The 72,089-nt window shown below is 35.4% G+C and overlaps 2 protein-coding genes across 2 annotated transcripts; one reads left to right on the top strand and one right to left on the bottom strand.

Moving 5' to 3' along the window:
- Window positions 1–28,144: 28,144 nt before the first annotated feature.
- LOC144453599 (putative 3-hydroxybutyryl-CoA dehydrogenase) lies at window positions 28,145–36,986 on the bottom strand. Its single transcript, XM_078144922.1, has 8 exons — window positions 36,832–36,986; window positions 35,880–36,016; window positions 34,380–34,485; window positions 33,204–33,298; window positions 32,726–32,822; window positions 31,655–31,753; window positions 30,695–30,805; window positions 28,145–28,356 (listed from the first exon to the last, which is right to left on the bottom strand). The coding sequence occupies exons 1-8, from the start codon at window positions 36,881–36,883 to the stop codon at window positions 28,178–28,180; spliced, it is 876 nt and encodes a 291-aa protein (XP_078001048.1). The 5' UTR covers window positions 36,884–36,986; the 3' UTR covers window positions 28,145–28,177.
- Window positions 36,987–37,525: 539 nt separating this feature from the next.
- Window positions 37,526–60,568, top strand: LOC144453607 (calmodulin-lysine N-methyltransferase-like). Its single transcript, XM_078144930.1, has 11 exons — window positions 37,526–37,653; window positions 37,883–38,076; window positions 49,551–49,612; window positions 50,207–50,267; window positions 52,500–52,554; window positions 53,592–53,655; window positions 54,218–54,278; window positions 55,085–55,159; window positions 55,911–55,974; window positions 59,044–59,172; window positions 60,313–60,568. Exons 1-11 carry the CDS (start codon window positions 37,564–37,566, stop codon window positions 60,439–60,441), a joined length of 984 nt encoding a protein of 327 aa, XP_078001056.1. The 5' UTR covers window positions 37,526–37,563; the 3' UTR covers window positions 60,442–60,568.
- Window positions 60,569–72,089: the final 11,521 nt, after the last annotated feature.

Genomic DNA, 72,089 nt, shown 5'->3' with positions numbered 1-72,089 from the left:
CCGTTTATCTTACAAATGGTGTTTCTGTAATAAAGTTACTCCTATTTACAGTTGGCATTTTGATATCTTTGTCGATTTGTCAATATTGTGTAAATCTTCGGAATGTCACCAAATTAAAAACGTGATAGGAAATGTAATTGTAAAGTGCTTTGAATACAGAGTGGGAAAGCGCTATCCAAAAAATATAACACATTACTATTATTATTACCAATACACCAAGAATATGCGCTATGAAAGACACATAACTAATGAAATTAGATAGTCAACCAATAATTAACATTCAGTTTGCCAAAAGTAAAGTTACATACTCGTTTGTCCCACGATTTTTCCACCTGTCTTCGATCTGATACATACTTTCGTTTATCAATGACTACACGATAAACTTTTGCCATAACTGAAACTACCGAGACTAAATTTAAAGTTGAACATGGTTCAAATGTGCTTACCATCATATAGGCAGGTCACACATGCGCTAAAATATAGTATAGCCTACGGTACATCCCTTACCTTTGGGAAGTGCGGTCTAAGTAGACAAGGCCCATACTTCAGACAAACCATTATCGTCACATTTGTACTAAGGGTACTCATGGAGATGTACAAGTTCTCAACTTGCTATTGGTTTCAATAGTTTTTGTCATGTACTTTCACGGGATTCAAAAACATACATCAATGGCAATGTCATTTAGTATGTCGTACGATGCCATCAGAATAATGCTTATAGTTTGTCTGAAGGATAGACTTTACGTACTGAAATATAAAACACATCAAAATTGCATTTTTGAGCATACTTCAAGGCTCGGTTACAATTAGGATTGAAATTCAAGTGCAAAAAGGTGTTTGTCAGGCAATTCGTACTGAACAGAGAATAATCCTATACGATAAGATAACACTAAATGTCATAATCTTGGATTGAATCCAGGGCCCATAAACTTGACTTCCTTGCTGGTGAGCAGATTTGAACCGCAGTACTTATTAACAGAGGTGTGATCCTACTGTCAAATTGTCTTTCAATTGTTTATATTGGCGATAAATCGTCTCTTTTAAGTATAAGTTGGTAGGCCATTCTCTACTTTTATGTTGAGTCTTTTATACGTTTACTGATTGTTTGTTTTCAACTTTCTTTGCAGGTGATAAGATCCTCAGTGTAAAAGTCTTCTTCCAAGATATTGCGTATGAAGATGCCTTGACAATCCTTAGTTATGCTGCAAGATACAAAGTACAGTTGGAACTAGAAAAAGAAGCGGGTTTATTCAAACCAGAGCTGAATGATTTACCAGATCGTAATGTGGACCTTCAATCACCGTATCCTCCACGGACACCGATGCTGCCAGGTGATATTCTAGATTCCCCTATTGATGATGAAGACTTAGCCAGTTCCAGAAGACGAAGTTCACTGCCGAATGTTTACGTGGAAGAGGACAGTACCCAAACATGTTTGGACAGGCCAAATTCCCTTCCTAGAGATTTCGAAGCTGTCGTAATTCCAAGAAAACATGGGCGGGAAGATTCTGTTGACAGTGGTGCTGTTTTAAGTGAAATTGGGTCACCCAGTCCTCCTCAGGAAAAACTATTCAAAGTTACACATGAAGGTGATGATGGCAACAAACAACTACCTCAAGATAATATCTCACATGATATGTCTATTAATGCCGATGACTCTATTTTTGACTACGATGGTCCTGAAAGTGACCACGAAGTTAGTCTTGAACTGCAAAAATTCATCTCCCAACCTGATGCTGATATACAGTTTTCAACAGAGGTTCAAAGTGTTCCTGATGTCAACCTCATACAGGGAGTTGATGAAGATAAAAATGTTGTGCATGTGAAAGTTAGGAGAAGATCTTCTTCATCATTATCGTCCTCTTCTTCGTCTTCCTCTAGTGATGATGAAACCGAGGGTGAACTTAGTAAAAGTGTGGAAGAACACTTCAAGCCTGGTTCTTTGGACAATAAAATTGACCTCATTGCAACACCAGTCAAACATGTTATGTTAGCAGCAAACGATAATGTTGATTTTGTGAGTGAAATCGAGGCTGCATTGCGGGAAAAACAGAATTCAGAATCAACAGAAGATGTTCCTATTACAAAACTGGAAGATCATGCTGTTGAGTCAACACCATGTGACTTACAAGGAAACGACAGTGAGAATGTTGGGGACAACTCGATAGAAATACAACATAATCTTGAATTTGACAAACCAGCAGTTAACTTTGGAATTGCCATAGGAACGCCTGAAATTGATAAATTTGACCTAGAAGCTGAAAAGCAAAGATTTGATAACAAGAGAAAAGACAGCTCCAGTAGTTCCAGTAGTTCTGAATCTGAAGGAAGAAATGATAAAGACAATACAAACAATTCAGTCAAACTCCAAGTAGATCTAACTGAAAATGACCATGTATCCATGGAAACCTCAGATAAGGAAGCTGGTGAATCTGATGAAGATCCACATAAAACTTCTATCAAGTTTGGTATTCATGGTGGAGACAAGCCAAATATTCCAACACTGAAAGGTGAAGCTGGTGATATATCTATAACACATGGAAGTCTAGAAACTGATGGTACCGCTTCTATTCCAGTTGAGGTTGATGCATTGGCAGAATCACGGTCAAGAAGCAGCAGTAGTTCTAGTAGTGCTTCAAGCAGTGATGCTTCAGCTCATGCCACAGGCACTTATGAAGTAAATGCAATTAGTGATTTGTCTGTTGATGTCGAAACTCTCAGCAGTGACGAAAAAGATCGATTACAAGATGGAGATGTTGAGCAGTCTGTCAGAATAGATGTTCCTAATGTTGTTGCTGTAACAAAATCTCGCAGTAGAAGTGACAGCAGCAGCAGCAGTAGCAGCAGCAGCAGTAGTTCTGATGAGGATGATGAAAAATCCAATAGAGAAATAAAAGATGTGCCAGAACAAGACATCACTCTAGAAGCACCACCTATAATAGGACAAATAAAACACGAGATATCTACTGAACCTGACGATGACAAATCAACAGCTCCTGCAATTAATTTAGCTGTAGCAACTCACCCTGGAACTGAAGGTTCAATGGCAGAAATAGGTCCAATAGCTATCAAAAATGATGTTGCTGATATATCAATCACTCCAAAACAAGAAAGTGCTAATACTTCTGATGATGATGCCGAAAACTTTTACATAGTAAAACCACGCAGCAGGACAAAGAGTAGTAGCAGTGGTTCTGAAAACGAAGACAATGTTAAAGATGATGATAAAGTTGAACCTCAAGTAGAACGAGAGGAAAATGAACAAATACCCACGGAAATTTCAGAAAAGAAAACTGATGAATCTGAAGACGATCCCGAGAAAGTTTCAATCAAGCTTGGTATTCGTGGAGGCATGCCAGATATACCAACACTGAAAGGGGAAGCTGGTGATATATCTATAACACATGGAAGTCTAGAAACTGATGATACAGCTTCTATTCCAGTTGAGGTTGATGTATTGGCAGAACCACGGTCAAGAAGCAGCAGTAGTTCAAGTAGTGCTTCAAGCAGTGATGCTTCAGCTCATGTCACAGGCACTTATGAAGTAAATGTAGTTGATGCTGTGTCTTTTGATGTGAAAACACCCAGCTATGATGAAAACGACCGATTGCAAGATAACGACATCGAGCAGTCTAGCAAACTAGATGTTCCTGTTGTTGTTGGTGTAACAATTAAGTCTCGCAGTAGAAGTGACAGCAGCAGCAGTAGCGGTAGTTCTGATGAGGATGGTCAAAAAACCAACAAAATTGGCATAGATTTGCCAGAACAAGTTATAAACATAGAAACTCCATCTACAGAAGAACAACTCAAAGACAATATTCCTGCTGAACCTAACAATGATGGTTCAAGTTCTCCGGCAATAAACATTGGTATAGTGGCTCAGCCTGAAGTACCCGAGGTGAAAGTAAAAATAGGTGTAGAAATTGATAAATCCTCTGATGTTGATGATAACTCAAAATCCGACAAAGAAGATGCTGCAGATAGCTTCTATGTCACAAAACCACGTAGCAGGACAGGTAGCCAAAGTAGCAGTAGCAGCAGCAGCAGTAGCAGCAGTTCTGATGAGGAAAAGTTGCAACAGGATGATCAAGACTCTACAATAAACATAAATGTTCCAGGAGATTTGAATGTTAATGTAGCCCTGAAACCAGCACTTGCAGCAACTATAGATGTATCACCTGTTGTAGATTTAGAACACAAGACAGATGATATTCCTAACTCTGCTTCAGTGAATGTTATCCCTGCTGTAGGGGGTGATGCAGCCGATGAACAAGACACTGAACGTGGAAAGGTTGATCTAGATATCGGTACAGTGCCAGTTGAGAGTGGTACTGATCTTGATGTGGATAAACGGGGTGCATTTGACATCAATGTCCCCGTCACTGTCAATGTAATGAAACCTCGAAGCAGAAGTAGTAGCGGTAGTAGTAGCTCTGATGAGGATAAATCCGACAAGGAAGGCACTGGAGCAGATTTAGAACTATCAACTAACAAGATTGACATAGCTAATAGTGGAGGTGTGGATGTTCCAGCTTTTGGAATAGAAATGTCAATGGTCGTTGATCCAGTAGAAATCAACACAGATGCATTGGATGTAGTTGTTCCTACTGTTGAAACAGTTGCACAAAGTGAGCCAGAGCCTGAACAGGACCAATTGAAGATAGAAGTAACTGGCCCAAATGTTGTAACTCCTAAAACTGACAATATTCCAATGGGCATTGACATTTCCATGACTGTCAATGAAGTAAAAACCCGTAGCAGAAGTAGCAGCAGCAGCAGCAGCAGCAGTAGCAGCTCTGATGATAATGATAATGATGATGACAAAACAAACAAGATTGACATAGCTAATAGTGGAGGTGTGGATGTTCCAGCTGTTGGAATAGAAATGCCATCAATAGTTGAGCAAAACAAAGATGATGAAAATGAGAGTGATGATGGGAAGTCAGAGCCTACTGTAAAAGATACAGTCCAAGTAACTCCTGTAATACAAAGTGATGAACCAGCTCTACCTAAAGCAGAGGTGACAACAGAAATAAGTTTAAAACCAGCAGAGATAGAACTAACTTCTAATACCAATGAGATATCGAAAGAGATAGTTGCACTAGAAGGAAATGCAGATGCTACAATTGACACAGATGTAAGTGTTCCAGCAATTGTGGGAAAGATATCCACTGAAGAGGATGATGCACACATGTCTATTGAAATACAAGGAAAGATTCCTGAAGTAAAACTACGCTCACGAAGTGGTAGCTGTAGTAGCACTAGTAGTAGTAGTAGCAGCAGCAGTAGTAGTAGTTCTGATGAAGATGAAGATTCACGGACAAAAGCATCTGATTCAGGTACAAAGAAAAGAAAACGCAGGGGCTTCAAGTTATTTGGAAAGAAAAATAAAGATGCAACAACACCAAAACCAAAGCCAGAGAAAGATTCTAAAGAGACGGAAAAGGACAACAATGCAAAAGATAAATCAGGACCAAGGCGGTTCTTTAAAAAGAAACACAAAGATCGAAAAAATAGTGGTGATGTTGAAAGTCTGGATTTGGAACAAAAATCTTTGAAAGCTCCAAAGAAAAAGAAAGATAAAGAGAAGAAAAAAGATGGAAAGAATATTGAAGCAACAGCACATCTTACTGTAACACCTGCACAAGTTCCTACAGAAAATACAGCAGCTATTATTGCTGGTGCCATTGTCACAGACAATGATATAGGAGTAGTTGAGAAACAATCACCAGAATTACAAAAAGCATCCACAGAAATGCCAGGACAATTAGACATTAATGTAGCTACACCTTCAGAGAAGGACTTAGCAATTGATGCATCTGTAACTGGTACTGCAGACATCAAGAATGATGTCGAAGAACTGACAATGGAAGCTACAGATCAAAAGAAAGAAGCAAATATAGTTCTTCCATCAATAGGTCTTGATATTACAACAAAAAGAAGATCTAGCACAAGTAGTAGTAGCAGCAGTAGTAGCAGCAGTTCAAGCAGTGATGATGAAGACGAAGAAGCTGCATCACATCATGCTGAACCAACTGTTAAAATAGTGGAAGAACCTGCAATTACTGTAACAATAAAACATGATGATTCAGATGACGATTATAAAGACAGATTACGAAATCTATGTGGCGATGTCCTTCCAGTGGAGAAAGAAATCCAAGTTGATATAGATGCTGACAAATTTGATACATCTTCTTCAGAAAGTGAGGAAGAGCTTTCATTGCCTGAAAGCAAAGAAATGGTGCCCAGAACACAAGTCACAGAGACCGTAGAAAAATCAGAATCCAAAAGTAGTGATGATTTAGATTATGTTTGGAATAAATTGAATACATTAGAAACCAGTAGTGAATTAAAATCAGAGGATGTTCCAGAGACTCAGGTAGTACATACAGGCTTTTCTTTGCAGGTGGCAGCTTCTATAAATCTCCCTGAAAGTGATGCAGATACTAATTTGAAGGAGAAAGAACAAATTGTTGATTCTACAGATATCAAAATGTCAGAATCAGATACTGATTTCGTACAAAAAGTATCTTTGGAAACAATGTCTCGAAAAACTGAGACAGAAAATGTATTTATATGTGAAACGACGAAAGAAGTTGAGCAAGCAATTTTAGTTACTATGCCAAAAGTTGAAGTAATTGACATAGAAGCTTCTGAACAGGGAAATATAGTTGTTGATGTTGTAAAATCCTCTTTCTCTTCAGAAACAGAAGTGAGTGTAATGGAAGGAATTTCAGAAATGGTAAGGGCCACTCATATAGAAAGGACTGATGACAAAGTTGAAACAAGTGTGGTAAAATCAGTATCCATCCCACATTCACACTCAGAAACAACATTACACACATTATCCACACCCGAAAAGACAACTGAAAGCATTGAAACACATTCCGCATTCACCATAACAACTACTAGTATAGAGACACAAACCACAGATGAAACAGAATTACCAACCACAGAAACAATTCATGTTGACACAGAAATGAATATGCAGAGTCTACCACAGATGAACATTTTAAGTGATAATGACTCACAACCAATGATAGGGAATATAGATATGAAGATTTCACCATTGATGTTAGATGGTGAAGTGAGAACGGTAGAAGTGAACCTTCCATCAAAGGATGACCCAGATGCAAACACTGTGCATACAACGCTACAAGTTACAGAAGACATTAAGCCACCAAGTATCGATGGAGTTGGCGTAAATGTTTTAGAAGATGTTACTGAGAAATCGTTGCAGATAGAAACAGAGCCAAGTGATGAAGTTGGAGAAATGAAAACTGATTTAGCATTACAGATGAGTAGTTCACATGATTCAGAAGAACTGTTGACCGAGAACGTTGTTATTGCTGAGGCCCAAACTGAAATGGCCTTTTCTGGAATTATAAAACCTGACCAAAACTTGGTAGAAGACAATGATAACCATGGACTAGGGATAAAACTTCGAGGAAGCACGGGTGAGATACATGCTGAAAACATTGCTGAAAATATCACTCCTTTGGAAAAAGAAACTAAACATGTTGATATGAACTTAGAACTTCAACAGCCAGACTTTGAAAATAAAACAGAGCAAGTGGCAAGTGTTGCTACAGAAGGTGGCATGCAAATTCCAATTCAGGGGCTGTCCATTGGAATGGCAGGCCGTAAAATAACAGATGAAGAACAACAATCCAACCAACAGGAGAAAAAGACCAAGAAGAAGAAAGGGAAAAAAGAGAAAAAGGGACATAAAAAGACACCTAGTCAGGATATCAGTAGAGAAGACCTTGACCTGAGTCTGGAAGATGAACGAGCAAAGTCTAAAGAAAAAAAGGAAAAGAAGGGAGGTGGACTGATGAAGTTATTCAAGGGCAAAGACAAAGGAAAGGCATATAAACCAGAAGTAACCACAAGTGGAACTGAAAAGGTATTTCCTGAAAGGGAAGGCAATCTGGAAGTCAGCGTATCCCTTAGTGCTTCAGCTGATGTCAACGCCAATATGGGTTCTGAGTCATTGGAAGGTCAACAGGTAATGCCTATAGCTCATTCAGTTGATCTCAAGGAAGGTATGGACCAAAACCTTGAACTCGGTGTGGCAACAGAAATTAAAAGCACAGAGGTCGCAGACGAACTTCCCATGTCAACAGCAATTACTTTGAGTGATGATGCATTGAAGGCTGAGAAAGACAATGATCTACACCTTGAAATAAATAAACCTGTAATGCCAGGAGTCCAGACAGAACTTGAGATCAATCCAAAGGGGAAACAGAAAAAACCTGGCAAACAGAAAAAGGATAAGGAGCATAAGGAGAAGAAACATGGCAGTCGCTTCAGATTTTTTCAAGGAAAACATGATAAAGATATCAAGGATATACCAGCGGGAGAAATATTGAAAGCAGAGTTACATGATGAGAAAGATGATAAAACATTGATAAAGCCTGAAGTGTCAGCAAATGTCGCCATCGAAACAGAAAGCATCGACACACAAGTTGTACAAATGGGAAATTTGCCTTCTCTAGAATTGCCAGCTGAGATTGGATCACCACAAGAAATCACAATGACACAAAAAGATGATGGTGGTGGTGAGATGGTAGATGGAGTAGGCTTTGTACAAGTAGATGACATTTCTGGAAAGATGGCAGCCGTAGAAATTGAGAATATGGACTTGGCATCCAAACAAATGACTGAAGAAATTGTGAAAGTAGAAACCACACCTGTGAACTTTGCAGCAAATGCTGAAATATCGATACCAGAGGCAGAGGGTAAATCAAGTGAAATTGAACTAGAAATGCCAAAGATCTCAATAATTCAAGAAAATAATGACCGAAGTGAGCAAAAAGTCGATGTTGAACAATCACCGGCATTATTGTCTACAGTTGTTGATGTTCCAAACATAGATGCTCCAAATGTAGACATACAAAATGCAGAAATAACTAATAACCTCGAACTAAAAGCAGAAATTTCACTACCAGAAGGTCATCAACCAGACAATGAAGAAATAGACTTAAAGCTCGGAGGTGCAGTAACTGAACGTGACATTCTAAACACAGATCAGAAACCAGCAAAGAAGAAAAAACAAAAAGGCTTCAAGAAATTTTTCAAGGTCAAAACTGATGATTCTACAGGTCCAAAGAAACCATCCCATCACAAAGACAAGGCCGAGAGTGAGATAATACAACCAGAGAATGCCACAAGCCTTGAACTTTCTATACAACCACCAGCTTTTAAACTTGAACAAGTTGCAGAGGGACAGACGAGTGTCAGTGACCTTGAACTCCCTTCAAAGACGATTGAAGTTAAAGTAGAACAAGAAACAGAAAGTCAACCCTTACCTGAAGTACCATTACCACACAGCATAACAATAGAAGAGAAAATTGATGATGGCGAGATGGTAGATGGTGAGGGCTTTGTACAAATAGATAATATTTCTGGAAAGATAGCTGGAGTAGAAATTGAGAATGTGGACTTGCCATCAAATCAAATGCCTGAAGAAATTGTAAAAGTTGAAATCACACCTGTGAACTTTGCAGCAAATGCTGAAATCTCAAAACTTCAAGCTGAGGGTAAATCAAGTGAAATGGAACTAGAAATGCCAAAGATCTCAATGGTTCAAGAAACTAATGATGACGGATGTGAGCAGAAAATCGATGCTGAACAATCACCAGCATTATTGGCTACAGTTGTTGATGCTCCCAATATAGCTGCTCCAGATGTCGATATACAAAACATAGAAAGAAGTCATGAACTTGAACTAAATGCAGAAATTTCACTCCCAGAAAGTCATCAACCAGACAATGAAGTAGGCATAGACTTAAATATCGGAGGCACAGTAACTGGACCTGACATTGTAAGCAAAGGTCAGAAACATGTGAAGAAGAAAAAACAAAAAGGCTTCAAGAAATTTTTCAAGGTCAAAACTGATGATTCCAAAGATCCAAAGAAACAGTCTCCACACAAAGACAAGGACGAAAGTGGGGTGAAACAACCAGAGAATGTCACAAACCTGGAGTTTTCTGTAGAACCACCAGATATAAAACTTGGGAAATATGTAGACCAACCTGTGAGTGCCAATGACCTTCAACTCCCTTCACAAACGATTGAAGTTAAAGTAGAAACAGAAAATCAAAACATGCCTGAAGACAGTGAAGTAGCTGCTAGTGAGAGTCAGCTTGAAGTAAAACCTGGGATTACATTACCAGACGGCATCGTAGTAAAACCGAAAGATGGTGATGATGACATGGTAGATGGGGTAGGCTTTGTACAAATAGATGATATTTCTGGAAAGATAGCTGGAGTAGAAATTGAAAATGTGGACTTGCCGTCAAATCAACTGGTTAAAGAAATTGTGAAAGTTGAAACCACACCTGTGAACTTTGCAGCAAATGCTGAAATCACGACACTACAATCTGAGGATGAATCACATGAAATTGAATTAGAAATGCCAAAGATCTCAATAGTTCAAGAAACTAATGATGACAAAAGTGAGCAGAAAGTCGATGTTGAACAATCATCGGCATTATTGGCTACAGTTGTTGATGCTGCCAGTGTAGATGTTCCAGATGTAGATATACAAAACATAGAAAGAAGTACTGAACTAGACCTAAATGCAGAAATTTCACTCCCAGAAAGTCATCAACCAGACAATGAAGTAGGCATAGACTTAAATATCGGAGGCACAGTAACCGAACCTGACATTGTAAGCAAAGATCAGAAACCTATGAAGAAGAAAAAACAAAAAGGCTTCAAGAAATTTTTCAAGGTGAAGGCTGATGATTCTAAAGATCCAAAGAAGCAAATTTCTCACAAAGACAAGGACGAAAGTGAGGTGAAAGAACCAGAGAATTTCACAAACCTGGAAGTTTCTCTGCACCCTCCAGATATAAAACTTGAGCATGATATAGAACAATCTGCAAGTGTCACTGACTTTGAACTCCCTTCACAGACGATTGAAGTTAAAGTAGAAACAGAAAGTCAAAGCATACCTGAAGTAGCTGCTAGTGAAGGCCATGCTGTTGACAAATCTCAAGAAAATATTGGAGCCGAAGGGGGACAACAAGGTGAAATAGCTGAGGCAGACAACAAGGCTGTAAAGAAGAGAGATATGTGGGGAGTGATATCAAAGATATTTAAGAAAAAGTCAAGGGAAGATAAATTACAGAAACGAAAAAGAAGTGACTCATCAAGTACAGAGCATACTGACCATGGTGACCAAGATGATGAAATGGAAACCTCATCTGTTTCTGATTCCCAGGGAGAACAACCTCATAAAGAGACTAAAGATGTTAAGATAAAGAAAAAAGAAGACAAGAAAGAAGGCAAAGGTTTAAAGGGATTCTTCAATAAAAGGAGATCAAAGGACGTCGATGGCTTGAAAATTGAGTCATCTCAAATAACAGAAGAAAGTAGTGTTTCCCTGGAGACAGTTCCCGTACAAGTTGATATAGTGCTAGAAGAAGGAACAGAAGTCCCCATGGTTCCTGCACAAAAGCTGACAATATCAACAAATACAGAAGCTGATGATACTGACCTGGAAAGTGAAATAGTACAGCAAAATGAGTCTTCACTTAGTTCACAAAAAGATGTAGACTGTGATATCCCCAATGAGTATGTACCTATAGTTACTGAAGAACCTCTGCCTTCTGTTACTGAAAAATCTCTCACACTTACTAAAGAGTCTGAACCATCAGCCACTGAAGGTGGTTTGCCTATGGTTACTGAAGAGGCTTTCCCTTCAGTTACTGCAGAATTTGTACCTTCAGTTTCTGAAGAATCTCAACCTGTGATTACTGAAGAACCACAGTCTTTGGTTACTGAAGAACCACAGTCTTTGGTTACTGAAGAACCTCAACCTGTGGTTACCGAAGAAATTCAAACTTTGGTTCCTGAAGAATCTCAACCTGTGATTACTGAAGAACCTCAACCTGTAGTTACTGAAGAACCTCAACCTGTGATTACTGAAGAACGTGTACCCTCTGATACTAACGAATCTCAGCCTTTCATTCCTGAAGACTTTGAAACTTCGGTTACTGAAGAACCTCAAACCTTGGTTCTTGACGAATCTCAGCCATCAGTTACTAATGAAGCAGTACTTATGGTTACTGAAGAACCTATGTCCTCAGTTACTGAAGAATCTCAACTTGAAAATGACCCGACTGATTTATTAGAAAATGATTTAGATGATGAAACAAATTCCACTGTAGAAGAAACAGTGGTAAATGTAGACCCTGACAAACCGCCTCCTCCTCCACCACCAGACATTGATGATGAGGAGGAAGAAGAAGAAAATGATGAATCTAAAATTATTGAAAATCATCATTTTTTAGCGGAAGCAGGTGGCACTGATGAGACAGTTCCAGGGGATGTGCCACCTGTATGTCTGACCATATCCCCTGGGCAGTCAACAGATGGTGTATCAGCATCTCTGGAGATGCCAACCAAAGTCACTGTGGAACTGATGAACCAATCAATGAATGAAGATCAGATTACAGTGCCATCATTAGAAGATGAAGAAAGTGATTCAAATGAATTAAAAGCCAAAGAAGATGACATGAGTCCAAAAAAAGATGTATCAGCTAGTGATATTCAAGCTGATATTGACATTCAGGCTGATCTTGACAACACAGTGAAAATGCCTGACAGTGTTCACATTAACACACCTACTCCTGGAGACATGGAGGCTGAAATGACAGAGGTGGTAATGTCTTTCAGTAATCCATGCATGGAAGAGAATAAGCTGCCAGAGGTCGTAGAAAATGTTCAAACTGAAGGCAACATTGACTTTGAGGAATCCCTTCAAATCACTCAAACAAGATTAGAAGAAAATATGACTGTAAAAACAAGTTTTGACAGTGATGCTCTTAGGGTAGAATTACAGCCTAACTATGTACAAACAGAAGAAGGGGACGAACACAGCATTATTGTATCACCAATATCCATTTGCAGCGAAACTGAAGTAAAGGTGGAATCAGCAGAACTTCCACTAATAGCTGTAAAGGAAGACTGTACAGAACAAATTGCAACTGATGAAACACATTCAGGCACTGCAGAGGATGAGTCAGCCATACAAGTAGAGATGATAGCTAAACAATTAGCTCTTGAAGCAATTGTTTCTGGAACTCAAGATTTTGTAGACCCTATTCCATCAGAGGAAATTGAAGATGATGTAATAATTGCAGCTACTTCAGTATCCCTGGAGAGCCCACTACAGGATTATGTCACTGGTGATATTTCAGAATTACCAGTTGACATAGATGACAATCTACCCCAACATACATTGCTCGATCGTGGTCTTAACAATGAGACTGATCACATACAAGAACTCTCTGATGACGAAGATCAATTTTATGTTAATACAGAAATATGTAACCAGGCATCTGTTGACTTTTGTATACCAGAAGATATTTCAAGTGAGGCTACTCCACCAGAATTACCAAGTTCACCAATACCGGACATTAGCATGGGTACTGTATGTAATGCTTTAAAACCTGTGGAAATTGCTGGGGAGATGTCACCAAATCAAGACATTGGGAATGGTGAACATGAAACTGCTCCTAGGTCATACATTCAAGAAGTTCAGGAGACCATGCCAACTGAAGATATATCAATATCTGCAAACTTTCCTGATGTATCTGATGAGCAATCTGGAATAGATGTTGATGCAGGGGCAGTTGCAGATGTAGAGGAGCAGCAGGTAATTCATTCACCTTTATACAAAAATTGACTGATTACATATCATGTCTGTCACTCAATCACATCTATATTGTGAGGTATGAGTAGTTGATCTGTTTCATAAAACAGGTAGTGTACCATACTTAAGTAGTGCACCATACTTCAACACATTGCACAGTTTGTATACTAAGAAAGTCTTTTAAACACTGTTAGTGTTGCTTGCATATTTATTTATAAACCATGGGCTATGCATTTGAAAGGAAGCATCGTAGCCAACATATTGACCAAACATAGTTATTCCTATATACAACAAATTCCCCCAGTGTATATATACTATTATACGTATACGTGTATTTATACTATTAACGTGTTTCTCTGATGCTGACATGCCTCTGTTGTCATTGTTGTCTTTCCAGGTTACATCTCATTCTGTTGACGAACTTCATAGTTCACCACAATTAAGTATTGATGTAGACAATTTGCAACTGGTACCACCACCAAGTGACTTCCAAGATGACAATGAAGAAGCCAAACCCATTGATGAGAAGAAAAACATACAACCCGATGGAGAGAAAAAGGAAGTCGATTACCAACAGAAAATAACAACTACTTATTCAACACATGTCGATAACAAGGACCTTCCTCCTAGTCTAGACATTTTCTCGTCTGCCAGGGAAATCAATGTACATTCAGGTCAGTCGGTCACCATGAAGCTGCCTGTTATGTCAGTGCATCGTATCAAAGATGGAGAAACATGTAATGGAGAAGTAACGTCATCATCGACACAAAATCCAAAGCTGGATCAAACAGAAACAAGGGAAATTGAAATGTCACCAGGGATGGCATTAGTGATCAACATAAGTAATCAAAATCGATCACTGGCACCTTCAAATCATGCCCAACAAACCTATCGACTGGAGCTACAGCCACAACCTCAGAAACATAAAGATGAATCAGACACTGTAGTACACAGAACTGAGTTGGAACATTCAGAACTTGCCAAAGAGAATTTAGTCGAGGAACCTGCAGTGGAATCAGTTGTTAACATTGAAAATGAGCACACTCCAGAGAACAACATCGACATTATTAACTCAAATAATGAAAATAATGAAACTGTCAGTGTGGATGAGACCAATGGAAATATCAATCAAATACCAGAACACATCCTGCCAAATGATAACCAACAGCAAGCACTTACACTTAATGTCAATGTTCCCGATGTAGAAAAGATTGAATCGACTTGGATAAAACCTAAACTACCAGTTGTTGACAATGAGGACAGTGTTGATGAGTTCTACAAAAACACAAATAACAATGCTAGAAGACCTGGTAAAAGTCATAAAGGCAGCTATGACTTGACTTCTGTTGATGACAACACAGATGATAGTGGGTCTGTTTCCTCTCTTGATAAAAGTGGGCATGCCAAGCAGAAAAAGAAGAAACAGTTTAAAGTCTTTGGTAAATCAAAGTCTTCTACACCAGATGACAAAGACATCAACCAAGGAGAACCAGGTGTTTATAATTATGGCATTGAAACAAGTTACCAGTTTAGTGACCCTGGATTGATTGACAAGAGTAAAAGTACTGAGAGTGGGGTGAAACAAGGAGCAGAAGCAGCATCAGATGATCATTCTATGGGTGTTCCTAGCGAGAAGTCAGTGGATCAAGTGTCTACAGCATCCAGTAGTCTCCAATTTGAAGCTGACGAGAATCAGAACAAGGAACAACCTGTACTTCAACAACCCTTCACAGAAGGAGATCTTAGTCAACAAACAGATGCAAATTTGAAAGTTGATGAACTTCCAACTGAAAAGAAGGAATCTAAATTTGGGACTCTCACTAAACTTTTTAAATGGAGGGCGGCCAAAGAAGATGATGGCCAAAAATATCAAGACCAAAAGAAGGCAAAGAAAAAGAAAGACAAGAAGGGAAAGAAGCAAAAACCTATAGAAGACAAAATGGCACCAGAGTATTCAACCCCAACTTTAAGTGCTGAAAATGTCATTGTAGGTGCAGCTGTTCAACAGGAAAGTACACCTAAATATCAATTGCAGTCTCAGTCCAGAGAATTTGCTACTAAATATCCATTAGCAAGAATAGGCCCAAGACCAAGCAGCAAGAAGAAGAAGGCGCCTCAACCGCCAGTTAAAGTACAAGCAGAAATATATGTACATGCACCACCAGCACTTGACATTGATTTGAATATAACTCATGAAGAAGTACCATCGGAGAGCCCTTCTGAAATTGTATCTGTAACACAAGCAGCTGAAACAGAGATGGAGCCTGTTGTTGGAAATTCTCAAGATAGTGTTGCAGCAGCAGTAAGTGTTGAAGAGCCTACATCCATAGCCGAAACTCCAGTAAAAACTGGAACAGTAAAGAAAAAGAGACGAGCTCCTCCGCCACCTCCTTCAGTAATATCAACAAAGCCCACAGAAGAAGAAAATGAAATGAAGGACATGACTCAAAATGATAGAACTGATGAAGATTCCAAGATCACAGAGCAAAATGAACAGCCTATTGATTCAAATGAAGTGTTTGCAGATGACGAACCAGATGCAGCTGCTCCTGCAGACTTTGAATTTGGTGGAACAGAAATGGATAGAATTGAAGTCAATGTCGACCTTTTAAACATGAGCAAAACAGTTCAATATATGCCTCTGCCAGACGGTACTCCACCACCGAAGCCAAAACGCTTATCACTTGAACTTGTTGAGATAAATATTGAAGATGGTACACAAAATAAGGCATCTCCCATTATGACTTCTGAGGAAAATACTGTAGAAGAAGAAACAGTTACACCAGGCAACACATCTACTGATGTCATTTCTGAAGACATTATCATGGAAAAAGAAACAGAAAGTGAGTCATTTGCATCGCCGTCTTTCACCACACCATTGGCCTCAACTGACCCTGATACAAATCCTTCGACTTCTGCAACTCCAGAATCAGGACTATCGACAGATGAGCTCACTATAACTCCTGACCAAACATCAGAAGATGGAGTAGTTGAAATGGAAGAAGTTGATGAAAAGGTAGCAGCAGTTACATTTGACTTCAATGACGATAAAGATGAAGCTGAACCAAATGCAGAGAGAAGTGAAACTGAAAGTATGCCAGTCAACCAAAATGATACCTCTGAACAAGATATTTCAACAACTCCAGATTCTATGGAAGACTCCCAGGAAAGGAAAACAGAAGATGAGGATTTGGAAAAGGTAGAGAGAAGACCAGATGCTGTCAGGCTTAGAGAAAAACAAAGACCAATGTCAACGACAGACACTACTGTACCTTCAGACAAATATCATAAAGTACGTCAAAGGACATTGGCTCTCCTTGCTGGAATCTCAACTAGGCAACAACATAGAAGACACACTTTGTACGATGACATGTTATACCGTGATGATGAGAAGAAGACATATGTAATGGCCGAAAATAACCCAGATGCAGATGGAGAAAGCAAAGAAAAATCTTCGGATTCTAAAGAGTCACATGACCCAGTGGTATACAAAGAATTTGAAGACTTAATTGCATCTGCCAGCAAAGCTCTATCACGTCTCGATACTAAAGATAGTTCAAGTCATTCTGATCTTGAACACATCACTGATCCTGACACTCGATTACCTCAACATGTTCATCCTTCCAAGTCATCTGCAACTAATGATGTTAACAGAAACCTGGGTGACCTTGACAATTCAACCATCAAAAAGGAAGAAGACCCAGTTGTGAAACCAAAATTGAAAGATGAAGCGAAACCAAATAAGAAATCTCGCAGGAGAAGATCATATAAGTCTCACACTGTTGTGTCGTTATCACCACCATCAAAATCAGACTCCAGACCTTTAAGACTGCAAAAATCTAATGATAATTCAACAGTGTCACTGTCATTTGCAACTGCACCAATTGATGTAGATAGCGGTAAAGGGACATCATTTGAAACACTTTCTGATGTTGAGAGACCATTCTATGAGGCTGCAGCACCTTCTGTCAAAGGGAAGTCAAAGGTCAAAATAAGATTACGCAGTCCAACAAGGGTGAGGAGAATAAGAAGGAAACCTGAACATGAAGAAGAAAGAACATATGAATCAAGTCCTGAGTGGACACCAGCATTTGATATGAAAACTGAACCTAGCCCATATGAAATGATTACTGTACATGCACAGCCAGTCTTTATTGATGACATGGCATCAGAAATTTCACTACCACCAACACCATCGCCATCCCCACAACCATATGCACAGCATGAAGTAAGTTATTCTGAATCTGACTCTGCTCCATCTAAAAGTGAGGATCTCTCAGACTTCATGAAAATGGATCCACAACATCTTCACAGAGTAATAGAAGAACAACAAAGGCAGATGTCAGACTTACAGGAACAGATGAAAAGATTGCAAGCCTCTTCAAAATCAAATAGACAACAATCTCCATCAGTTGATCAAATGATGCCAAGAACGATGTATGCAGCAAGTACAACTCCAACTGTTTACCATTCACAGCAACCTGTGTATGTTCAACCAGGAGGCATGCCAATGCAGAGTGTCTACCCAGTGCAAGTTATCCAAGCACCAATGGTTGCCCCAGCAGTTCAAGTACCTATGCAAGCAACAATGGCGCTCCAACCTACTTACACAACAATGCAAATACAGGGACAAATTCCTCAGTCCCAGACAATAGTAATGACCACGCCAAACAACATGTTACCACAACCACCTAATTACCAAGATTCCCACCACTAAAGAAATGTGATGTCTTTCATTTTTTTCCCCCAAACGTAACCAGCATTTTAATAGTGTTTCTCAGGACATATTTTAATGCCTAGCTTTCGGCAACCAGAATATTCTGAATTGCTTGGTCTACATATTATTTTTTAGAAGAAAGTTAATTTTTGTTTAGCAAAAATGTGACTTTCAATAGGGAAGGATACAACGATTTTGTTTATTTTGATTTGAAGGATAAGAAGTAATAAGTCATGATGACTAGATAGAACTGTGATGTAGGGACATCTGAAGTTTTTATTTTCAAAATTTGTTATGTCCTCCTCGGACATATAAAGTTAGGTCAACAATTTCAACTGTGTATATAAATTATATATATAATATTAATATGGTGCCTTCTAATAGTTGATTTTATTTTTTAAAATGGTAAAATGATCACTGGTGTAAAACAAACAAAAAACCTCGAATTCCTCAATAAGGAATATTTTGAACTACAATCATAACAAGTTTTAGGTAAAATTGTATTTAATAGCTCAAATACTGCCAGAATGATATTTGGAAAAAAAATGTTGATAGTTACCATAAAAAATGACATAATTTCCAGCATTTACAGTATCTCCATCGTGATTTGATAATGCAGTATTAGAACACTTCATTACACAGTGTTTTTCTATCACCCGGCTAATCATATGTTTTCTGCAAAATTGATTGTAGAGCTGTAAATTACACTGATTTTTTTTTTTAAAAGCTGAGACGTACGGCTTATTTTATTTCATTTCAAAACCTGTATATATATTGTCGGTGATTTTTTGGGGGAAATGGGTTTATTTAGTCCCTCGGTAGTGAGGTTCAGGGCAGTTAATACCACTATTTGGTAGCTAATGATATTTGGAAGTCTTTCTGTTCACCTATATTGTAGTTATCTCTCATCTTTGAGGTCTCTAATCATTGGAGTAAAATGAGTAACTACTATAACTACATTGACAAATGAGAAGGATACAGATAATTTGTTGTAACTTCTATTTTCGGTTACTTAAAATCTGTGAATAGATGTCTGTGAGAACAGATTTGAATCTAGTTAATTGCCACCCTGACCGGAATGTCACTCTGTGCAATATTCAACATTCCTGCAAAAAAAACTACAGAGGTAGTGATTCTACCATCTTTAAATCATGTGAAAAAAGTGCTTACCCTACCAGGATGATTTAACAGTGGCTAGAGGAAAGTTTCCAAATGGTATATTACTGGGATCATTTTATTTCAATTAATGTTTTTTGTAACCCTGATTTTTTTTCAAAATGATGGTATAAATTGGCAATTTGTTCATAAAATAAGACTTGCAGAATTGAACCAAAAAAAATGAGAGCAATTCAACAAAAAAAAGTTTAAAATAAGAAAAGTTTATGACAGAAAATATGAATATTACAAAACCATGTTTACTCAATTATGAATATTAATTGAGCAGGAATATACTTCGGTGATAAGATTGACAAAGAAATATTACATTTCATAGAAACATTTATTAAAACTAATTGAAATGGGTATAAATTTGTTGTAAAAAGTGAACAAAAATGTTAATTGTAAAAACTTAGATGAAGTTCAACTTTTGATATTACATAGCATTCCTAGAGTAGTGCAAATTATATGTTAACATTCGACCTCTTGTGTTTTAATTTCCCGATTTGTAGAAACATCTCAGTTAAATACCACATTCAATTTTTGTTGTTGTTGTATTTTGTTGTTTTACTTAAATACAATAGACCATATACATGTGGATATGGCCATCATGATTGATATTGGTGCACTTTTATCATAAAGGTAGTTTTGAGGACATCAAAATTTACATTAAAAAGCGGCTTATTTTCAGTGACATCTCGTACACTTCTTTAAAAAAGTAATTTATTTACCACAAAATGAAGGAACTTTCTGTTCAATTTGTAAAAGAATAATCCACCAGATAGTCAACAATGTCATTGACATATCCCACTATTTCCCCAAATATCTGGGGGGGGGGGGGGGGGGGGGGGGTTTGTTTCTGAAATGTTTTAATTTGTTTTTCATGGGGAACATTTGATAGTCATTCTATTTGACTCTTGACAGCTCAAACATTGGTTACTATTATAAAATTAGTGACTTGCACAGTTTTGCAACTAATGTCTGCAACTTTGATGCACCACTTTTTTTTTCTAACCTTCTTCATAATTTGTAGCAAAATTTCGTAATGATGGCCAAGATCCACTACTCAACTAATAAGGCACAACTCTTACCTCAGCAATGTTTTCTAAGGAAACAGCAAAATAGTTATTTTACTCAGTAAATTTTTAAGAAAGCCTTGCCCAACCTCTGATAGAGAAATATGTATACATTTCTGTCTTAGCATCGTTCTCCTTGTATACTCACAAGAGTATTTTATTTAACAGACTCTCTATAACCTATATTATTTTAGTAGTACTAGTAGTAAACAGTTTTCCTTTCTCATATTTTAAATTCCCTCTGTGGAATAGTTATACACATATGATGTTTACACAGTTACGTTAAAAGAGGAACAAGGAAAAAAATCACAAATTCTTTCACAACTAATTTCTTTCAAACCATTTATATTCAAAACAAATTATAGCAAATATTTCAAATCAAAACAAGTTTTTTTTTGCATTTATTCTTTTTAATTTTTTTTTGTTCGTTGTAAACCACTGAACAAGAATGTTAACTTTAACTTTATTTCATTTTCAGCTATTAAGAATATGTATATACTACCCCTTTTTTGTCAGAATATTTTGATGATTAAAACGTACTTTGTCATTTCCCCCCCTTTATGAAGTATTTCCCATTGTACACAGATCCACTTGCTTTATATGGGAGGACATTTCTTTCAAAAGTTTGAATGTGTCTTGTGCGGCTAAATTTTCTTATCTCAAAATGAAGATGAATTTTTTGCTCAAATCAAGTTGCAGACGACAAAAAACTGTCATGCTAAAAATGTACAAAATATTTCACCTAACTGTGATGGCAATATTTTCACACTAAGTGTTCAATCTATAACATTCTAGTCAAGTTTCGACAATAATGGCATTAACAAAATTGAAGTTCAAAACCATACAAAAGTTTTCATAAATTTTCAAATGTTATTTACCTTGACTCTGTGGCCAGCATTAGCCTTTTATAGAAGGCCGGGTGGGAAACTCTGGCAAACGTTCTCACTACATTTATGGAGAGAATACTTGGCAGGTTAACCATCCAGCCGTACACAGAGGCTAATGTCAGCAAGGCTTTCAATAGACATCCCTCATTTGGCTTATGGAGGTCAAATATGAATTTTATACAATGCTGATATGTAATGCCATATATGGCAATGGTGATGACAGTGTCACTTCCACGTATTAAAGGCAATGGCGATGACTGAATGCCACTTCCATATAAGGCAATGGTGATGACTGAATTTAAGATCTGATATTTACACTTTAGTAGCTAAGCTTATGCTTTGACAGCAAGGAAAACCCACAATTAGGATAATTCAAACTATTTGAGATTTGCATAGATTTCATTTCATGGTCCAGTATAAATAAGTATTCAATATTTCTGACATTTATGGAGACATTCTCATGGTCTTATTTCCCTGTTCAACTTCTGATAATAGAGTCAACAGCTAGGTCATCTCTGAATTTGACCGTTCCCAAAGTTATCGTTCATTTTCAGGCTGCAATATAGTTTCATTTGATGGAGATTGATACATTTACAACTTTCCAAAAATGTGTAAATTGACTAGCAGACTGGAAGATCCTCCATTCTGCTTACGCAACCACAAGCTTAACTTTAAGCTTGTTGTTATGTAAGCATAAACAATGACAGATCTTTCAGTCTGAGCGACTAAAGACAAAATTCTGAGACAATGAGAAGGTTTTAACAGATGTCAAAACTATTGGCTGCTGATTTAAGGAGGCAGAATAGATTGACAGTTTGTATTGTTGTTTTTTTCAAATGTAGATTTCAAGTAAATGGTGGAGAAATGTTGATATCATGAATATAATGGTGATATATTGGGTGATAAGCTTTTCCAGAATTCACAAGAATGCCTTTGTTGGAGATAAAAACAACTGAATTTCCTTTCTTTTTAAGGGAATTAAGCTGTTTGGTTCACAATCGAATTCTCGTGAGTTGTGGACTTACCTTAACCATGTCAGTCAATAATTTACCATACAATACAATACAATACAAACCAGAGATGTACCTACATAGTTTTTTTTTGAAAAATTAATGTTATCCTTCACCATTCAGAACAAGTGTCAGATTTTTAATTCCTGTGTTAAAAAAAATGTGCAAAATTTTCAGAATTTTTCAAAAAAAAATATGAATAACAATGCAATTCTCATCTATTTTGCCTCTTAACAGACTTTTTTTAATATATGTGCAATTGACAAACTTCTCTTGTTTTCTGATTTACAAAGTCTATGGTAAGTCACCTTTTTCAAGAAGTAGAAACAGCAATTCTAGGGAATTCTTAATTTAGCTTATATAGTACTATTGATTTAAGAAAGATTATAATCTACCAATTTTGTACTCAGAAACTGTTATTTTTTATCCTGAATTCTGTTTTTATCTTTCTGTAATATCTGGTCAAATTTAAAATGAAATCTGCTGATCTGATTAGTTTGTTTTCCTGCAATAACCATTGACCATCAACGTTGCTTACTTTAGTACAGTGACTACCCTTCTCAATATGGTGCTTGCTTAGATTTTGTATCATACAATGAAAGATTGGCTGTGATCAGCTGTGATTGGCTATATTGCTTATAGATTGCGCCCTCAGTGGTATGTTTTGGTATGGAATCAATTAGTGACAATTTGGCAATTACAGAATCGATTCATTAGAATTTGAATTTCTTGCATTTTGAGTTTTAAGTGGCCATGATGAGGATTGGGGTATTTATTTTGGATTTTTTTCATTTCTAAAACAATTTTATCTTGGCTTCCTACTTGAAAAATAAATGTGAAATAACATTGACAAAGTCTATGTTTGCAACTAAATATATTGCAAAAAGCTGAAAAAAATGTGCAAAAAGTTTGTTATTGTATTGTACAATAACAAAGATTTTACACATTTATTAATCTTTTGCAATTTTATTGAGTTACAAACAAGGACTTGGTATATGTTGTTTCACATTGATTTTTCAACTAGGAAGCCATGATAAAGTTTGTTTTAGAAATTCAAAAAGCCAAAATAAACACTCCAATCCTCATCCACGTGGACACTTTAAGCCGTGCTTAATTTTTTGGCAATGTCCTAGCAGCTATGTGTTTGGGCATCAAAACAGTTTAATTTTGCATTTATCTTGTCCGTAAAAATCCAAAAACTAACTCTAAATCAGGGTGCCACCTTGAGAAGTAACATAGCCAACCAACAGCTAATCAGCCATTCAGATAGATTTGACATCAAACGTCTAGTAGAATTCCCTTCAAATCACAACTCCATAATATCACAACTTCTTATCCCTTTTTTATATACCACACACATTTCAAATCATGAACTCCACGACTTAAATATGCAAATTAATACATGACATTTCGACTCCTCTCCAAATTATGACTGCAATTAGTAAAACAAAATTAATTGTAATAAATTAACAAATTCTTAGGGTAGAGCTAGTGGAGTAGTCCAAATTGATTTGCATAAATTGTAACTTTTATAACATTTTTGGAATCATTCAATATTATCACTATTTCAATTAACTGAAGCAATTTTTTTTTACCGCCATTATTTTGGGAGAAGAATCTACGGTGCAGTTTGGGGGATATATTGACATACCCATTTTTTAAAAATACATAATACAATGTATGTATGTATGTACTTACAATATCAATTAGTAATACTCATGTTATTGAGCAATTACTCATATTTATATAAACCTGTATTTTATTCAATAAAACAATTTTTGTAACCATAAATGTTGGTGTTGCGTATATATTTTCGGTTGTGCCCAAAGACATAACAGTGAATGTTGTTACTGTATACAGGTCAGATGTGATCAAGAAATGAAATCTTGGTTTTCTTAAGAGTAGTTTCTTGTTGAATGAACGAAGGGGGAATGTATTGAGGCTGTTTTTTAGTGAAAATCACTGTAAACAATAATTATTTTTATTATGAAGAAAAAACATGGATGAAATATGGAGAAAGTTGAAGAATTTAATGGTACAAATTATTCTGTAAAGTACGCCGTGGCGGGGACGGGCGTCCTCACACATCGGTCAACCCTGTAAGGTATGCTGTGATGGGGCGTCCTCGTATGTCGGGAGAGAGGAGGCTGGTGAGGACAGATTAACATGGTGTATCTTACAGTGTATGGTACAAATGAGCTATCATGAAATATAATCAAAACAAAAGTAGCCATCACTTTGTACCTACATCATGTCAACTGTGTTCACACACACAATTACAAAATATCCTGGGTGTTGAATTTAGAGGAAAATCTGGTCACTTTATAGTCTTACTGATTTGATGAAATGTATCAATGCAAGACTCTCGTCATCCATTTAATCAATCATCCTAGTATATTTCATTAAAATTTGGTAGAGTTCAAGTCTACATTTTGAAAAACTAGATGTTAAAACAACTTGTTTACTGATAAATTAGTAATCTCTTCAGGAAATCCCTCTACATGTAAATGCACATTTCGATGTACATGTTGTGAATGTTATGAAACACTATTGCTGTGTGAATACTGATCTTTTCCCACTGTATGGCGCCCTCTAGTGGTCAATGTAAACATAAACTAATAACACTCTTCTCAGACAAGAGGTCTCATACATGGGTCTCATAGGCAGAGCCCCCAACAGTGAGAGTCTGAGTAACCAAGACTAGGTTTGTTATATCAAACTTTTGCCAAAAGGTTGATGTAGCTGTTAATATCTCCATTTTTATTCAGTGTTATTAAAAATACAGGTAAATAATATATTGTTATTTTTTATCATAATGCAAAAAAAATTATGAAATATTGTTTCATCACTTCTTTCAAATCCAGCATAGAAGTGTATACTATATATAAGATGACTAAGTTGTAAATGTGATCACAACGTCACAAGTGATTGAATCATCTTTGTAGAAAGAAATGCCATACTAAATCCATTCTTTGGGTTGTTTTAGATAAAAAAAAACTCCAGCATTTAAAATCTGGTCTTTTCTAGTTTAGGGGAAATATCTGTCCAACACAAAATGTCAATGAATGATAAATAATCATCTCACCAATATGACTGTGACACAATTTAGCATTTACAAACAGTAAAGAACTATCAGTATTTCATTCAGAGCAAGGCGTTTATTCACAAAATATTACAATATATATCATACTGTACAAAATTCACAATATACAAGACTTTGTATTCACAGTATTCACAGTTTAAAGGGATGATTACACTATGTCACATAAAGCTCTATAAAGCGAACTTCATTCATTTAGGGGGGAGGAGGGGTCTGGTGTCAATGCGATAGCTGAACATTTTCACACTTCTAACCACATTTCGAAAATGTTCCTGTTTTCACTGATAACAGCTTCTGTATTTACTACTGAGATTTTGATAAGTTTTAAAAAAAGATGACAAATTTACTTCTAATGTGAGACACTCGGTTTCCGGTAGTATTTTGATGTGTTTACCATCGCAGTAAACAGGTTCGTTTAATATTGAGCTTGTGCGACATTGTGTGATCATCCCTATACTAGACTTTAATGGTGTATGTAGAAATTCACAAGATGGCTATCGGGCACCTTTGCGATAATTTTCACTTTCCAATGTTATCATTAGGCTTTCAAGAAAGGCTAAAATATTTAAAGTCACACAATTATTAAAAGTATGTATGCATTGGGCAGTGGTGATAATTTATTATTTATCTGATATAAAAATATCCTATCTCTCTCATTGTGTACTTTTATCACAACAGTTTGAGAAGCCTCGCTACATAAATGAGAAATATGATAAATCTACACATTAAAATCATAATTTGGTGCCAAGGTGGACCAAAATAAAATGCGTGGAGAACTCAGAGTGGATTTAAACTTCTCACCACCTTTATAAGGAAATCTAGCAGTCTTTCTTATTAGCTGAAAAAATCTACTAATCTACTAGTCATTGATGGTACTGTGTACAATGGATTGAGTCATGAATCAGAAAGATTTATCTCTTCCTAGTTAAGCTGATGTGGATTATTCAATGTAGTCGAAATTAATTCTGTCTTTCTCAACTTATAGTCTTTTTTTATGTGCAAACAAATACTCTCCTGGTAGAAAGAGGATTAACATGATAAAAAAAGCAGAGTAATGTGTCTACTAGGGATTTTGAAGACCATACCCTAACACTTTGATTCAATACTAAGGTGAAATGTACAAACTAATTATAAACATGAATATCACGTATAGTACAGTATTGTAGTATGATTAGTAATAGCAGAAATGAAATTACATACATAACTATGAAAATAAATCCTAAAAAAGAGTTGTACATGAATTAAGTATATTTTAAGTACATCACCATTATTGTACTTCTTGTAAATATAAATAACAACAAATTGAACAATTATATATATATTTTTTAAAAAGACATGAAAATCAATGTCAATGCTGTGAAAAAATATGCAATGTTATTAAAATTTGAAATGAACACATTGCAGTGTAAATTGATACACTTTAAATTGGCCAAGAAAAGAAATTATTTTGTTTCCCTTCCTAGGAAAAATACAAAAGTTATGTGGTATTCATTTTTTCTTTTTTTTAAGCAGCATTATATTCAATCTGATTAAAATCCGATGTAGTGAAATCGGCTGGATGTTTTCATTTACCTCTATTTCCATTGTGTTGAGCATAGTAGTATGTTGAGTGGTTTAGTTTTGTTCTGGGTGCTTGCCGTCTTCCCAGAATCATCCAGAACAAAATAAATGACACAAAACGATGGAAATAGAGGTAAATAAAGACATCTAGCTGCTTTCACCACATCAGATTTTAATCCGCCGGATTGCATCATACTGTTCAATACTTGGCACGAAAAGAAAGCATCACAGGCTATCATATATGTTGTGTTATTATTTTATAACTCTCTACAACAGATATGTCTCATCACTCCAAAACAAATGGTTGAAACTGTACCAATGACAGTCATGTGGTGTGGATGCATTACTAAATATCAAACTAAGATCTGGACTGTCATGGAAGGAAAAACACACTGACAACAAGGTTTAGAAAAAAAATGAAATAAAAATGCCAACATGCATGTTCTAAGGTGATGTGAACGGGGACGAGAAACAAAACAATTTGTTTTCTTGGCCTTATACTGTATATAAAATATTTTTTTATGAATGGTTGTCCAGTATCTTGGTTTCTTCTTTGTACAAAAGTTGATTTCATATTCATTTCTTTCATCAAAATTATTTCATATTCAATGGCTAATGTGACATTTATACCGAATATTGCAAAACATGTATATTTATCCGTTGGCTAAAATGTCAGACAGTGTGAACATACATTTCTGGAAAGGGACTTTGCTTTCTGAGATAAAGGTTATTAATTATGGTTAAGGTACCCTGGTAACCCGGTAAGTATGCACAATGTTGTACTGATATAGGTCTGAGTCAGGGGTAATAACTGTATTGTGCTATGTTGATAACATCCATTGTGGACTACGCTATGTAAATGTGTACTCTTAAGTAGTAGCTAAGTGACAAAAATGTGTTACATTTTTCTGATTTCTATAACACAGATACAAAATATATAAACAAGTATTTTTATACATACAAATATATATGGTAAGGCTTCAAGTCTTTCTATCTATGACTAGCTTTAAGAATGGAAAACGCGTACAATCTCAGTGATGTCTTTACGGCAGATTGGGCAGAAATCTTTGCGATTCAGAAGTGATTTAGCACATTCCATACATGTAATTAGATGGTGACACGGACACAGTAAACAGTCTCGTTGACGGTCCATGCAGATAGCACAGTCACGGTCATTAAGGGTGGCTGTAATTAAATACAAATTCAAATTATTATAATTTATTCATTACCCATTTGTTACAGCATTGAAAAAGAAGAAATATTTGAGTCTTAGGTAAAAGGGTATAAAGGGAGAACGGAAAATAGCAAAGCTATATAGTCCAGTCTGTCTCCTGGGACACCTCACAGTGCAGCATTTGTACAATTGAAATTTGTTAGTTTTCCTGAGGGCAGTATACATGTAGAATGTCATAGTTGGATTTGAAAGTACACATACAGTTGATCCCTACAACTTGAATGTTAGATACTAGAAGTATTATTCCCCAATATTTTTCTTCATTCGGAAAATATGAGTAACCTAAGGGGTCTTGACAAGTAGTGACAAACCCTTAAAAGTCACAAATATTTGTCACCTGAATGAAGAAAAATATTGGAGAATAAATATAATTATAACTCCCCAAGCATAAATTATGAAAATTTGGGAAAAAAATAATGGCGATTTGGAATGTTTTGACTCATATTTCAAGCACTACAGAACCAGTGATGTAGACATGGATTGTTGTGACATAGAATGACCAGGATATATAATCCATATTTTCTGTTCAAAAACAATAACTTGGCCTGTGTATGGTATAACATGAGTTATCAAATTATCATCATTATTGATATTTTTGTGACATATTTATCGATCATTATAAATCTACCAAGTGATGACAACTTTATATATTTACCATACTCATTTTTATAAAATTAATGTACTTTTTAGTGACCAATTTCCGGAAGAAGTGTCAAAATTTAAATTTTTGAGTCCCTCAATCATAAAAATTAGCACCAACTTTCACTTCCCTGTAATTGTACGAGTTATTATTTCTTCTGTGTACATCTACAAATTTCTGTTTTAGATTATATCATATTCACATTTCAATAACATAAAAGCAAATAGGTGTCATTTTAATACTAAACATACCTTTTTTGTGACTGGCCTCCTCGTGATCAACTCTACAAATGCTAATGTCTTAAATCTTATAATGAAGCATACTGGGCGATTAAAAAACTACACTAGTTGTAACTAGAAGTATTACATTATTGATCAGAAAACCATCCACTAAAAATTATTAAAATTCCAATAATTACTAAACATTGTACGTGTTAATTCCCGGTTGATTTTATCTGTAAATGGTACATTCAGAGGTTGAAATCATGATTTTGCAGTTGGGTCCGGATTTTAGGGTGTGAATGCAACATCAATTTGATTGGGATATTGTAACATACTATATGTACACATACCCAAATATGTTTACCAACAGGTGATTCAATACTGTTTAGGGTGTACAGTATTGTAAGAAAAATAGTCTTTCTTTGTCATTTATTCAAGGCTATGGGAATCATTAGATTGACAAATCATCATATTAATATAAACTGACAAATCTGACATAATGAGATATGTCATCTAATTATTCCCATTGGCTTTGAATAAATGACAAATTTCTTAATTATAAAACCTTCATGTATTTTGTATTATGAGATCAACATATCTGCTAGTTATGTTAAATAATTCTGAATACATCCGAACGACATACTTGTTTCTATGGATTCCTTTATCTGAATTAAAGGGAGCATGGTTATTCTGAAACCTATTTTCATTCACTCTCTTCCCTAGTCTTGTAGTAACAACTCAAATCTGCGTTCGGAAGGTGGCCAAACAAAAGTCAAGGATGACAGTACTTCTCAGTCAACCCGCCAACAGTATGTTTGATGCTATACGTCCTATGGTCACGTTTAGTTGCCCTCAGGAGAAACAGTCTGTGATGGGGTGACCCACATTCCCTCAAAGAAACAGACATATGATATTGCCTGCCCTCGTAATCAGTGAACATATGTATAATCATCTCATCTAAGCTGAGACCACTAACTATATCTTTTTAGTGGTCTGAGATCTAAGTTAACACAGTACTCAGCAGCCACTTTGGATTATAAAATGGCTTGATTCTATTAGCAGCTTGACCTCAATTTTAAAAACTTTGCATATTAAATGACCCTTCATTTTTTTTCGTAATTTTAACTGCCAATGAGTTGAAATTTTACTAATACACAAAGTAACAGTAAAAGTTTAAGGCTGTTTTATTTTTGAGGTACATAGGAAGTCAAACCATCATTTATCACTATGGTAACAGTGACCTGTCTGACTTGTTCGTTCATTGAAACTTTCACTGCAACTAATCATCTTGGTGTTTACTAGCTATGCTTTACTGGAGATCTGATTAAGTGTTGTGGAATACAGTGGGCCATATAAGTCAAAAGGTCTCCAGGTGATTCAGTGCTTGCAATGTGATGTAGTCCTACACAATCAATCATGCATACATACCTAGTTCATCATCCTGTGGGGGCGCTAAATTACCCATGTGACCCAACTGTGGCATATTGATATCGGGTCTACCCATCAAGCCTCTCTGTCTACGGATCTGTTCACGTCTGGCTGTTATAAAAAATGAAATATGTAAAATATGTCTATATTGTTTTCCTTGTACATGTAATGGTGAAAATAAAAAAAAATTCCTTGTATAAATGGTGAAAATATAAAAAAAAAATTTTCCTTGTAATGGTGAAAATATAAAATGTTTTTTCCCTTGTAATGGTGAAAATATAAAATGTTTTTTCCCTTGTAATGATGAAAATATAAAATGTTTTGCCCCCCCCCCCCCCCCCTGTAATGGTGAAAATATAAAATGACCTTTTTGTTTTCCTTGTAATGGAGAAAATATAAAAATGTTTTTTGTTAGTTTACCTTGTAAAGGTGAAAATATAAAATGTCTTTTGTTTTCTAGGTAATGGTGAAAGATTTTTTTAGGATCAATTTGTTCCTGAATTTTATTCTTTGGGAGCACACAATGCTCCTAAAACGTAAATTTTAGGAGCAAAGTAAAATAATATATATCAAACTTTTAATTCTTAGGAACATTCATTGTGACAAATGTCATATTTATCAGTTAAATAAAAATAATCATCAATTTTGTTGAATAATAATGTTCATATTAATGCAAATAAAAAGATTCCTCATTATCATGAAAATAGTCAATATGTAAGTTGGCTTCAAAATGTGTCCATCAAATGCAGTTTAATTTGAATTTTCACCTTTCAAGTGCCAGTAAATTTAAAATGTCACCTGCTCAGTGACTGCAGGTATTTACAGAACTTTCACCTGCATTGGACCATATTTCACCTCTAACTAAATGCCAGTAATTACCACCAACTTCCTAGGTTGGGGTATGACACCCTAGTACTTCGATTGCAGTTATCCATTAAACTTTCTACAAGTACTACTTACCCATTTTTCTTGACTCAATTTGGGAATCTGATAATATAAGAGGTTCTCTTCCGGAACGAAAAAATAATGTCTTGCCTAGACTTTCAAGAAACTGTCGAACTATAAAGTGAAAAAAATGAAAACAAGAATGATACAATAAGGTATGATGGATCACAAATATTCACAATCTTGTTACCCTGTGTGTTTTAACAAATTTTCTTATTACTTATCTGACAGGTCACATCGCATTATTACATGAAAATGACCAAATTGAAAATTAACAAACAATATCAAAATCTTGTGATAAAGGAAACTAATGAAGGCATGAAGAAATTGCAAAAGTCAACTCAGTATTAAATTACAATGTGATATCTGAGGCGACATGATATAGCTTGGCTTACAAGAAAATAACTCATGTCAGAATCAGTTGATTGAAGTATTGTGTAAATTCATCAGATGATAAATTCTATATTTCTATGGTGGACATAGAATTAATTACATGTCATGGAAAGAATTTATTTGATAATATTTACGCATAATTAAGAAATGTGTGTCAAATACTTCAACATTGCATCAGAAATTTAATATGTATGCAGTCTGTAATATCATTGCCGTAATTTACATCTAAATCTAACTTTAAATCTCCTGTCATTTTTATTTACTAGGAAGTCACTTCTACATATACTATTATACCGTGCACATGCCAAGTTGAACAAAACACAAAATATGGAATTTATACCCTAGTCATTCTACATCATGACAACATGTGTCTACACTACAGTTTCTGTTGTGTTCGAAATACGAGTCAAAACGTTCAAAATTGCCATTACTTTTCCCAATTATTCTTTGATATTACTGTCACTGGTATAAATATGTTATTCTCCCTTATTTTTCTTCATTCAGCCGGAAAATACTTGTGACCTAATGACTTAAAGCCCCCCTTAGGTCACTAATATTTTCCTTGGCTAATTGTCTAGTAATGTATTCACAAACTTATACTACTAGTACAAAGCATGGATGGAAGAGAATTATTGACGATGACACAACCTGTAATATGAGATAGTTATCATAAAACTTTTAACTGTATATTACCTTTCTCAACATTTTCTGTACTTGTATCTTTGGTGGTTGTTACTTCTACTTCTGGTATAGCATATACTGGATGTAGAAACCGTAAACCCATAATTCTCTGTAAATATAAAGGTTAGTCAGGTAGATTAATCATGATTGTACTTAGACAGACAGCTTTGTTGTTGGTGTACACTCACTTGGCACAAACAATGACAAATTTTTCCGTCTCAATAAAATTTGTGAACTTTTTCTATACATCACAAGTCTCAAGTTCTTCTCACAAAAATGCTTTGAAATCTTTTCACAAATGCCATTGGACTTTTAGAGTTTTTAAAAAAGCAAGTTATAAGATGGCAGTTGTAAGTTCAACTTTAAGGTATGTGAAATCAGATTCGAACAATCAATTACATGTTCACTGCACTCTATGGCCTTAGCACAGTGAATTCTCTTGGTATTGTTAGTACATGTACTTCATATACAAGTAACACCATCCTCTCACCTCTTTATATGCTGCCCTTTCAATCACTTTCTCCATATCAAGACGTAGACTATTTGATGATAGAATTGCTGTGGGACTACACAGGTGAGAGATTCCTAGACAATACAAAATGAATACATTATCAAATTATTTCTGGGTAAAAAACTGACTGTGGTGCATCACATTATAGTATAACAATGATAGCATTATATCTGGGGTATGGGTAGACCACTAAACCTACATGGTACATGGTTTGCTGATGTCAAGTAATCCACTTACTAATCACACAAATGACTCAATATACAGTACTTGCAAGTCAGATGTGTATCTGTATCCTTTCCTGGCTTCCAGAATACAACATTTAATTCAATATAGACAATCAAGGGAATTGGAAATATTGTCTATGACTTCATACTGTAATCAGTTTGTTATACAACATAACATTTTGAAATGCTTGCACTGAAAGCAGTCTACATTATAGAGTTATTACAGCGTCAATATCCAGTATCAGACATAGCTACTAAGGCACTCTACTATTACATGTCGGAAACGCTTCGGTAAAACCAAACTACGGATAACCTGACTTCATCAATAGGCAAGTCGGGTTGTTGACAATCTCTAAATCTGTTTGCAAAGTCAACTGTAATAGGATTATAAAAGTTGTAACAGCTGATAACGTCCCTTGACTCAAAGATTTACTCCTTGAAAGTAACCTTGCACTCGGAACTACAGTTTTTCTCGTTCCATAGTTAGTTAAATAATTTTTTGAAAAATTAAGCGCAGAGATACTTAAATAGCAAATTCCCATATCTGATGTCCATATACCACATGTAACATCGTCAATGTACGGTGCACGATGTATCCTAATGTTATGATCGCGATCGGATCGTGACCTTTCACCCAAGCCAAATCGTGACCTTTCAACCAAGCCAGTTGTGCCTCGCGGCGGAGTAACACACTCACTAGTACTTGCACACATTCGGTCGACAGCATTTCAGTCTTGACCTAGTACCTGTACCAGCAACGACTCAGGCTTATCAGATGTAATTACAAAAAGCAAACACTTAGTTATGGTAATGAGCTGATATGGATTGATAAGAAAGTGCAAGAATTGCACTTTGCTGGTAAAGGCGATGTTCCCCTCATGAGTCAATGCCTCAAAACCAACTATCAAAATATCTTGGATATATGACCTACTTTCAAATAAATCTTGTTTGATTTCCAGGTCATCAATAACTGCTTCAAATATATAGTCAGCATCTTGTACAGTTTCTTCAAGTCTACTGATACATAATACTTGACCCTGTGTTACAGAACAACAAAGTATATGATACATAAACGGTCATCATAGTATATGACAATTAGATGTTATTCCTTGTTATTTTTCTTCGTTCAGCCAAGGAAATTACGAGTGACCTAAGAAGAGGTCTTTGTCACTACGAGTCACTAGACAAGTGGTGACAAGACCCTGAAGTCACGAGTATTTTCCAGCTGAATGAAGGAAAATATTGAAGAATAACATAATTATACCAGCCCCAGTAATATCAAAGAAAAATAGCGCCAATGGCATTGCAGCACAACAGTAGTTTTTTAAAAATGTTTACCCACATGCTGATCCATACTAGGTATAGGTGTTCATTTGCTGAATCACTATCCAGTTGCCTATCCAACCCTGTTATCTTTGCAATATACACAATCATTTCGCTGTTGCTATGGGTGTGGTCATGTTGCTAGACATATTTGCATTTGTATTTTGGAAATGACTTGTTCTTAATCTTGGTGTTGAGGTACATCATGAAAGTATATAATATTAAAGCATCCAGTCGAAAAACCTTGCAGTTACACCAATTATCTGCCAACACACAGATGGTCAACAAACTTCAAGGTTCTTATCCTGAAAACAGAGCCAATTAATGAGCTCATAATCATACCACCTTCTTCACCTTAGGAAAAGACATGTTGATTTAGACAGGAACTTGAATTTCAAGAAAAGCAGAGCAGACTTGCGTATAGTTTACTGCAAGTTATTTTGAATACACACAGACTATAATATGTGTCTACTGCATAGTATCATCACGGTAAAAAGTGACCTTTGGTATTTTGCTTGCATTGGTGCATCTTATCATATCGGGATAACTATACACAATGTTACAAAATATCCCAACAAGACTAATGTACATCCAAAAACAGTGTTTCTTGGTTTGGAACTAATATAGTATTATAGAAGACTACTGTATCATACATACTGCTCATTTCATGTTACTATACATCCACTCTGGTTGATACAATCACACAGAAACCAATAAGAAACTGCGCATGCTATAGAAAGATTGAATGAATACAATTTCTTGCTACATTTTGTCTTAATGACATGCAATAACATGCCACCATGGGTGATACAGATACCAACAAATATAGCCATGAAAACATTGGCACCCATGTGTCTGTGTCTAGTTCCAGAATGTATTAAATGTTTTATTTCATTTCATTTCATTTTAGACAAAATGTAGAAAGAAATTGCAATCATGCTATCTTTAAATGTAGAATGTGCATATATTTTCTTTTTGGTTTCAGCGTCATTGTGTCAAACAGAGTCAGTGAACACTAACATGGAATGGGTTGTATATACTTTCATGATAGAATGTTGAATTATACAAAATTAAATCTTCTGTAACAATCACCATGACGACTACTTACAAGAAAATTAGGATGGGTCATTAGTCCTTCATTTTTCAGTTCAAGTTTGTCATCTTCTAAATTAGCATGGAAGGCATCTAATGCAGCAGCATTCTGGTCATAAATCTTGACTCTGTGACCGTGATATGCCATATCACCTGAAATACACAATTCATGATAACACCCTATGAGGACAATAGTCTATTTAATAAAATGAGATTACAGATTACAACAATACATTGAGGCCATTACCATAAATTCATTTTCCTTATAAACAGCATGTGATAGTTTTTATTTCTTTGGAAAGTCTGCCAACTGCCATTGTTAATAGCAATGAGTGGCCATAGTACTGAGTAAAGGATTGATAAATTGACTGAAGGACTGACTGGTAGACTGACTGACTGAAGGACTGACTGGCTGATTGATTGATTGATTGATTGATTGATTGATTGAGTGGGTCGGTGGGTGGGTGAGTGAGTGAGTGAGTGAGTGAGTGAGTGAGCGAGTGAGTGAGTGAGTGAGTGAGTGAGTGAGTGAGTGAGTGAGTGATTGAGTGAGTGAGTGAGTGAGTGAGTGAGTGAGTGAGTGGGTGAGTGGTGAGTGAGTGACACACTGAAGAATGATCAAAAATCTTTTATATCTATTTTTGTAACTTGCTGCTCCTGCTGATGATGATGATGATGATCATGATGATTGGGGGGGGGGGGGGAGTTGTCATGATCTTACAATTTATACAAACATATTTTCTAATCTGTCTACAATATTGTAGTATATATAAATTATAAGTACAATAGAAATGTAATTTGACATTTGTTATCGAGATTATTGTGTAGACAACGGATTAGTACAAAGCAATGTTTATAAATATTTTGGCACAACATAATAATGGAACCGCTACGCTGTGACGATCCGCGACAATTGTTGTTGTCTGCATAATTTCCATAAACATCGCGATAATTTCAATGAAATTTACCTGCAATTTTTGTCCCCATCAATCCACATCCTATAACAGCTATTCGAACCATCTTCAGACGAGTAAGACTGTCTTGAAAGATGTTAAATCGCAAATAATTCCATTGTGAAATCACCAATATGACAGATGAGGTCTGGATGAGATTGAACGACGGTGGAAGCCGGAAATAGAAAGGACACAACTACTATAATTATCGAGGTAGGTCATGCTAAATGTTCCCTCCGATGAAAAACAACCACTTCAGTGGACCCTTGTTATTTCTCCTAAAATTTAAATGGACATCAAAAATGACAAGACACTTAAAATATACCACTGAACGGTCTTTTTCAACGAAGACGTCTTTCAGTGTGACATTTTTTAAAAAAATCGTTGTGTACTTTGCGTGAACCTACCTTCTCCTCCTAAAACAATTTAGGATAGCCCAAATGGCTGAAGTGCTTAACTTTTTCCAAAATGGTATAATTTGTATATTTACATCGTCTAGAATGTAGTCACAATGCATAAATAAATCATTTAGGTTGATGTAAAATAAAATTTTAATTCTAAAATACCCTGAAAAAATGTTTCAGATACAATTCGGAGAAAACATGAAGTGATACAATTCATTTTAGACCGTGCTGTGTATCATTTTTACTAGTAATCTAAGGGGCCTTGAAGGATTCCCTCTATTTACCGAAAACGGGTTATCAACGAAGCCCGGTCTCTGTCATTCTCACATCACAGTTGACAAAAATGGCTTCCGGGAGTAAGACATGTCACAGTCTCTCTCCAAGGAGAATGGTTATGAGTGCAGCTCGACAACGCTGGCGGCTTCTTGGACAGGTAGGGTTAGGTTTTCAATGAATAAATTGTTGCAATGCTTGTGGATACCTTGTCCCCAGCAACTGAAACAGTGAATGTACACTATCCACACACAAATCCAAATTCTAGTCTTCATCGTCTACAACGGTCCACTGTGTACATTCCCACTTTCTCACTACTTTGATATTTCAAAATAATAGATGAAAAAGGATGAGATAAAATTTATTATTTATTATTGTTTTCTCGGCAGGTCATTGCTAGAAAACGAGGAAGATTGACTAGATCTCCGGAATGCCAAAGTACCGGTGTATCGAAACGAAGGTTTTCTGCATACGGTTTGTTGTCAACTCAGCCCTTAGAAAATGATGCTGAAAACGGGGACAAGGATGGTGCATGGTTCGAACATACTTGTTCAGAATTCCCACAGTTTAGTGTCGACATCAGGTATGCATTACCTGTACTATTTTTGCCCTTTTTCCTTGCAATTTATGTTACTTCATACTAATTCGGAAAGCAAATGATCGTTCTTTTAATATTAAATATTGTTCCACGTTAAAAATTTTCAAACTGCATATTACACATTACTTTATTATTACCTAAATATCAGGTAATTTTTCAAAACTGCAATTTTCATCGTGAAAATTTTCATTAATGTTTTAATGATATTATTTATTTATTTATTTATTTATTTATTTATTTATTTATTTTTTTATTTTTTTATTTATTTATTTATTTATTTATTTATTTATTTATTTATTTTATAAATGTGTTGGTGTTCCTCTTAAACTAGCAGATAGGAAAGGAACATTGGCCAGCAATATCATATTCTTAATATATGGACTCAGTGTTCTATGACTACATACAGTTTTGTCATTATTCGCAATGCATAGCTGATAACAAGTGTATCGCAAGCTGTTGATACATGTACTGACATTCACTGTCTCTGCTATTTCGGGTTGTAAAATTTAGACTAATTTAACATATTGTGAGTTGCGATTGACTACATGTGAGTGGGTGTAGGGATACAGTAAAAAGTGAAATCAGATACAGACACCAATTATAATGTGTAGTCAGGTATGGACTCGGAGTCTGAGGACAAAGATACAACTCGAGATTGCTGACAAATTATTTGCTGGATATTTCTCTCTACCTCTCTTCAAATAAAAGAAATATTGATGGATTTATAGCAATTAATGCCTCAAACAAAAATGTTAGCTATGATATCGAGAACAAGGATACAACTCCAGATTACTGTTCATCTGTTATGTAGTTGATATTTCATGACTTCAGCATCTATCATTCTCAGTGTAGGATTTATATCAATCCTAGATTAAATTGGTTGTTGTTGTGCGTCTGAAAACTTCATCCATCATCAAGGCATGCATTGCTGTCTGAATTTTGATAAATGGTTAGCCTTTAAAATACACTGACCTGCTGCAAATAAGATAAATAATTAAAAAATTGTGTTCAGTCAAGGATGGTGTGTCTAATGCATGTAATTGACCCCTTGAGAGTCACTGTCACTGTGTGGGGGGTAAGTGTTCGCACTGTGTCTAAGGCTGAGTATGAGAGTGTGTACGTCACCACAGCAGGTCTGTCAATGACACTACATACCTTTGACCAGCTAACATGAAATCCAACACCAATACAACATGGCCTACATACACATTTCGATGAGCAGTACAAACAAAGGGAGTTCAAGATATTTTACAAATGTTCATTTTTCTTACTGATTATATTAAACCAATCCTTCCCATAACTTTCAACCATGCCCAGTGCATAACTACCCCCATATAACTTTCAACTCTCTCACAGTACCCCCCCCCCCCAACTCCTGTAACTTTCAACTATGCCGCTATACTCCCCACCACCACTTCCTCCCATGATCTTAACAATGCCAGTGTCCCCCTCCCCCACCATAACATTCAACTATGCATGCTATGCCAGTATAAATGTTTGAGAAGAAAAAATGTTCAATCTGCAAATTGTACCCATATATTTATTTTGTTTGCCTTTTGATCTCTGTTGTCTTCTTGTACATCACGTTTGAATATTTAAAAAAATGCAAATAAATGTTAAATCTTAAAGTGGCCATATGGATGAGGATTTGTTTTGGATTTTTAATTTATAGAACAATTTTACCATGGCTTCCTACTTGAAAAATCGAGATGAAAAAAAAAATGACAAAGTCTGCAAAAAATTAATAAATGTTTTAAAAGTTTGTTATTCTACGTACAATAACAAACGTTTTACACTTTTTTTTTTTTTCTTTTTTTCAGCTTTTTGCAATGTATTGCATTACAAATACAGACTTGGTCAGTGTTGTTTTACATTGATTTTTCCGAGTAGGAAGCCATGATAAACTTGTTTTATAAATTAAAAATCCAAAATAAATACCCAATCCTCATCCATACAGCATTGTATGGATTATACCAGTGGCCATGAATTCATTATGATTACCATATTACACAGAAAAAAATTATGCGTTGTATTAAATTTCCTCTTTAAATTTTATTGCAAGGGAAATGAAAGTCTTTCCTTGCCTCGATGTTTTGGTGTGAATTGTCCCAACTATTTACTGAATTTAGTCACTGAATTTATCTTTCATTTTATTGTCATCATAGAAAATACATCATGTCGTAGTCCAAATAAATAAGTGACTACCATATGGATAGAATAACTAACACTAACCCTTAATATTTATGAAAGAACAGAAACTGTCAATACTGCTTCAATGGTCATCGCATTAAAGTGTTTAATGTAAATATTGATAGCCACATTTGTATTTGTTGAAGATGGCTACCATATTTTAGGGGTTTGTATACATCAAATTGATATTTCAGAAGTGCCTACTCACAAAGCCTGTTTACTGCGTTGACAAGATATATTGTTTAGCTAGTCGTACCACCTATAACCCTCGTACTTTTCCGCTTGTGTTGAGAAAAATTTCCGTGTAGCCACACCCCTAAAAGTCATTATCATGGTTATCCAGCACCCATAGTGTTAAATTTACATAAAACATATGTAAATAATATATAAATTTCCACATCATGTAGGGTAACTCGTGTATATTTACATACTGATTCATTTGAATAATGACAGTCTGACTAGTTGTCTTGGTTCACCATCATCGACATTGGGCAAAAATTTTAAATTTTAAATTTTAAATTTGGTATTATCAGTTTAGATAATGTAATCATTACAAGCGGAGAATAAGAGGGCCAGGAAGTACGACCAGCTAACGATGTATCTCAACAACACCATAAACACACTACTACTCACACCTAGATAATTAAATTAAACTGACTGAAAGTTTTTTTTTATCGATATCTTGTCTGGCATGTTTGAATTAAGTTGTTCGTTCAACCTGTCTTTTTTGTGCGAACAAGTAAAACTAAGTCATCGTAAAGAACAGTGCGGTGATATAATATATGTACTGTTCATATAAAATGACACAAACACTCATTTATCTCTGCCATCTAGTCTTCTAAAATAGAACTTCAGTTTGATTATCTAGAGAAGGATATAAAAGGCATACGTCCCTGGGAGAGAAATATTGCACTTAATGCAATGTCCATTAGACTGTGTAAAAGGACTATCATTGATTTATGAAAGACTATTACTGTTGTTAGTAAATGTTATCTCAAAAATGCTGATATTGTTGTTAAAAAGAAAAATCACAATGTCGTCTTCTCGGTGCTTACATTTAGTACTACGTGAATCTCACATTGTTTGTTATCCTCAAATCAAGATATCTTGTAATCGTATTCGATATCCAAACTTAGCACATCTTTCAAAACCTCGACTATTCCAGATACAAGGGGAATGGCTGACACTGTGATGGCAATATACTGGATTATATACCGCATGCAAGCCAAGTTGAACTTGTTTGAACAAAAAATATGAGATTTATACCCTTACTGTTTTAAAATTACACTAAGATGATGCGTGTCTACGTCTTTCATTCTGCGATGTTTGTATTACGAGTCTAAAAGTACGAAATTATCATCACTTTTTGAGCTTTTAAATAAATTATGCCTCTGCAGATATAATTGTAGTATTCCCCAATGTTTTCCTTCTTTTAATAGCCAGAAAACACTCATGACCTAAGGGCTTTGTCACTTTTCGCCTTTGACTCAAAGTCACTTTAATACAAGGCTTTTTTTGCATCACTTATATTTGCCTTCGCTGAACGAAGTAAAATATTTGGGGGGAAATGTCTAATCATTCACCAGAACTATAAATGTCAGAAATTATTAAAATTACTGACTTAATAATTCAATAATAATATCTCTTTCAATATTTAAGCTCATGAATAATTATTGTAATTCTACGGGGAAAAAAATGTTGTATATTGAATTATACATGTATGTGAATTGGGCCGCGGGTAGCTAGATCATGGCAGTTTAATAGTTTCCACTACTGAGGTGTCAGATGTTGTATTTCTATCATCCTTAAATGTTAACCTTAATAGTTCTGTTTTGATTAACATTCGTCAGGTTTTATTTCATTTGGGGGATGTTTTTCTCCTTTTATTGACAGAATATGGCCTTGGTGAACTTTACAGCGTTGTGTAGGCAGCGAGTGGGTGTATTTCTATGTTCAATATTTTTGTAGATTGTTTTCATGCATTCAAATTTTAGTAATTTGCATTTGCAAAGCATCAAACTTTGAGTGATGACTTATAATCATTATAGTTTACCTAATATACTAAATGTTGTCTTTGACTTGTATTTTTTTTAAAACTTTATTAAAGTAAAACATCAACTCAGTTTTCAATGTCCTTTTTGAAATATCTCTGATGATGATTTGATGTAAAAGATGGAGAACAACTGTGACATATGTTGTGTTTCATTTCAATGTTCATTTCATTCGTTATAAGTCCTTTGTGTACTGGAGATTGTCTATCTGAATATGTCACAAAAAGCACACAAAAAGCTCTAAAATAGCAAATAATAAATGATTGAATTTCTTTATTAAAAAAAAGTGCACACAGCAACTCAATGCTCTTTAGAAGGCTATAAAATGTTGATACAGCACATGTGTGAATTAAGGATGAAACCTTAGAAAATTACATGACTGAAAATGATGATGATAGAAAAAAATAAGGATAAAAATTCACACCTTGTAGTATACTGCCAAAAAAGATGAGTTTGAAGATTGCATTGAAAAGATTCAATTGTACAACCTGAATTACAAATTCCGAAAGGAAACTCACGCTACAGAATTGAAACTGTAAACTGAAAACTGCTCGGAATCTAAATCTCGTTAAAATTACTTTACGGGATGAACAAAGTATACTTTGATACATAAATCTTGACCACTGAATGCATGTAATTTGGACATTCACAATGTGGAGGCTCTTGAATGTAAGTACCATATGACAGGAGATGATGTGTAGTATATCAAACACCCTTCTCTTTTTTTCAGAATTTGATCAAACTTACACATCACTTAATCTTTAGAAACAAATTTTATTGAAAAAATTCTTGGCATCCCGATAAATAGACATACTGTGGTGTCGTATACCACGGGAACAAATGTGATATGATTTAAAAGCTGATGTACAGTGTAATCAATACCACTGGGAGTATTATTTCAAGTCAACTATAATCACAACTACTCCTATAGAGGGAATATCAGCTACCTAAATCTGCTAGTCTCACAGCTTGCTTCGACAAATGTGGGATCAATCAATGGGTGTCAAATTCATTTCTAATGTTTGGACTCTGGTGAATTCATCACTTGGGTAATGTCAATTGTTGTTATTAGGTGAATTCATTCAGACCGTTTTATTGGGAATTTGTACAATCTTTCTGTTTATTTGAATTCGTCATCTAAAGATTGACAGACAGACAGACAGACAGACAGACAGACAGACAAACTGACACAGACAGGAAGACAGACAGACAGACAGGCAGGCAGGCAGGCAGGCAGGCAGACAGACAGACAGACAGACAGATTTAGATTAATGTGTGTAAATATCATAGGTGAACAACATGAGAAAAAAAACGGAGTGCATGACGTGTACTTTTGTCTGGTAAAAACATCTCTAATTCAATTTTTAAAGAGCTGAAATGTCTTTCACTTCTAGCTATGATAAAAATCAGAAACTCTTTCTCCTCCATTATTTAATCCACTTATCTTTAATTATTCAAATTTAAAAACACTCCTACGCAGCAGTCGCGCAATTACTTTAAGTCAGTTTCTATAACGACTATTAACTCCATGTCTAAATCATTTAATAACTGATTTGTCGAAAGAGCAGAGGTTTCAAAGACTTTGATGTAATCAGCGATTCTCGCACACCAATAAAGTCTCACTCTCTTTAACTAACTGACAACTCTTGATTGCGATTGTTGCACACGTCTTACATCTACAACTAACTGACAACACTTTGACGTAATCAGCAATTCTCGCTCACCAATAAAGTCTTACATCTACAACTAAACTGACAACACTTTGACATAATCAGCAATTCTCGCACACTAGCCCAATAATAAAGTCTTACTCTCTACAACTAACTGACAACACTTTGGACGTAACACACCAAATAATAAAGTCTTACATCTACACAACTGTAAACTGACAGTCAATTTGTACCATCTGTGTTAAAACCCAATCTGTCTACTTTAGCATTGATGTATGACTGGATTCTCCATAGTGTAGCTATCTTGCCATGCAATGAATTATGCCCCAATTGAAATAACACTAAACGTCTTCTATGGATCATCAAAGTATTCTTAAAGGAAATCTCTACATACTTGTAGCAATCCCACTAAAGAGGCTTATACACATTCCCATCATGTTTGACGGTACTCGTCTCAAGATGACATCCCTTGACACCCTGACAACAGCTGCCACCAACCAAATACTAATTGGACAAATAGAAAGCTAAAACTCTGAGTTTGATGTTAAATACAGAGACAAATAGCCAAAGAGTTTATTTTTCAATAGAGTTCTGGAATGCCAGTTATTGAATTAAGATCACAGACAGTCAATTAGAGCATTGCTAGATTCTTCATAAATTAGTTATTTATTTTTCTAATTAGAGATCATTTGTCTGTTCATAGTTTTATCAGTATCGGCTGATGTGTTCATAATTTTTGGAATTCTTGATTCATTAACAATAATAGAAATACAGAAGGAGACAGTCTGTTCAAAATTTATTAATCCTATATGTACACACTGTCAAATTCAAAGCTTTAATATAAATTTAGAAATTTTACTTGTTTTAGACCTGATGTCAGTAGAATTAATGTTTTCAAACACTGTGCTATTCAGAGATGTATGACAACTTATAATGGTCTTTGTTGTAGTATTTTGAATATTGATTTTTATTTTAACTTGTCTCTGAAAAAAATTTTTAAATGCAATTTTGCAAGATTATCATCTCAAGTCCACCTGGCAAGATTGATTATATATATTATGCCTTGTAATGTGTTTTTTTTATGTGCATTTTGTTAGTTTTGTTTGAGTGTTTTGTATTCTTGTCTTTTTCTTGAGTTTTTCAATTTTTAGAGGCCTGGAAATGGGACTTGCTCCCGTTAGTACATTTACCAGGTACATTCATATTAACTGTAATTCTATCATAAAATTATGTGTAGAACATTGATGATACAGCTGTATATGAAGTTATGTAAACTCTGTATTGATATAGTTCTTAATATATGAAATATGATAAATTTAACAAGATAAAAAATATAGCTGTCATGGGTTATATGAGTTGGAACGTGAAGACCAACACAAATCGATCTTTTACTATTTTAGTACACCATAGAAAGTATGGTTTTGGTAAATACAGCTAACATAACAAAGTGATCTTAGGATAAACAATATTTTGGTCAAACTATAATCATTCAGGTGCATTTACTTTGCCATTTTGTATATTTCACTGTTAACCAAATAAACTATTCAACAGCCGTAATTGCATACAATGTACATGTGTATGTACAAAATTGCATACTGTAAACAGTGAAATTACAAAAATGTTAAATATTACTAACAGAAATTAAAAAAATAAAATAGTGACATATAAACCAAACCAATACAGCACTTGCAATTAATTACATTATTACTTTTTTTGTGAAATTGACATTTCAAGTGGTCAGCTAGAAAAATTGACGTCATAGACAACTATCATGCACTGTTTACAGGAGCGTCTAATATTAATACCAGGCACACATTAACCACTTTAAGTTACAGGAGATTTCATTTTTAAATGCTAATACAAGATGTATCAAGATCTGGGAGACTGCAAGGTCACAAGTATTGATGTTGAGATAGACACAATAAAGATAACACACAAACATCACTTACATATAGTGACAGTGTATGCTATGTATTTTGTTAATGATAACAATAACATATACAAAATACAGAACAGACCCTGTGTAAGGAATGTTTGTGCGTTTTTTTTTTTGTGTGTCTATGTAAATTTGAAACCTTGTGATCAGTGTCATGGATCTCGATACATTGTTTAAATAGCATTGGCAAGTACTAGTAATAAGATGATATCTCCTGTAAGTCATGGCCAAGTGCTTTCATTACAGAAGTACCAGAAGTAATGAATGTGTAAGTGTAAAGTACCAGAAGTAATTAATAGGTAATCACCATTTAAAGCCACACACTATCTGTAACTGGGGTATATTTTTTGTGATCACGCAACCAACAATATAGTCACTGAAATTTTTTTTAAATATCATAATTAGACATTGTACATGTTAATTTGAGGTCAATTTTATCTGTAAGTAGTAGAGTAAGTTAGTGTAATTCATGATTTATTGGTGTGCTGAATTTTAGGTGTGGACCCAAAAATCAATTTGACTGGCTATATTGCACCATAATATTGCTATGTATACCAGGACACAGATGTGTTTATCCACATGCACAGGTATTTCAATACTATTCAGGGTGTATGGGATATCACTAATATACCTATATTAAAAAAAATAAAAAAGTTTCAAAAAATGTACCAGGTGCAGTTAGTGCAGCTTTGACCACTGACTCCATGTATATTAGATTCTCCGGATTTCTATTACGTATGTACTAGTTACTGGTGTCAATACTTGATGCCTTTCGTGTTCTCTCATCATTTGATAATAATTTAGTTTTTGAAAGTGGCACAAGCTAAGTTTATAAGCTTTTATAATACTGAAGTGAAAATACTTCAATAAAACCACATTCTAGTATAATGTCAATGTCGATGCATGTCTTCTATAACATTACGATTGTCTTCTGGCATTTTTAGAACAGTTGATTGCATAGTAGGGGTTTCCTGAATATTTTTTGATATGTAAGATTATTTACCTCCTTGGATTGTTTTATGGGTTAAGTCTTGATCACCAGGTTTGAGTTCAGTTAATTGCAAGTGATGGTTAAGTATGTTTCAGTATTAAGTAAAATACTCTGAGTACCTTTTAATGTGTAGCATAAACTACTCCCAGATACAATATTAACTCAGCGGCTTGTGCTCCTGTAAAGTCTCATATATTTGTAATTGAAAAATACCGTATATTAGATGTAAGATTTTTCCTTTGTAGGCATTTTTGTTATCTGGCAGTAAGTACAGTACTCATCATAAATTTACAGACTAAATCTCAATTATTTTGAACTAATCCAGTAGAAGTGGGGGTGGGGGTGGGGGTGGGAGGTTTTAGCTTATCTCCATAACTGCAATTGTCAGAGATAGTAAACTTTTTAAATCAAAATTTAGCATCAGTTATCAATTTTATTCTCTCTTTTTTTTTCTTTTCTTTTTTAGCAAAATCAATTTTCATATTAATTAAATCTTGTCCCTGCACATACACTTGTAACCATGTATAAAGGTAAATTAGGATATTTTGGTAAGATCAACTGAAATGCTAAAATAATGGCCCATATATAATACCTTTTAAAGATCAAAAATTCCAATCAGGCTCATAAAATCTTTGCAGATTCACATATTTTTTTTATCAGCAGGAGATTTTCTCTTGAGACCAAACGTGAAACCTGAGTCACAATATTGAACATGGTGACTGTTACTGTGTTCGGACTCCTATATATATGTATAACTTTGATATGATATCAAGTGTAAGATCATTATAGACACTCCACTAAAACTGAGATATGTCTTCTGTCATCATTTTTCTGTGGTGTACATTTGTATGTCAATATCTCATTACCTGCTGGAGTCGTGACCTTTGACCCACTTGCAATATTTAATAGCTGATGGTTTGTGTTTATGACAGTTACTGTGGGAGATAGACTTTAATGTTTAAAGGTACTGATATATTGGTGTATGTTCTTTCATGTATTTTAAAGATTGGGAGACTTTACAGAGAATGTTTATCAAAAATCATATATGTTGTCTAGTTGAGGGATGTGTGGCTTTTACCAGAGTTTGTTATAAGTGGCCATATGGATGAGGATTGGGGGGTATTTATTTTAGATTTTTAATTTACAAAACAATTTTATGATGGCTTCCTACTTGAAAAGTCAATGTGAAACAACATTGACCGAGTCTGTGTTTGTAACTCAATACATTGGTGATCGCAACAGTGTGAAACCCACTGTGTAACGACTTCTGTATATCTTGCTTGATACTGTGTTATTTATACCACTCTAGATAAATGTATTGAGCACTGTATATATATATAAAGAAACATATTTGATCCTTGTTGTACATGAGTAGCATCTGGGATTTACAGACAAAAACAGAAACATACAGATTTATGTATCAGAGTGATACTGGAAACCATACAACTACCAATTACTTCAGATAGAATGTTTGATTGTTTTCACAAACCAACAATTGTATTACATGTAAACTGAACATAGTTGTTTGATTTATATAAAGTTACTATTTAATTATATATTAAACGACATACACTTGCTGCTATCAAGTCGATGCAATCTAGACTGCAAATAAGTATTATTTATTAACTATTATCTTCCATCAACTATGAAATTTGATATGTTATCAATATTGATTCTGTACTAAGAATCCTAGCAATAATTTATTACATAGTTCTGTCAGGATACAGGTTACTGACAAGAATACATCACAGTGCTAGTTTTGAATAGTGAAATCACAGCTTGCTAAACTTCATAGTAGCCTAGCGACTTGGCTATCTGACTTGACATATTGGCTCAACAAAATAGACATTTTCAATGCAAAGACCTGTATATAGCCAAGTATCTGGGCTGTTATAAGTTAAAGCAATTGACTCCTTCCTCTCCCCCCCCCCCCCACACACACATACTCACACATGCACATGTATTGCATTTTCAGGTGCACTGGTTTTCATTAATTATATATTGTTTCAAACCAAATAGGATTTTTTTAAGTAGAATCGTCTTACACCCCTCCCCAAAAAAAAAATTGTGGGGAGGGTATTCAGCTGTTCTTATGTGCCCTCCCAGTGGTTGCAAAGGATATCTGCCCTCCCTCCCTCCCTCCCTCACATGTGGGTTTCAACTTGCCCACCAGCCCACAACCCACTCAAGTGATTTACCCGGGCCACTCCCCGTTTGTGCTTTCCTCTATACCAACAATTCATTTTGACATGCACAATGTGCGCCCCTCCCCCACATTTCTATGCCCCCTCCCCCTCCTTCCACTGTATCAAAATCAGGACTTTCCCATTGTAATACTTCCTTGTTTGTTCCCCTCCCACTACCGATTGAAAAAACAGCTTTTTGCAAGAACAGTTTTGTTGACTGCACCATCCTGTATTTTGTAGTTTAAATTCAGGCAGAAGTATTCCTATCTCCTTATGTAGAATAGACAAATTTCGAGTCTTCAATATTGTACTATTTGTCATATTATCTACATGTTGTTAGCCCACCAGTGAAAACTGGGTTTTCATTTTCTACCAGATGTATTCACTAACAAGCTTTTCAACTCTGATTTGGCTAATTTTATTTGTTATTTGTAGACAATTAACTGGTCCCCTAGGAATTGAAGAACTCACTGGCTTCAACAACACTGGAAATGTTTGTAAGTTACCATGGTGATTTATTCAACCAAAGGAAACATTCAATCCGTTATTGGAAACGGAAATGAGAAAAGTGATTAGAACCAAAAATGTAAAAATGAGCACCAAAGCCTTTGTAATTTGTTTATTTATGAATGAATATTTTGGACATCAAACCCAAAACCAATATTTTCCATAATATATACACCTATGCTCACTTATAATTTCATTTCATTAATGTGTGATCTTTGCTGTTTGTGTATGGAAGACATAATAACCATTTGCATAGAGAGACAATAAATCTACTAGTCGTATTTGTCAATGGACAGCTAAAAACTGGAAAGTTTTTACCAGAAGACGTTACATGACGTATGTAAATGTAATGATGAAAGCTAAGAGAGGCAGAGAAACATGAAGAAGATGGTTTTTTTATATTTCTACCTTTTTTTTTAAATCAACCGACCGACCGACCGACCGACCGACCGACCGACCGACCAACCGACCGACCGACCAACCGACCGATCAACCCATAGTTGCCAAGAAAAAGTAAAGAGAAACATAAAAAAAAGATACAGTCACCCTAACTATAATTTACTGGGCTTCCTGCTATGTTTCAGGTATATGGCCTTCAGAGGAAGTCTTGACATATCATTGTCTTCACCATAGGGAGTCTTTCAGGTAGGATTTGTATCATTGTCTTCACCATAGGGAGTCATTCAGGTGGGCTAGAAGAAGTCATCTCATCAAATTATAGTACCACCTGGTATTATCAAAGCCTCAGTATCTATTTTTGGTCCTGAGAGACGACTGGATTATTATCCATGTCTGGATTCAATTACAATAAAACTTCCCTGCCTGAATAATTGATGTCAAATACAATGTACTCCTAGTTGTATTTTTTACTGTAAATCAGTGTAAACATGTTGTGAATCTTCAACTAGTTTTGCACCTCATGACTCTCAGTGGCAGTATGCCCTCTGTAAAGCCAATTTGACATGCCACTGACGCACGCAATTTCTAGTGATGCATCAAAATTTGGTGTTCCCCTATCTCTTACTATGTGGTGACCAGTGTGCCTTCTAAGCCAATTTGACATGCCACTGACGCATGCAATTTCTAGTGACGCATCAAAATTTGGTGTTCCCCTATCTCTTACTATGTGGTGACCAGTGTGCCCTCTAAGCCAATTTGACATGCCACTGACTCATGCAATTTCTAGTGACGCACCAACATTTGGTGTTCCCCTATCTCTTACTATGTGGTAACTCACAAGAAATCCCAGTTTTTTTCTCATTTTGACTCACAACAACAAAATTTGACTATCATTAGAGGGCACACTTGCTCAGTGGGATTTCTTGCTGTTCTGTTGTTCTATTCTAGTTCTTGTTTTTACATGGTGTAGATTTGTTTCTCTTCAACTGGTCACATGGATGAGAATTGGGTATTTAATTTGGATTTTTAATTTAAAAAAACAACAACTCTTCTATGTTTTGAAAAAGACAATGAAATAACGTACGTGCAAGACATTAGTCCTTGTTTGTAACTCAATAAATTGCAAAAAAAATTAAGGAATATGTGAAATGTTTGTTATTTTACTTACAATAACATGATCTATTTAGTGTTTTGGCAATTTACTGAGCTGCAAGGAAAGACTTGGTCGATGCTGTTTCACATTGTATTTTTCAAGTAGGAAAACATGGTAAAGTTATTTTATGATTTAAAAATCCAAAATAAAATACCCAATTCTCATCCATATACCCACTTTAACATTTATCTGGATTGTCTTGTGCCAGTATATTGAACATTTGATTTTCGCTTTCAACTTTTAACAGTTTGTTTGTTTGTTTGTTTTTCCCTCCAATGTTTTTTTTTTAACAAAAACAGAATTACTTGAAGAAAAATTTTTTTAAGCACTTGCCAGTAATTCTTTCAAGAATTTCCATCAGCAACTTGGAATATTTTGTGTCATCAATATTTAACACCTCCAACACTTTCTTGCCAAAATATTTTGGATAATGTCTTGCTTTTTGTATAATCATAGAGTTATCACCACCTCTAAAACTGTAGCTTGATTTGAATCACATGAAGGAATTTTTTTGTAGTCAAGGCAAGGTATGTTTAGGATGACATGTTGGTAGTAATTAGCAAGGAAGACAGCAGTGAGTTGATATAGTGTTACTGATATGTTGATCTAAAGTAAACAGCTGTTACTTGATGATGTGTAGGTCTTGATGAAAGATGACATCAACAATTTGATATAATGAATACATCTAAGTTGCATACCACGGTGATTTAGCAGCAGAACTTTTCAACAATAGTTTAAACATTGCAAGTTGTCACTAGAGAGATTGCATCAACAATATATGTCAATTTGATATAGTGAATACATCTAAGTTTCAGACCACTGTGATATCACAGCAGAACGTTTTACAATAGTTGAAACATCAAAGTTGTCACTAGAGAGATAGCATCAGTAATATGGCAATTTGAGACAAACCATGAATACATCTAACTTTCATACCACAATGCTTTCATGACAGACAAAATGTTTTGGATAAACTCTTACTTTTGTATAATCATAAAGTTATCGACACTCCTAAAATTGTAGCCGGATTGGAATCATATGGAGGAAATTTTTTTTTTGTAATAAGAATGTAACCAAATTGCAGTTTGAAATGTTTTTAAATGCTGTTACAAAAATGTGTGTACCCAGAGTTAAAATGCATTCAACACATTTGATCTATCTAGTTTTGAAGAGATTAAATGAACAAATACAGAGATGTATTGACGATGAAAAGTGTAAAATCAGGTAGACATCTTAATGTACCTTTATAAGGAATGTTATCACATACTTAGTTTAATAGCTAAAGTGACAGTACACTATAATATGATATTTTTGCTTATTTTCAGAGACAAGACAGTGTGTGAGTTAGGAGGTGGAATGACTTGTTTGGCAGGATTTACAGTAAGTTATTTCCAATTACCAGTTAACAAAATGAGTTCACAGCGTTTTTCCCACCTATTCTAGCAAAGTCCATTAATATAGCTGTGCCTTCATTTAATTGCCACATATATCCTGGTGAGTATTATTCTGTGCAGTTGTCAGCTACGACAGTAGGTATTAACTACTGATCATTACTCAAAACACAGACTGTGGTGTTTTCATCAGTTATTTGTGCAATCTTAATGAAACATAGGGCTGCGCTTATTTGTTAGATGTACAATCTTGGCATAGTGCAGTGTTGTGGTTATACTATGCTAGTTAATGTCAAACTGGCTCAACACAGGACTGTATTTATATGCTTGTCAAATTCTGATTTGAAGCGGCCGTATGGATGAGGATTGGGTATTTATTTTTGGATTTTTTAATTGATAAAACAATTTTATCATGGCTTCCCTACTTAAAAAATCAATTTGAAACAACATAAACCAGGTGTGTGTTTGTAACTCAGTACATTGTAAAAATCGAAAAAAATATGTGAAACCATTTGTTATTGTACGTACAATAACAACATTTTATATTTATAAGTCTTTTGCCATTATATTGAGTTACAAACAAGGACTTGGTGTATGTTCTTTCATGTTGATTTCTCAAGTAGGAAACCAAGATAAAATTGATATTAATTATGAATTAAAAAATCCAAAATAAATACCCAATCCTCAACCATATGGCCACTTTAACACAGGGCTGTATTTATATCTGAGTTGACATACTAGTGTGTGAGTGTGTGTTTGTGTCTATGTCTGTGTCTGTGTCTGTGTCTTTGTCTGTGGCTGTGGGTGTGTACATGCACATGTGTGTGTACATGTATATGTGTGTGTGTACCTGTGTTTGTGTATATGTATGTGTACATTGTGTGTGTGTGTGTGTGTGTGTGTGTGTGTGTGTGTGTGTGTGTACCTGTATTTGTGTATATGTATGCGTACATGCGTGTGTGTGTGTGTGTGTGTATGTTGGACATATACGTCATCTCATTAATTCACTCATATCTCTTCATACAGATAGCTGTGTTTAGTGAAGCTAAAGAAGTGTTGTTAACAGATGGCAATGAAGTCTCTGTAGAAAGTATCCTTTACTTGTATATGGCTGAGTTCAATCTTGAAACCATTGTGATGTACATACTTATAAGTAAATTTAGTTTATTCAATGATCTCATACAGCTATCAAAATATTCATGTTAAGTTATAAATGTTGGTTTATTTTACCCTAAAGATTTCATATTCAATCTTTCAAATTTAAGATCAGAGAATTGTTAATATGATTGAATTGACAAAAATATGACATTTTGTTAGTACGCAGTTATGAAAAAAAGCTGTTATTCACTTGAAATCATTCAATATTCCACTTTCAAGGAAAATAAACTTTAAATGTGACATTTAATATTCAAAATGAAATTTCATTAATTTTAATCTTTTTTCTAAAATTAAAGTATAAAGTTACTTTAAAATAGTATGATTCCAAATATATCAATATAATAAAGGTTTATATGTGTAGTCATAGATAAAATGATGTTCCATACCATTCCAAGTCTTGCTCTAACTATTTCACTCTAATAACATATTAAAACTTGGATGTCAGTGAACATATTCTAGTTGTATGACAACCTTAATTTGAACTTTTCAATCAGATGTCAAATTGATTGCAGAAAGGAACAAGGGATCCTGCGGAGAGACAAAAGTCAAGGCAAGGTATGTTTGTGATGAGATGTTGGTAGTAATTAGCAAGGAAGATGGCACTGAGTTGATATAGTGTTACTGATATGTTGATTTAAGTAAACAGCTGTTACTCGATGACGTGTAGGACTTGATGAAAGGTGACATCAACAATTTGATATAATGAATACTTCTAAGTTTCATCCCACTGTGATCTCACAGCAGAACTTTTTACAATAGTTTTCAACATTGTAAGTTGTCACCAGAGAGATTGCATCAACAATATATGTCGATTTGATATAGTGAATACATCTAAGTTTTATACCACAGTGATCTCACAGCAAAGCTTTTTAACTATAGTTGAAACATCAAAGTTGTGGTTCTCACTAGAGAGATAGCATCAGTAATATGCCAATTTGATACAAACAGTGAATACATATCTAACTTTCGTACCACAATGCTTTCATGGCAGAACTTTTTTCAAATCAACATTGTGGTTCTTTAATACTAGAGTTTTAATTTCTTTCCTTTAAAGTAACATCAAGTTTATGTAGTTATTATCTTGTGTGAGTGTGAATAGCTAATACTAATACTAGAGTATATATTTTGATTTGTGTTGAGAAGAGCTTTAAAGGCCAATGTTTCAATCCCATGACATCCCGTTAGTGTTGTCATATCAATGGCACCAGGAGGATTAATACATAGAATCATTCTTTTGTTCTGGACCAACTTTTTCTATAACTGTGCCACTGAGATGACTGTTTTTAAGACCTAAATTTCACTCCTTATCTGAATTAGCCCTCTAAGTATAAATCATGTATTTGTGGTTGTTGTTTTGCCAGTGTTCTTAAATGGGACCGTGATGAAAAATATAAGGAGCTTGCAGGATACTTTGATCACATTATATGTGGAGATTGGTAAGTACAAACTGTGTACATACAACCAAACTTTATGTAATCTTATTCATAAAATGAAATATTTGACTTTGTAAACCAGGTACACAAACAAAAAGATACACACAATTTTTTGAGTAAATTGGAATGTATAATGAATGTCATAGAGTTTACAGTTCTGACATTAAGAAATGAAAATTATGAAAAATAATTATTGTCCTAAAATTTGAATGTAGCTATGTCATAAATTATTAAGAGAGATTATGTAGTTGTATTTTATACGTGTCCTGTAAAATGGTGTACACAAGTTTTGAACCAGCAATTTATCCTGGGTTTAGCAATGCTTACTTAGTTTGCAGAGCATGTCTTCCGATATAGAAATTATTCATTCATTCATTCATTCATCTTTACTTTTTTTAAACACTTGATCAAAGTTACCCAATGAAGTTACATTGTATTCTGCTTGATTTTTTTTACCAATTGATTGGGTTTATTCTGTAAATTTATATCCAGGTTGTTGTTTTGTGTTTGTTTTCATTGTTTGTTTGTTTGTTTTTGGTTGGTTGGTTGGTTGGTTGGTTGGTTGGTTGGTTGGTTGGTTGGTTGGTTGGTTGGTTGGTTGTTGTTGTTGTTGTTGTTGTTGTTGTTTTTGTTTTTGTTGTTGTTGGGGTTGTTGTTGTTGGGGTTTGTTTTGTTTTGTTTTGTTTTGTTTTGTTGGGGGGGGACAATTTAATTAAACTTGTCAAATGAATTTGTTCTGTAATTATATTTCCAGCTTGTTTTTTGACCAATTCCGAGAAGATTTACTACATGTTATTTACACTCTCCTGAAATCTGAGGTAAGAGAGACCTGACAACCAAAGAAATCCATTGTAATCTACTCTGAGTTGATTAAACTTTAAGAGACAAGATCATTAGTCTATATTATGTGAGCACTCTACTAAATGATAGTGAAGTGTTCTTACACTTAAAGACATGGCCGTATAGTAGGTATTAAAAATACAGTTTATCAGCACACTCCAACAAATGCTTTGAAACACCTCATATCACAGTTAAGACATGGTCCTATAGTAGGTAGCCTGTTTCCTGCATGCTGTGACGTCAATAACATGCCAGTTATGGAACTCGCAGTCAGAATTAAAAACACGGTTATCAATACACTCCACCGAATGATTTTTAAGTGTCTTCACAGCTAAGACTTAACCCTGTAGGAGGAATTAAAAGTGAATTTATATAGTGTATTTCCTGGTTAATTAGTTTGAAAGTAGCTTATTTCATGTCTAAGCTTGTACGTTTCATGCTGTGAATTTCAATAGCATCTTGATCTGCATTTACATGTAAAAAGACAGAAATGTAGAGATGCACTCAGCAATTTAGTAATTGAGTTGAGTGAATTGTTTCTTAGGTTATTTCGTTTCCAAGGTAATTTCCTAAAAAAATGTCACAAAAGAAGCACCAAAGAGGAGGTTTTATGTATTCCATCCAATACATACTGTTATTCAAATTCTTGTTCATATCATTGTAGCCTAATTTTAACAGCTGTTTGTAGTGATGACGTAGTACTGTTGTCTTAAGAAATGATACATTGAAATGTATTACAGTGATCTTTTGATGATCCAAACACAAACTTGAAAATTGTTACCTGAGATTTTCGACTGTGTACTTTAGTTTTTGTCAACAGATGACAAAGATGTATAGAATGCAGTCGAAAATTTCAGGTGACAATTTTCATGTTTGTGTTTGGATCAAAAACTTAACTTAATACTGACACAGATGACTTTTCATCTGAAGATTGAAATTTATTAATCGCTCTAACTTATTATTAATTAGGATATAAAGGGTATTTTCATAAGATGTAATCAACTTTATATTATTCATACAACTTCAAAATTAAGATCATAAAAAAACATAATTATGTTGATTTCCGTAAAGTTTTTTTCTCCATAATTCATAATGTTGAATTTTCTTAAAGTGTAAACCATACTGGCATAATAACCCTTCACACACACATACACACACACACACACACACGCACACGCGCGTGCACATGCACATGCACATGCACACAGACAGACACAAGCACACATACACGCATACCTACATATTAGTACATGCATACATACATACATACATACATACATACATACATACATACATACATACACACACACATACATACACACATAAATACACACACACATACCCACATAAATACACACACATACTCATACACACACAAACACAAACACACACACACACACACACACACACACACACACACACACACACACACACACACACACACACACAGTCCAAACTCATTAATAGCTGTGTATAGTTTGATTTGTTATTTATGAATTTGTGAAATCTCATTTCCTGTACTCAGTTTCAAAGACAATTTTAACTAATTATGTGTCTTGTAATGTTGATATCAAATGAAATGGCACACCGTGAATCATTAGGTTTCAATTATTTAGAATTATAACAGAAACAAGGCCAATGATACTGTAAGAAAAACAATTACCATCATTCATATTGCCCTGTATGTGTAAAGAATACATACACAGTGAAGCAAGTAGCTTTGGAATTAATAAAGGAGACATGCAGATTAAAAGTTTATTTTTGAAGCTCTACCCACCAGGCATTTATCATACTTTAAGATACCCCCCCCCCCCCCTCTGATATATTTAGTCCCCGCGGACGAAGTCCGGAACGGGGACTTATGGATTGGGTTCCATCTGTCCGTCCGTCCGTCCGTCCGTCCGCAGCCGTTTCTTGGAGATGCCTGTACCGATTTTTTTCAAACTTGGTACAGGGGCAACATGCTATGGCATACATATGCACGTCAATTTGTTTTATGATACGATCCAATATGGCCGCCTAGCAGCCATTTTGTTTGTGAATTTTCCCTGTCTAAAGCCATAACTCAGACATGCTCACACAGATCTCATTCAGAGTTGGTATTAGGACAGTGTTCTATGGCATATATGTGCATATTCATTGTTGTCATGATACGATCCAATATGGCCGCCTGGCAGCCATTTTGTTTGTGAATTTTCATGTCCAAAGCCATAACTTAGACATGCTTGAACAGATCTCATTCAAAGTTGGTATTAGGACAGTGTTCTATGACATACATGTGCATATCCATTTTCATTGTGATACGATCCAATATGGCTGCCTGGCAGCCATTTTGTTTGCAAATTTTCCATGTCCAAAGCTATAACTCAGACATGCTTGAACAGATCTCATTCAAAGTTGGTGTTAGGACAGTGTTCTATGACATACATGTGCATGTCCATTTTCATTGTGATACGATCCAATATGGCTGCCTGGCAGCCATTTTGTTTGCAAATTTTCCATGTCCAAAGCCATAACTCAGACATGCTTGAACAGATCTCATTCGAAGTTGGTATTAGGACAGTGTTCTATGACATACATGTGCATATCCATTTTCGTCATGATACGATCCAGTATGGCTGCCTGGCAGCCATTTTGTTTGTGAATTTTCCATGTCCAAAGCCATAACTCAGACATGCTTGAACAGATCTCATTCAGAGTTGGTATTAGGACAGTGTTCTATGACATACATTTGCATATCCATTTTCATATTGATATGATCCCCCATACCCGACCAATCCTTTATTGTTGTAGGCATGTTCCATGTCCGACAAGCAGACACAACATATCTAAGTCTGTTTGATTTAGGTTCACAAGTGTTGTTGCGTGATCAGAGTAGTGCTAATTCCTTAAAACCCAATCATAGCGGGGACTATGTCATTCTCAATGGCTTGTCTATTAAGACATTAACAAGTACAATCAAATGGCCTGTGTACAGTTCAGAAATCCCATACTATTTTGCCAGTTACTGAAATACTAACAAGACATTCTTATGTTGTTGCCTCAAGGGACTAGTGACTGTGTTTGCACCTTCCAGGGGAGGTACGTTAGATAAATTCTGTGAAATGGCAAAGGAAGGTTTTGAAGTGGAAAGGCAGGACAATTACAATGATATAGTGTGGGAGAAACACTTACAGGTAAGATTCTATCTAACCTAATCTAATCTAATCTAATCCCCTGTATCCGTATTATATCTATTAGATACAGTGAATTAAGATATGTATGGCAGTTTCTGTAAACTTTTGCTTATTTCAATGGACAATTAAAATATTGATTAAAATGCCTTCTTGTACATGAACACAATGTACCGATACCAGTCTGGTAATTATAAGTAAAAATTAATCTTTGAGATCTAGCTAAAAACTACAGAAATGCAAAAAATTTTGAAGGTTAAAATATCTGGATTCACACAGTATTCCAAAGTGACAATTTTTGATAAACAATAGTTAATCAAGACAATCTCCAAGTGATATGATGGGGTAGCCTGATACAAGGTTGATATGATGTATCTAAGATTGGAATTTAAGGAGGCGTTTGCTATATTTCATTTAGATGTGACATTTATTAGAAGTAATCTCGGCAAGTCTTTGATGCTGTTCATTGTTGGTGGCTGTGAAATAAATATGAATGATATCATAGTTTTCATGACCTACAATACTCGTATGTTGCCATGGAAATGATGACATATGTTTCCACTGTTGCTTTTCTTTTATCATAGACTGCTCTGTACGTCATTCTTACTGATGATTTACTATTACAGTACTTTATAATTCAGTTTATTTTGAGAAGATATTTTTTTTGGAAAATACTTGAAGTTGGTGTATATGATTGATATAACAGTCACACAAGGTCAATAAACGAACTTCGTTCATTTAGTGGGGGAGGGGGTCTGGCGTCAATGTGATTGCTGAACTATATTTTCACACTTCTAACCAAATTTAGAAAAATTTCACACATTCAATGATCATGGTTACATCAAATATAAATGTGTTGATATTGCACTGTGAACATTGTTTTTTTTTGTTTTTTTTGGTTTTTGTTTTGTTTTGTTTTGTTTGTTTGTTGTTGTTTGTTTTGTTTTTTTTGTGTTTTTTTTTGGGGGGGGTTGTCCTAAATGAACGAAGCTCTTTTATTGAGCTTGTATGACATTGTGCAATCATCCCTTAGTGCTGTGAAAGCAGAGATCACAATTTTTTAAGAAATCAGGATTTAATTGGTGTCATCCTTATTGATCGTCAGTTGTAACTTTTCTCTATTGCCATTTTTTTTTCTTGAAGGCCAAAAATAATGGAACAGAGGGTTACACTGAAGACATACATTATCCTGTAATGCTGATAATGAGGAAATTGAAAGTACTGAATCCACCTCTACACAGAATACAGGTCCAATCTGCTAATCAAGGTTGAAAAATCAGACACTGACATATACACACACACAGGTATGGACACACAGACACACAGACATAACACAACACCGATCTGATTAAAATCTGATGTAGTAGGCAGCTATTTATTCACTATTAGCATTACCATAGTTATTAGCTTGAATATTGTCCTTCGTATACAATACCGTTTTGGTCTTGGTCTCTGCCTCTACATCTGGCCAACCAACCCATAGGACTTTACATTCAAATCTCACATGTTGAGTAGCCCACTCTACCAATGGGAACACATCATCTTATGTGGAAAACTTATAGGTACAGTACCCCAGAACACTCGAACACTTCAAACAGAGCTTGAGTGCATGGCAACGATGTTATTGTTTTGGTGGGTCTGTTTGTTGACAACTTCAGTTCTGGAATGTTAACAGTGAGTCAGTTTTTGATAGGATATGTGAAATTTTAACTTAAAGTCCTATGGTAATCGGACAGATGTAGGAAGGAAGTGTTCACTCTCAGAACATCAAAATAAAAACAAACGACAATAAACAAAGAAAATAGAGGTAATAGTAAAGAAATCGAGCCGTATTCACCACATCAGATTTTAATCAGATTGCCCTCAAAATACATAAACAAACTATGGCAATGACAACTATTAATATCAGAATAGAGGTAAGACCAAGGCTATCTTAAACATTGACTTAAAGATTTATCATCTATCTTTGGCATACCTGTTAAACCAATGACTTAAAACAAGTAATGACCTGAGTGTACACAATGATACATTTTCAATAAACACTGTTGTCATTAAATTAAAGTTTGTTTCCCACGAAAAGAAATGACAGGAAAGTAAATTCACTGAGTTAGCAAGTAAACATTATTAAAATCAAAAGAATCCTGTTAGTGGGCAAGATGTTAGAAAATAAGTTGAATTAATTAATCAAGTCTAACGACTCAATATATTCATTCTTACATGTGACATATCTGATAATGAACATTCCAAAATCACACCATTGGGGATGGATAGGGTGGGGGAGGGGAGGGAGGCACACACAGAGCATTCCCAAAGAGGTCGTTTTTACAAGAGTAGGCAAGTTACTCAGGCTAGTGAAATTGTAATTATGGCATGGGTGGTAAACTTTAGAAAGGAGAGGTCAACTGAAAAATGAAAGTTATCTTCACTCTCTATACTCCAACGTATACTTCCCAGCTCACCAGTAAATTGTACGGAACATCAACTACTTGTTTTCATCCAGGTATTACTAATTATTCCGACCAATGATGTCCTCAAGACTTTGCAAGTGTTAATAACTATCAGTGGAAAGTGTGCGTTTGAGGGTGGAGATCCCTCCTTTATTTGTCAATGTCACCATTAATAGTATGGTGTATTCTCTTTAAGCCTGCAAGATATGCCATATCTAGTGTGAGGGCATGCAGACATCATGTGTGGGTGCTTATCCATATCGGCTTATCTGTACACTGATGATGGCACAGTGGCATGACATATCTTACAGTCTATATGGTGTAATTATGACCAACTATTTGATACAGTATATCCTGACTAAGTATCATAGTAGTTTGACATCTTTACAGTCCACACTGTCCAAATCTATACTTTCAGGTGAAGTAGGCTTACATAGACAGAACTGTACTAGAAGTGTACAGAGCAGGTGACTTGTATCTGAAATCTATCTGAGTTTTCTCAGTCATTATACTTGTATATTCCTTTTGGGACCAGAAATTGTCCTAACGTGGTTCATATGTTCTGCCTGAACCTGATATATTAGGTGTCAGGTCGCTCCAAACAGTTTTGGACACCACTTTTCCAGTTCCTCAGTTCAGTGCTGCTTTGTGTACACATGTGCTATGTATGTGTACAACCTAGTTATCCTGCACATTTGTAAATAGGCTAGGGAAGTCCTTCCGGTAGAGTATTTCTTTCATTTTTTCCAGGAAATCATGCACATAATTATTCAATTTGTGGTCAATCAAAATAATAATGATTCAAATAATACAGTGCTGTATATTATATGATATTGTTGAATTTGAACTTTTACAAATTATGGCACTGCAACTTTGATTTTGGACCAATTTTTCCCTTTAGCAGCTATATTATTTCCGTGGCAACCAAACCGATTTAAGCTGCAGCGCAAAAGCTAGTATACCAAGCAAAACATTTTTTTTAAAAGTAGAAATATTTATATGTAAGATAGTAGTACATTGTATTGGCTATATACTTCCATCCTGTATGTCTGAGCATACAATTGTCTGTGTGTGGGCCAGACTATATCGCACCATGTGTCTTAAAATCATACCTCAGATCTGACCAAAGGTATATTTGTTTCTGTCCATTTACTTCATACCTGTTACTTGTTCCCATCCAATTCCGGATTAAAAAGGGAAGTTCTCCGCAATAATTCATGTTTGAAAGTGAATGCAATAATAAAGGAAAAGTTCAGTCAGAGTTATTTCTGCCTTTATATTAGTACACATGTGTTGGTTACTGTTCTCAACTTTGAAATCTTGTAAAGAAAGAGAATACTCCCCTTGCACTTATATATGCTTTGGGAATTTCCCACAAGGGTTTTAGGGAAAACCTTTGAAATTTCCTTGCAGGAAATGGCATCATATTTACAACAGCAGTCTCTTTGCCTTTTAATACAAAGAGTGTCAAGACAAAGAGATTGTGGTAAATGTGATGTCATCATCAGAGATTTTCCCATAAACCCTTGCAGTGGATCCCCAAAATGGCCGAACACATAAAGTGCAGTATGGCTTCTTTACAAGATTTCAACCTTAGAAAAGTTACCAAAATGCTATTTTTTTCACCCCAAATCATATATTAGTTGATAGCAGTAGTCCATACAAGTGCACTTAAGGCAAAAGTAAGTTTTCAGAATATAACATTAAAGTAAATGTTCCTTAAAATAACATGAACTTTTTTTTGAGAGCGTCCCCTTTTAATTTCATTACATGTAAATAGAACTATAGATTTTTTTACAATGTGTTCTGTATTTTTGAATTGAAATTATTCCTATTTTTGTCAAAGTAAGCAAAGTTTTGTGTCAGAGATTTTTTAATGTGTGTAAATATTTGGTGTGTAAATTTTCGGATAAAGATGGATCGATAGATAATTAAAGTGGAATCCTTTATATAGTAAATATTCTAGTCTAGTTAGTACAAACTAGTGAATGTATTGTTTACAATTGAAACTGTGGGGGTTTTTTTTTGTTTTGTTTTGAAGAGGGCTGCCTTTTGACTCATTCACCATTCCACCAGAAATCCACACCTTTGTTCATTGCAATATAATGTTTATTCTATATTTGGGGATAAAATTTACGTGTATGACATTTCAGGTTTTGATATATTGTAATTTATATCAGTTTTGAAGGGGCCGGGCACAAGTTGAGTTTATAAGCTCGAATGAAAATACACATAAAACCTCAATTCAACTATTCCAGTATAATGTTAATGCCAATGCATGTCTTTCTGTAACATTACAAATGTCAGTTCATTGCATAGCAGGGATTTCCTCATGATTTATTATATGCATGATAAAATACATCATCGGATCATTTGTAAGTTATAAGGTATGATTTCAGTAAATATAAAGTGACGGTTAAGTATGCTTCAGTGAGTAGAATATTGTGAGTGCCTTTTAGATACGAAGCAAAAATTATGCCCAAAAGTGTATAAACTCAGCTTGTGCCCCCCTTTGATATAGAAGGCAATACATTAGTCTGTAAGGATACATCATGTTAGGCTGCCCTAATCCAATGGTCAATCCCTCTGTAAAGAGAAGGCCAACATGGGCAGAATGATATGACATATATTACAATCTTCCGAAACAGACGTTAAGGAAAGATCAAAGTTTTGTATTTGTTTGTAACAAAAAACTTATGAAATTGACATAAGCAATGTCAGAAATTAATTAAAAAATGGAGCAAAGGTGTGACTATATATATTGCATTCAAACTTCATTGTTTTGTACCAAATTAAAGCATTGTATATGAAATGTACATGGGTTTGTATAAAATCACAAGTACAAATATGTATGTGGTTATATCGTTATAGTGTACATAGTATGAATATAGAATGGAGATATTTTGACTGTAAATTTTGGTCTCATACATCTACCTTCCAGTGAGCAGCTCAACAACTCGTATGTATTCTGTCACAAGTATAATTTTGTATGTTGCTTTCTTTGTTGTTGACTACATTTTGATGTTGAAATGGAACTCTGTGTTGTACAATTAAATAAATGGTTCTTATTTTAATATGCTGTGGGGTGCATGTGTTTGCTTGAGAGGAGAGAGAGAGAGAGAGAGAGAGAGAGAGAGAGAGAGAGAGAGAGAGAGAGAGAGAGAGAGAGAGAGAGAGAGAGAGAGAGAGAGAGAGAGAGAGAGAGAGAGAGAGAGAGAGAGAGAGAGAGAGAGAGAGAGAGAGAGAGAGAGAGAGAGAGGGGGGGGGAGCTTGAAAATGCATGGTCCTATGACTATGTCAATGCTGTAAGTACACACTTTGCATACACATGCAATTCCTAAGTTTTCCTACAACCATGTGCACTTTTTAATATTTCATAAGTTTTTCGTCTGAACTCTCCAAAAATCTACTTTGGTGTAATTGTAATTGTTGCTGCGTTCTATGAAAACAAATGCAGTAAGTATGATGATTTACTAGTTTTCCCCACATGACTTGATCTCGTCCAGTTACTGGAGGGCTTAAGGCTTGTACTCTGAACAAGTAACAGTAACCAACTTCACACTACCAGTGTACACGAGCGTTTTCTTGGAGGTGTGAGGGAGCCCTCTACGTTCGACATCGACAATACGTCGCTAAAAAAAACGGTTGTTCAAGCAGTTGACGGAATATTTAGAGTGAAGAAATATCATAAGACATTGAATTTAACATTTAAAAAAAATCAAATATGCTGTTATATTTTTGGTTTCTATGACGTATTGACGCAGTGATGACGTAGTGATTTCAGATGATCTATGAATGGTATAGTGCACGTGTCGGAATCTCATTTCGATATTCTCGTTCCACAAGTCTACATGTACACAAACTCCTTTGGCATAGGGACCCAAGCTAACTGCATGCGTGTACCTTTCCAGTAACTATTTACCTTGTGATTTGGTATGTGCAAGACAGTCATTACATTTGAAATGTGACACCGGCCTAGCAAAAAAAACCATATCTTCTCCAGACATGTGATCGACCAACCTTTATGGAACATAAGAAATCGCATTCCTGTACTTCTATCGATGATTTGTCATTATATTTGCAACGGTTCCCCAGAATACATATATTTTTTAAAACGAACATTTTATGAAATACCTTTATCGGTAGTCGTCTGGATCGAAACTATTTACGACTAGTAACACCGGTACCCTCTCGGGATAAAAATTCAAATTTAATACAGTTGTACCGGGCTGGAAATATTTACGACAGTTCTCTCGGAACATGCGTGGTACCTTTTTTATACCCAAGGTTGTAAATAATATAATATTCAGTATATCCCAGGGTAGTGACATTGTTGATTGGTATTCATGTTAAAATGGCAAATGAATAAGATTTGGATGGAAAAAAAGGAAGATGGTTCCTTCTGTTCGTCTGTCGATGTTGGACATATTTTAATGTTCTGGTCTATCCATGTGACAAAAAACAACATTGACTGAATCTGTGAAACTGTTTGCAGTTTGTGTGGCATCCAGAAACCTGTGCATGGAACCACCATGAAACAGCTTAGATACATGCATGTACAGTGGAATGTATTCACGTATTGAATGAACAAAGACTGTTATACAATGTACTAGCACCTTGGTAGAATAAAAATGTTATTTGAGTAAGCTTAGCATTACTATTAGATATTTGCCTGGTCTTTCAAATATCTCTTTATAGTAGTTGGAATTCTTTAGGTCTTTCAAAGGGAGAATTACGGTTCTTAGTCGACTGCTCAATTTGTTGTGGTCAAACTTCAACGGTGGACGTCTTCAGGTATTTATGTCACTAGTGAAGATATGTCTTACATATATAATATGATATACTTTTTTATGAAAGGATACTCTCCTTTATGACATCAGAATTATCCTTGATGGTTTTGATGCAAATGTATCTACCTTAACATCATGAAAATGAGGAATATGGGCGTGGTTATGATGACGTCAACGTTTGTACATGTGAGGTGTTGGACAAGGAAAAACAGTTTCTCCCTTGTCTATGTGTTCCAATGTTAGGCTCACAAAGTCAGGTCTAGACTGATCAATACACCCTCAGTGTGTACTTTATAGAGCGAGAGAGAGAGTAGTCAAATATTGAAACTGGTATATCTAGAGATTGAAACCAGAAACCGTGTTTCTATAAAAACAAAAACAAAAACAAACAAAAAACCAAGTGATGACATCATTCAAACGACACATCTTATTACAGACTAGCGGTATAATGGGTTTATTCAGTATAATCGGGTTTCACAAACCGTTAACCTGCTATCAAGGACTTTGAACCAATAAGTCATTCCTGACTATATAATGTTTTTGACAAATGAATAAAATTAGTGATGACTAAGCACATTAGGACACAATATTATGGGGGGGGGGGGTGACAAGACACGCACTCACAAAAATGATAAATCACCAGCTAAAGTAGTTTATTTTCGTCTATTGATATCGATACAGTATATACTATACAGTAGTCTCACAAAAGGTATAGTCGGCGATGTTGGTCATGGTATAGCAGACACTTAAAGTATCTGTGGTTACATAAGGCGACATGAAAATGTAAGTTTTATGTGTGATCTTTAAATCTGTTTAAAGATTTGTTTAATTCCAATAATACCAATCTCGTCTTGTGAAAGAAAAAAGACTACAAAGAACCTTGGATTAAAATCTTTGCCGTATTACAGCCAGCAGAGTTGATATAGTACAGTGACCCAACATCTATACATACTATCGTTGTTGCTGTTTTGACTGTCAGGTCGACGACTCGGTGACGCGGCATTTGCCAGGAAATTGCTCACTCCTTTCATTAACTTTGAATAAAAATCCCGAAACGTGCTGAGTTGATACATTGTCCGTGGTAATCATGTATTGAGGTAAAACTGAAATGACGCAATACAGGGAATTGTAATTAGGTGTAATACAGAACAAACAATATAGTATGCCCAGTGTCCAGCTGGGGGTTCATACGTCACTGAGATGCATTTGACGTCACATGTAGGTGTCACGGTGATGGTCTTGTGTGTCAGTATTGGTTATTGAGCCAGACACGAACAACAGGACTTTAGGTGTGATTATACACAACTGAACTTGTTATCGTGTCCTTTTGTTTTTGTTTACTGCGAATGGCCGGAATGAATTTTTAATAAAACATAGCTTACTGTACGGTATACACTTCAACTTGAGTATAAGACTATAATACATCCATTCGATCCGTAGCAATGAGTTGTTGTTGTTGTTGTTGTTGTTTTTGTTGTTGTTGTTGTTGTTGTTGTTGTTGTTGTTGTTGTTGTTGTTGTTGTTGTAGACAACAATGTTCCAAACCAATGTTGTTGAAATTTCACTTTCAGACCAATTCGATTTGAAAGTACAATTATTTCGACAATTCGATATTAATGTACAGTTCCTGGTATGATCTGTATACAACGAGAGACCTCTTTTATAAGATCCAAATTTAAGCTTTTCACATATCTTTTGGCTTGCATGGATCATGGTGTTTGTTTTATCCATTTACCTACAACTTAAGCCTTTTCTGGTATAGTCAGAAAATATTATGTTGTGTGTCAGATAACAAGAAATCGACATAATTATATATATATACTGATGCTCTCTCTCTCTCTCTCTCTCTCTCTCTCTCTCTCTCTCTCTCTCTCTCTCTCTCTCTCTCTCTCTCTCTCTCTCTCTCTCTCTCTCTCTCTCTCTCAAGTTTTAACGTTCATTTGAAATTGTCTAACGATGAGCACAGCATTAGAAACTTTAGAAAACGGGTTAGTACGACTTGTAATACCCGCACTTAATGCAACAGGTTTCCCCAGCTTCGACGGTTTCCGTGCAAAGCTTCGACCTCTTGACAGCTGAAGTTCATCTATGACGTCACCACCACCCTCATCATCATCATCTTCTTCTTCGCCATCATCTTCATCGTCGTCATCATGATCGGAAATTAAATTTCCCTCTTCATCAATTACGTCATCCACATTTGTGGCTCTTTTCCGTTGTTCGGTTTGAGCCAATTTTTGATGCTCTAGGAATTCCCTTTCTGATTCAAAACCTAACCACACATACATTTCATTAGCTTTGTGACTCTCAACGAGATCACGAGATCTCGACATATTGGGTTTAAAACTTGGTCGGAGGAACGGGTTGTCCTCTAGTAGTGGCTGGTAATACGGCACAGCTGGGCCGATGAGAGGAACGAATGATCTCTTCCGCTCGTTCTTCGTTAATTTCTTTGGCCTCGGTTGCTCGGACGACTGGCCCTGGTCGTCTTCATCAACTGCCTCATCCTCGGCCCCTGCAGCTGCAGGTGATGACTTGACCTGTCGATGGTCGTGTATTACAGGAAGAGTTGTGAAGTGGCCAGACGAAATCAGTTGACTCAGCGAGGTTCGGTTTGGTAGCGAACGTCGTGAGCCCGACTTTCGCAGAGTGATTGGAATTTCAGGAAAACTAAGAGAGTGAGTTGGTAAATGCCCTTTCGTCAGAAACACGTTGTCAGTCGATTCGCTATCATCTCTCTCATCCTGTATATACTCTGTGTGTTCATTCATGTTTTGGACCTCCCGAATTTCATTTAATTTTTCATCAACTAGTCGGTTTTCTGACTCTTCCTTGTCACTCTTCTTCTTGATGAACGATTTTTCTCGAGTGAAGCTTTTCCTGTTGTCATATTTATCTTTGCCCATCTTTTTGATATCCTCTTTCATTCTCTGTAGTCTGACTTCACTTAGATTAGAGGGGTCCCTCTGAGATGTATATGACGATTGTAATTCGTGTAATGTTCGGCTCAGATACAAATCTTTGGCCCTTTTGGACATGTCAAGCTTTTTCAAGTCTTTTCTTCCAAGACTGGTGACCTCTGGTTCAAAAGAATATTCGTGTTTTTTGAAAGACCCCGGATGCTTTATTTTTTCTAAAGTATTTACCGTTTCATCACTACGCACAGATGTGCCATCCTGCTTCGCTGATGGTTGTCTTTTCTGTCTGGATTCGTCCAGTAAGCTTTTCAGATATATCATCTTTTTCTTCATTTCTTTCTGTTCCTTTGTCATGTTAGCGACAGTAAGGCGGTGTTCGTTTTCTAGTACTCGCATTTCTCTCGCTCCTTCCACAGCAAGAGCATGGTTTCGTCCACGGCCAGCGTAAGTAGCTCGGGCGTCCATTTTTCGGCTCATCGTACGTGTTTCATCTCTTTTCATATCGATAGTTGGAGTTCCCTTTGGCATATTGAGTTATTTGTAGTCTTGCTGTATATAGATGTGATGTACTATGTGGCGCGAGTTGTTCTCCTAGTAAGTTACTTCATATAGAAGAGACAGTTTAAAATTCCATTCCAGGTAAGCTTAAATATCACCCGCCATAACCATCACTATTCAAATTGCCTCGTTGGCCTGGAAAGGGCACGTATCTTTTACTTTGAGTTCCAATGGCTTACTTTTGCACAGTTTACACTCGGATTCACAAAATACTTGGAACGTCCAACCACTATATGACAGCCTAGTAACAAAAAATACAATAAGGCAAAAACATGAATGAATGCACTAAGACTTGATGACATGGATATAATATATTATAATACTATGACTGACTATTATTGAAGGTAAATGTACAATATTATGACAGTCACTGTACGGTAGGTACTTATCCACCTGCACTCTTTCAATAATTTAACTATATTTCCTTCCCTTCCATTATTTAATATACACGCGGCATGTTGTATTACGATAGGTTCCTTTGGACAGGAAATAATCTCTTTCATATTGAACAAATAAAACGTGACAGTCAATTTCACTGGGTGATGTTTGCAATTAAAAAGTAATAGAAGGATATGACTCTCCTAGTTCTAGCATACTGTTAGGTTCGAATTTTGTGATTCATCAGATACTGTACATGTACATGTTTGTCACGAGACTTGTCGTGGTATCTCTAATACTGACTACTGTTTAAAACACGTACAATAGTCTGTCACGTGGTCACGACCATCTCTGGGGTACTACTCTGGAAACCATGTTTCACTATTTTGTTAAACTCTGCTCATGAGAGTCAACGTTGGTTATTGTGCGCCACATCCTCTACTTGATTTGTTGTACATCATATATTTCAATTCTATGCAAAATCGACTATAGTGAGATTTGTGAACACTTTTTTTGGAAGTTTTTTTTTTAAAATCCAAAATCATTCATTATCTATAGAAATGTATTCTTGTTCGCACACGCACGTCTTGGTGGAAATATACTATAGGGTCCTCGTCAATTCGTATATATTGATACAAGTACGGTTTACGAGTCGGAGTAATGTAGCCATTAAATTGGGTCAATAGATCGATCATGCCCAGACCACTACTGATCACAGAATGGTTTAGGGTTCAACTAACTTTAAATGTACCACATGAAAGGTAGAAATCACATCAAATGTCAAGTAGGCGATTAATTTCGTTTTGAAGCCACTTTGTTCTGTTGACGAGGTCACGCATTGGGCAATATATCTTCCCCCCCCCCTCCACCCTCCACATTCTAAAAAAAAAGATAAGCCCACAACAACCAGGTTTTAAAACATTTGCGAACCAAACATTGAATAGGCTGGTTTGGTTTGTATGATATGATCGGTCAAAACTGATACTTAGAAAATAAAACAAAAATGATGATTTCAACGTGTAGATTATATTTGTCAAATAAATACAGAACACACTGAAGCTACTACTGCTGGGTTGTATAAATGGACAGGATGTAAAGCTGTTACAACTTTCCCTGTATAGTTCACACGATGCCTACGGGCATTCTGAACATACTATAGGCGGTGATTAAAAGTAATGGTAATTAAGTTTATGGTTAGTTAAAATGTCCATTGTCAATTTCAATTATCTGTGCAAATTTACCCTGAATAGATTGGGATTTTTTTCCCGTTCTGCACGTCACGATGATTGACCATTGCGAATACTGTAATATTGGCAATAGATGTAGTGGGTTCTCTAGGATTAATCGCATTCTCTGTACAACGACGGCAATTTGATGGAGTTTGCCATAAAAAGACTACAGTATCGGATCGGATCATTTCTAATAGGTACTGGATTAAGTTATCATGATTGCTGACATTTACTACAGTGTAGAGTATAAGTTATTTGGTGATTATAATATTGGCTGTTGTTGACAATGAAACATGTACAATATGTGGTCATTAAAACATTCATCAACTGATAAGATCAACTAAACTGCACATAGTTCACAAACATGTAGTGTCTCTGGACTTAATTGTCTAATATGATAACACCGTTTTTTCTAAAATCAATAGTTTTTCTTTAGCTAATTTTTACACTTCTCCCGCTGTAGTCGTTGGAAACATTGTACTACTAGGCATAATGCATGTCATAGCAACAAGGCCCTGACTCAAACACACATAGCTAGAGGAGTCCCCAGACAGAGTTTTGTGACAAATTCTTTAATTCCGCGCAAACTGAATGCGAACA

This window comes from Glandiceps talaboti, chromosome 2 (assembly GCF_964340395.1).
Source record: "Glandiceps talaboti chromosome 2, keGlaTala1.1, whole genome shotgun sequence".
Taxonomy (NCBI): Eukaryota; Metazoa; Hemichordata; class Enteropneusta; family Spengelidae; genus Glandiceps; species Glandiceps talaboti.
The sequence above is the reverse complement of the archived record's forward strand: the minus strand, read 5'-3'. Positions and strand labels throughout refer to the sequence as shown.

Excerpts from the sequence above, each read along its gene's own strand:
- LOC144453599 (XM_078144922.1), bottom strand. The coding sequence starts at position 36,883 with ATGGTTCGAATAGCTGTTATAGGATGTGGATTGATGGGGACAAAAATT. Across the intron at positions 36,017-36,831 it reads GATGGGGACAAAAATTGCAG|GTGATATGGCATATCACGGT; the intron begins GTAAATTTCATT and ends TGTGTATTTCAG. Across the intron at positions 28,357-30,694 it reads CCCACAGGATGATGAACTAG|CCACCCTTAATGACCGTGAC; the intron begins GTATGTATGCAT and ends ATTTAATTACAG.
- LOC144453607 (XM_078144930.1), top strand. The coding sequence starts at position 37,564 with ATGGCTTCCGGGAGTAAGACATGTCACAGTCTCTCTCCAAGGAGAATG. Across the intron at positions 49,613-50,206 it reads CAACAACACTGGAAATGTTT|GTATATGGCCTTCAGAGGAA; the intron begins GTAAGTTACCAT and ends GCTATGTTTCAG. Across the intron at positions 54,279-55,084 it reads GAGACAAAAGTCAAGGCAAG|TGTTCTTAAATGGGACCGTG; the intron begins GTATGTTTGTGA and ends TTGTTTTGCCAG.